Source organism: Podarcis muralis, chromosome 2, assembly GCF_964188315.1.
Source record: "Podarcis muralis chromosome 2, rPodMur119.hap1.1, whole genome shotgun sequence".
Lineage (NCBI taxonomy): Eukaryota > Metazoa > Chordata > Lepidosauria > Squamata > Lacertidae > Podarcis > Podarcis muralis.
Genome location: NC_135656.1, coordinates 55,225,553 through 55,281,628, shown reverse-complemented (window position 1 = coordinate 55,281,628; position 56,076 = coordinate 55,225,553). Strand labels below are relative to the sequence as shown.

Genomic DNA, 56,076 nt, shown 5'->3' with positions numbered 1-56,076 from the left:
ACTATTCCCACTGAAATTAATAGACCTGTTAGTCATGTCCATTAATATCATTGAATATTCTCTGAGTAAGGCTAATGGACAGAAGCCACTGAAATCAGTGGACCACTTCAATAGATCTATAATATCCGCATAACTTTCCAGGGACAGTCTCTGAATTACAGAAGCTGTCCCTGTTTCTGATGTGATCCCAGAATGTCGGTGTTTTCCTTTTTCCTCCTTCACATCTCGGGAGAACAATTAAAAGTGTTTAGGTGCAAAACTAGGTCCTGTTTATCCTGAAAATAAAATCCCTGTACCAAATTAAATTGTGAAGCTGGCATGCAAAGCCCTTCCAATAATTTTGAAGGAAAAGGTTACCAATCCACTTTAAATTCTTTCATTGCAATGCTTCAGCAGCCAGCCATTTCTCTGGAAACACACGGAGTGTTTATTCCTTTACTGTAAATGGAGTCTTACACTGTCTTTACTCAGAAATAAGTGCCACTGTTTTCAATGGAGCTTATTCACAGGTAACTGGGTCAAGACCAGGCAGCCTTACACTGCACTCTGAAGCATTTTTACTTAGAACTAAGTCACACTAAGTTCAATCGGATTTACTTTCTGGCCAGTCTCTTTCTATTATTACTATTATTAATAATAATTACAGTATATCTCACCTCTTCCCCTGTCAGGGACTCAAGGCAGCTGCTAAAACTTTATTTCATTCCATTCATTTGTGGAAGATGTTAAACACGATCCCTTCCCTCACACATATTTTCTTTACAACAACCCGGTGAGGTAGGTGAGGCAGAGCCACCAATATAAATGTGTATATGTCGTCTTATGTGGTGCAGGCGATCAAATGTACGAGAAGCTTCCTGATGGAGAATAGGTAAAGGGACCCCTGACCATTAGGTCCAGTCGTGACCGACTTGGGTTGCGGCACTCATCTCGCTTTATTGGCCAAGGGAGCCGGCGTACAGCTTCTGGGTCATGTGTCCAGCATGACTAAGCTGCTTCTGGCAAACCAGAGCAGCGCATGGAAACACCGTTTACCTTCCCACTGAAGTGGTACCTATTTATCTACTTGCACTTTGACGTGCTTTCGAACTGCTAGGTTGGCAGGAGCAGGGACCGAGCAAAGGGAGCTCACCCTGTTGCGGGGATTCGAACCGCCGACCTTCTGAGCTGCAAGTCCTAGGCTCTGTGGTTTAACCCGCAGCGCCATAGGATGTCCCTATTTTCATCAGAGAAATGTTGGGAAGGTATGTGGTATCGCCCTGCGATTAATAACAGTTTAGACTGCAGTTCTAACCCCACTTGCTTGTAGGGTGTAAATCGTACCGAATTCAAAGGGAATGACTTAAGCACCACTTAAAGGTGCTTATGATGCCACGATCGCACCTTTCAGCAAATTCAACTGTTTTGTTGGCGAAACGCAACGTCACAGACCCGGATCTCCATGTCGCGCCGTAATCACACACTGCTGCTAAGAGACAGCAGAGCCCAACTACACACCCAAAAAGATACACAGGTTATTTACGACAAGTTAAACTGATTTCGGCAAAAAAGGGCGTCTTGCCAAACACGTTTGCAATCAACCCACGTTCCAAAGCGGCCAAAAAGTTCTCACTGGGGTCGGGAGGGCGATCCCTCTCCCCTCCCCCCGGCCAGCCGGACACGAACGCGGCTGCCGCTCCATTAACTTCCAACCCCTCCAAGAACGTTAAGATGGAGACCTCCAGTCAAACCGGAAGCCGAAGGGCGCGCATGACCCGTAGGCTGCCAACCGTGCAGCTTCTCTACCCTTCTCCTCTCTCTCTTTCTCTCCTTGCCGCTCTAGGAGTCGCACCCGGAAGCCGAGGGCCGGAGACTTAGGTGAGGGAGGGGCCGCTTCGGCTGGTGAGTGACGGGTCGGGGCCGGGGTCTCCGCGCGCGCCTGCCTGCGAGGCGAGCGACGCCCCTGCTCTGCTCCTGGCGGCGCCTTCTGGGGGCTTCTGGCGAGGCTGGAGCGGCCACGGGAGCTGGCAGGGGGATTTGCCGATAGGAGAGGCACGCTGGCGCGGCTCCGGCGTTTCCTTGTGCACCGGCGGGGTCTGCCACGCCCAGGTTGCGAGACTCTTCGGGGTCTGGCCGGAAGCTAAGCGCAGTCTGTATTAGGAAACTAATCTGGAGTAGATGGTAGCCTGGTTGGGGGGGGGATGCACCCCCCCAACAGTGAAGTCTAATGATTTGCACACCTGCTTCTTTTGTCCCCAGCTACTATAGCTGAAAGTCCTACATGCTAGCATTTTGAGTGTCACTGACACCAAAAGGATGCAGTTTCCCCGCCCCTTTCTCTGCATTTGTGCTATTTTTGTTTACTTCTCCCTTAATGCTTTAAGGACACGGGGCATCTAGCTCTTGAGAGCCATTGCAGTCAAGGGAACACTTTGCAGGATTATGCGAGAGTAGGGTTTGGCGATATATTGTCCCAAACCAGTTAGTAGTCAACATCAGTGGCGTAGCGTGGGGGGCCGGCCGCACCGGGCGCAACATCTGGGGTTAGGGCAAATCCATGGGTTAGGGGGCGCAAATCCACGGGTTAGGGGGCGCAAATCCACGGGTTAGGGTGCGCAAATCCACGGGTTAGGGGGCGCAAATCCACGGGTTAGGGGGCGCAAATCCACGGGTTAGGGGGCGCAAATTACTTGCCTTGCCCCGGGTGCTGACAACCCACGCTACGCCACTGGTCAACATTGTGATAAGCGTTTCATAATATATCCCGAATCACAATGTTTTGTGTGTGCTATGTAAAAAATCACGATGTGGGAAAAACTGAAGCTGGTCATCGCTTCTCTCCTGATTCCTGCTACCCCTGTTGCTGTTCCATAAAATAACAGTCTTATCAATATGGTAAAGGTAGTTAAAAATGTATCAGTTTTAGACTGCTAAGTAGTAGCAGTTTCCAGGACATGACTCCACTGGCCTCTACTTATTTTCATCATTTCAGACATTGTGATAAATCAGTATATCGCATGGTTGATATAGCACAATGTTGAAAACCAGGTATCGCCCAGCCCTACGCAGTAGCTAAGGGAAGCTAAGGGTTTTTAGACACTGTGTAGGCATTTGTCAGGAATGCCTTGTTCTCCATTTTCTTCTGACATGGAGCAGGAGTTTGTAGTAGATTTTTGTTGTTGCCTTCTGTTATACCACTATGACTTTGATTTTTGTCTACACATTAAGGGTTATATCCAGTGATGTCATCCCATTTGGGCAAGGACTTCTGCTTGCACAACAGAGCAACACCCCTCATGTGCTCCTCAAATCTGTTTTGGGGTTCGCCTCAATCCTCCAGATTGTATTTTTTTGGGTAGGGGCAAGAGGAAGGAAAGGGACAGCAAGGCTTGTTGCACATGCCAAAGTCATTGTGCAAATGGAACAGCTTCATTGGATACAATCCCATCTTTTAACATAGTATATGCTCTGGAACGTGCTGTAGAGTTAAAACTAGTCAGATTTATAGTGCACTTTTATATGTGCCTGCTCAGAAATAAGTCCCTTTAACTGCAATGGGAATTACTCCTACTAAATGGGTTTGCTGGTTTAGTAGGGTGGAGCCTTTCTAAATTCAGTAAACCCTGTTGTGGGACTGAAAGCACCCACCAGGAATTTTATATTTTAGCAGAGTAGAAGTAATGTTAGAATCATAGAATTGTATAGTTGGAAGGGACCATGAGTGTCAAATAGTCCAACCCCCTGAAATTCAGGATTCTTACCTTTTATTTCTTTTTCTGCAGAAAACAAGCACTAAGCATCATTGACCCTCTGGAGACCACTTAAGACACCAATGCCATTGTCTTCAGCAAGAAGTTGTATTCCTGTTGCCCTAGATATTCAGTGGATAAACAAGTTTGATGATCAGGCCTTATTGATGTGACTAACTAGAAAGGTACCAATTTCTTACGACATTCCTCTGCTAAAATGAAAATCAGCAACGTTACACATTGGAGTTGCTTGTGTATTATTGTGTGTAGCTTAAGAAATAATTATTTTGATGGAAGAAAATGCATTTTTAATGTACCTTTAAGAAAAGATTGCTGTGCTGTCACCAGTGCACATTTCACTTTATCAAGTATGAGGGGATATGTAAGCCGCAAGGAACTTACAAATTTAAAATCTGACACAAGAGTCACAACAGAGGAAGAGAGAAGTAGGGGCAGGTATAAACAGGGAAGTAATAGGAGGGTATTTAAGTTACATGTGCTTAAACTTAGAAAACCATTGCTTTCTAGTCTTGCTTTCTTCCTCCCTACTATTGTTGTAAGGGACACGGGTGGTGCTGTGGTTTAAACCACTGAGCCTCTTGGGCTTGCTGATCGGAAGGTCCGTGGTTCGAATCCCTGCGACGGAGTGAGGTCCCGTTGCTCTGTCCCAGCTCCTGCTAAACTAGCAGTTCGAAAGCACATCAAAGTGCAAGTAGATAAATAGGTACCACTCCAGCGGGAAGGTAAACGGCGTTTCCGTGTGCTCTGGCACTTGTCATGGTCCTCCGTGCGCCAGAAGCGGCTTAGTCATGCTGGCCACATGACCCGGAAAACTGTCTGTAGACAAATGCCGCCTCCCTCAGCCTGAAAGTGAGATGAGCGCCACAACCCCATAGTCACCTTTGACTGGACTTAACCGTCCAGGGGTCCTTTACCTTTACCTTTTTACCTTATTGTTGTTCCACCACTTATTTCATGCCATTAGGTTCAGTATACAGGAGAGAGGAGAAAAGACAGTAGGAAGGCAGTTGAAGTTCAGAAGAGGTAACTGGCCACAGTGGTCCAGGAGGGAGGATTCCACTCATGAGACCTGTCAGTGGAAGCCCACAGAAGGACTTCTACTTGTGCACCCCTTCATGCCCCCCACGATTTTGATTCTTGGGTGGGGTGAGAACCCTCCCCCCCAAAAAAAAAGTGTGCTGGTGGAGGTGAGGAGGGTTGTTCATTTGGCAAGCTGAATGCTTCCACTGATGGAACATTCGACATGAAGTTCAATTTCTCACATGGAAAGTGAATTTTGAGAAAGAGGTTGCTTGACCAATTAGCTGAAGGGAGAACATCTAAGCTGGCTATATAGTAATCCAACAGGCTAAAGCTCACAGTAAAACAACTGTGTAACAGGAGGAAAACATCTTTGTCAGCATACAGCATCCATAAATTTTAAAGAGCCATCCCTAATTTTGTGGAAGCAGTGAAGTTTTACAGGGCTGACTGCAGCATGCCTTAGCACAGGGTTGGGGAGCCTTCAGCCCTCAGGCCAGTCTTCACCCAGCATGGGTTCCAGTTTTGTCCCTAAGACAATTTTTGTGAACCATGCCCACCTATCAATCAGATGACATCACCTTAATGGGTGGGTGACATCTGCTGCTGGGCAGGTTTGATGGGTACAGTGCAGAAATCCGTATTTAACCCCCTTGCGCATTCAGCCCTGCTTTGTTGGTTACATGTGCTCGTTTCCTATGGCCAATCCCTTCAGAAGCCAGGATTATCGGTGACGGCTCATTCTTTCTCAGTTCCGATCACCCAAAGATTGCCCTAAGCATGATCTGAATTAATGCTGTAATAGACCATTCTTGTTACAGGAGTCTGCTTAATTTATACTGGGGATATGTTCATCATTCACAGGAACTGTAAATGTCTTCAGAGGACAAAGAAGCTCAGGAAGATGAGCTACTTGCTTTGGCAAGTATCTATGATGAAGATGAATTCAAGAGAGCGCAGTCTGTACAAGGAGGAGAAACTAGAATCTCTGTGGAATTGCCACCAGGCTTCACCATACGTATGAGTGGTGAGTCCATTTCCGTGGATACTTACCTTCTTTGAGTTTATTGCAATACTATTGTATGTTCCAAGTGCTTTATTCAAGAAGTAGGGGCTGATTTGCACAGTGGCCTGATATGTTCATTCTTCACATGGTATTGCACAGGACCAAGCCTTGGGATCACCTGCTCTCCCTACCTCCACCCCCATACTGGCGAATATATGGTGTGAGCAGATTGCTATGCCACATCCATGGATATATGATAGATGGGGGCAAGTATGTGTAACACAGGTTAGATCATGCAACACATTTTGTTGGTATAGGTCATGGGTAGGCAAACTAAGGCCCAATCGCCTTCTAAATCTGGCCCGAGGATGGTCCAGGAATCAGCGTGTTTTTACATGAGTAGAATGTGTCCTTTTATTTAAAATGCATCTCTGGGTTATTTGTGGGGCATAGGAATTCGTTCATTCCCCTCCTCCCCCCCAAATATAGTCCAGTCCCCCACAAGGTCTGAGGGACAGTGGACTGGCCCCCTGCTGAAAAAAATTGCTGACCCCTGGTATAGGTTGTGTGAGTGTTACATATTGGGCCTGAAGGTGAACCAGCCCTAAAACTTTTAGCTAACTGTAAATTCTATAAGGGGTAGGTGCATTGAATGTTTGCCAAGAAAGCTGCTCAGGTTATGTGAGATCCCAGTCTGCTTGTATCACACATAATCACAGAGCTTTGTCTTCAAAATAAAATGGCCTCCGTAGAGTGGGATTATTTGGGGACGAAATCAATATTGGGCTAAGGCAGTTGCTCCATCAGGGCAAGCATTTTGACTTGCCAGACGGATCAATCCTCCTCCTGCACACTGTTCTAGGGATTCTCCTGAAATCCCCTTCCCTATTTCAGGTTTTTTGGGAGGGGGAATGGAGGGGAAGCCCCATTGCACAAGCAGAAGTCCTTGAAGAAGGCTTCCGTTGATAGAACTCCCTAGTTTTTGACTGAATATGGTTGTGCTGGTGTGATGCCAGCACAGAATGAGATGTTGCATTGGCACAATATTGTGTTTCACCCTGCCTGTATCTTAGCTGGCATAGCAACTTAGAGGACTGAAGCTTACTTACACCTAAAGAACTGAACCTCACACTTCTTTTTAAAAAAATATGTGCTTTTCTATTAATTTTTCATTTGTGTAGTATCTTTCATCAGAGCTTCTTAGAAGAGTTCTTGAAATATTAATTGGTAGAAAGAGAGCTGTTGAAGCAACCCTCCTGTCTAATATTGCGTATAAGCATTGGAAATGTTTATAAAACAGCTGCCGCTGACAGAACCGTGCTATTTTTAAGATTGTGAGCTCAACAACATTTTCCTACCGTTCTCTTCATTTTGCAATGTTCTTTTTACAGAGCAAAAGAGGGAGGAACAATTTCCTAATAAGATATAGAAGATAGACACTGAACTTAAGATCCTAGTTTAAAGTTTTCCATTACCTTATTTTGAAAGCTTTGTGGATTACTAGATATGGTTGGTATCATGTTGTTCCCTTCTGAAATATTTTATGCATACATTTATTTAGTTTGAAATCATGTGCACAACTAAATTGTCCCACCAGTACGAATGCACCTAACTGTATGGGATGACAGTGTTAGGCTGAATTTGCTTGTCTGGCTTTTCTGTTTTGTTCAGGAGCATCTAAACCAGGCTTCCTCAAACTCTGCCCTCCAGATGTTTTTGGCCTACAACTCCCATGATCCCTAGCTAGCAGGACCAGTGGTCAGGGATGATGGGAATTGTAGTCTCAAAACATGTGGAGAGCCGAGTCTGAGAAAGCCTGATCTAAACCATTCTCCCTTTGGGGAATTCAGAGAAAGGAATGGGCTTTTTCCCTAAGCCTGGAGTAGCCAACATGGAGCCCTCCATCCCCCTCAGCCAGCGCTGCCAGTTGTCAGGGATGATAATGTCCACAACATCCACAGGGTACCACATTAGCTACCCCTGCTCTAATCACAGTGGTAGAAGAATTAAGAGGCTTCAACTATTGCTTAGAGCAGGGATGGGGAACAGAAAGCCAGATCTGGGAGTGGCCAGCCCAACACCTGACACCATACAATGTTAGGTGAGTCAAACTTCAAGCTGAGGTTGCAAAGAAAAAATCTTCCTTTGCATCCCTGGCTTGAATTCTTTCTGGGACTTCAAATATTTTATTGTCAACAATAAGGTGGGTATGGTTTGGCCAAAACAACCTGCTGGGCTTAATTTGGCCCACAAGACAAGAGTTTCCCTGTCACTGGTTTAGAGACATGTTATTTAGCTAAGGCCTGGTTCAGACATTGCAACAATTGCAGGCTCACATCCTCAGACATAGTTTCTTGCAATGTCTGCATTGGGCCAATGACTGTTACTACTAACTACAGTTTGCCTCAGAACCACTATTGGAAGCTAGAACTTACCGAGTGGGTATCTCATTCTTTGGAGACAAAACATGGGTTAGTGATAACCATGATTTTTGCTTAACATCACAGCAAGCAATGGTTACTGTGAACCAGGAAGTGGAAGAGAGAATTAAAAAACATGTTGGAAGGAGGGACCATGCAATCCAAACACATCTCAGTAGAGTCTGTGTGAACTAGTTTTATAACAGAAATATTTCAGATGAAGGGAAACTTTATGAAACCATATCAAACAATTCTGTTAGGTAGTAGCACAGCTTGTTGCCTCTTCCTGACACTCAGATTTTTATTTTTTTAGGCAACCTGACAGAGAATCTCCAGAACAGCAAGTTTGAATGCAGAGTTTGTTTTTTGCCTCCGATTGTGCTGCATTTTGAATTCCCACCAGACTACCCGTCAACTTCCCCTCCTGTCTTCACCCTCAGTAGCAAGTGGCTTTCTCAGGCACAGGTTTGATACAGATCTTTAACAATTCGTGTAGTTCACCAGAATGGTAATATTTCTTGTTAATGATTAATATCGTGGTTGGTTATTAATCTGGATGCAGCAACAAAAAACTACTTAGAAGAAGCTTAAGAGCTAGCTAGGAAGAATAATGTATTAATACTTCTTAGATGTATCACTGTCATACCTAAAGTCAGATGGTGTGAGTTTAAAACGTTTTTAATTGTTCTTAAAGCTGCTCTAAATCCTTCATGTCCAATGAACTTCGGCATGATTAGCATTGCTTCTTCTTTTGAAAAATCCTACCATAAATGGTGGTTTTCCTTTTCCCTTCTACGTCATCTATATATGTGCACCCGTAATATTCTGCACACAAAGGGTTGTTGTGTGATGTGGGACATGCAGTATGAACACTGCACATGATGAGCAACTGTGCTCTCCTAAAAATGGTGTGAGTACAGCAAAGTCCCCAGCCTTCTAGTTATCCAAACTCACTTTGTGCCCCATGCTTAGTTCCAAGTTTATCAGATCACTGGATTTTCCAAAGGTTTTCTTACTCTATGTTTAGGACCTAAGGAAATAAAGGGGTTTCAACATTTGACATCAATAACACTAAAAATGCTTCATGAAAGTGAGAGTTAGATGCTGTTGCCTTACATTAAAGAAATAGCTTTTATTTTAGAACTATAGTTGTTTATGAAAGAGTGAGAGAGGTATGTGCATTTTGGTTTAGTTTATTCTATTATGAGAAAAGTGTGTGGGTGATATCCAATGTAAGTCATGATCAGAGTAGACATTGAAATCAGTGGAACTTAGCTCCATTAATTATTGCAGTAACAATAGTGGATTGCCAAATGAGACTCCTTTCTTCTTTACTAGAAGTCTTGCCAAATTCTCTCTAGCTTTCCAGCTTACATTTTACCAATGTAACGTGCTATTGGAATGAAGTTTTATGTTTTGACATTGTACACTGCCCTGGTATTTATTACATCTGGCATTTTATAAATAAAATATAAATACAAAGGACACTTAATTGCTTCTGGAATTGCACGTATTTTACACCCTGTGCTGTGGCTGCTGTCAGGGAGACCTCTAAATTCTTACTATATTATTAAGGCTGTAGCGCTAAGCTAGGAGCTTCTGTTCAACAGAATGCTCCATTGCACTACATTGAGTTCCAACCCCAGGAAGGAATTCAGCATGGTGCTATGGTAATCATTCTGTCAGCGCAAGCATTTCAGCTTTCCAGATAGAACAATCTGCTGTCTCCTCCCCCTCTTTGCTATTCTGGGGGTTCTTCTGACTCCCACCCCCCAGCTAATCGGGGGTGGGGGAGAGAGAAAAGCCTTGTTTCACTAGTGGAATTCCTTGTGTGGGCTTCTGCTAGTGGGACCCATTACTTGAATCCAACCCCTAATCTTGAAATGGTATGCTTTCTTAAAAGATAAAGTGCAATACAGATTTCAAGAAGTGTAGAAGATGCTCTCACGTCCCTGCCGTTTGTTTTTCTTCTAGCTCTCTGCGCTTTGTAAGCATTTGGACAACTTATGGGAAGAAAACAGAGGCTGTGTGATCCTGTTTGCCTGGATGCAGTTTCTCAAGGAAGAAACACTTACATATCTGAACATCAGCTCGCCCTATGAGCCAGAGATATGTGACCAAGGACAAGAACAAAGCAGGAAAGGGAAAGAGGATGGGGCAGGCGCCGCAGCCGCAGCCGCGCATGAAGAAGCCCTCGATGCAAGAGCCGTGCAGGATGTTGAGTCTCTGTCCAGCCTGATTAGAGAGATTCTGGACTTTGATCAGGCCCAAAGGCAAAAGTGCTTCAACAGTAAAATGTACACGTGCAATGTCTGCTTTTCTGAAAAGCTGGGAAGTGAATGTATGTACTTTATGGAATGCAGGCATGTGTACTGCAGGGCTTGCTTGAAGGACTACTTTGAAATTAAAATCAAAGATGGTGAGGTCCACTACTTGAATTGTCCAGAACCGAAATGTCCTTCCGTTGCTACTCCTGGGCAGGTAACAACAATAATTTCTATGGCAATCCATTAAAAGAAAAAAAAGAGTTTGATTTTTTTTTGTTTTTAAGTGCAGCACTGTTCTCAGCCCCACAATAGATAGGCGTTAACCCAAAGCGGAAAGCCTGGACTTCAATGCAAAAGATTTGTGGCTGTAAAGGACTAGGACGATAGTTTTGTGAAATAGACTAAGCACAAACTTAAATCCATGTTTCTAGTTTTCTGCAATGAGTTATTAGGTAGATGGCCACGGTAATTTGGAATGAGTGTGCTACCTGGAGCTTTTTGTGAATCTTTGATGCTGTCTGGAATTTGACTTGGTCTGGTACTGGAATAACTGGAACACATGTAGATATGCTGTCTTGGGCACTGATTGCTCTCTCCTATGATCTGCTAGCTGAAGCTCCTATGAAAAGGCAACAGGTCTAACTAGAAAGTAGCTGATGAATACCTCAGCAGTGTGTCTTTTGCTTCTCTTAGCAAAGCCATGATTGAATCTTGCTAGGCAAATAAAGCCATTGCAGGCTCCTTCTTTTTCCGATAATTGAAACTCATCAACACTATGAGTTGTATCCAATGGCAGTCAAACTCAGCATAGACCCATTGAAATGAACGGGTTCATTCATTCATGGGTTCATTCATTTCCGTGGATGTACTCTTGACTAGAATGTAGTTGGATCCAACCCTAAATTTTATTGATCGCCTTCATTTTAGGTAAAAGAGTTGGTGGAAGAGGAACTCTTTGCACGTTACGACCGCCTGCTGCTCCAGTCGAGCTTGGATATGATGGCCGATGTGGTATATTGCCCACGACCATGTTGCCAAACACCTGTAATGCAGGAACCATCTGGCACGATGGGCATCTGTTCCAGGTGCAATTATGCCTTCTGTACGTTGTGTAAGATGACTTACCATGGCGTCTCCCGGTGTAAAGTCACTGCAGGTGAGTTGAACTCAACAAAAGTAGTCTCTTAACTGTGAAATGTTTGGATGTTAAATGTATGTACTGTTCGCCTTTTGAGGTAGACACTTTTTTGATGATATTATTTCCATAAGATCATTTAAGTGGAGTTCTCTGAAGGATGTAGCTTATTCTGTTGTCTTCTGCATAACATGTTCGTCCCACTGTTTCTGCTGTCTCTCCATTCCACTGGCCTCTTCACCCCATTAGAAGAAGAAGCACTGCCTCTAGTTTTGAGATTCTGTTGTGTACAGTCAGGTGTGCACCAGAGTGGGGTGGGGAAACACTTTCCGGCCTGAAGGCCCCATTTCCAACCCTCCAAAGGCCACATGACAGTGGCTGACAGGGCTAGAGGCAGAAGAAGGTGGAGCAAGAAATGTACATTTTACCTTCGTACAGTAGAGCAACTTTCTACACACACCACACACTCCTCTTTATCTTCTACCCAGGAAAGCCAGGAGCATTTTCAGACACACTCGATCCAGGTAAAAACAGTCGGGGTGCAAAACAGGGCCATTGCCTGGAGAAAGAGGGCGAAGCTTGGGGAGAGCCCTGATAGCCATACAGAGAGGGCTGAAGGGCTGTAATCAACTCCTCAATGAGCTCAGTGCTCTTAATAAGCCCTGAACTAATTATGTACATCAATAGTTTTGGAAATCAGTTTCGGTGGTGGAATTGATTCAGAACCCGTTGATTGCCCATGATTCAGCTGCTTCACAACCCCTGTTGATTGTTCCATATGGGATGAGCCGACCGGTAATGGCATTTGTTTTGTTTGAGAAGTGGAGTTGGACATGTTTGTGAAGTTCGGTTTTGCCAGACTTGACCAGCGCCTTCTGTTCATTCTGTTGTTTCCCTCAGAGAAGTTAGCAGACCTGCGCAAGGAGTACCTTGAAGCAGATGAGGCCACGCAGAAGTTTTTAGAGCAGCGCTACGGGAAAAGGGTGATTCAAAAGACACTGGAGGAAATGGACAGCAAAGAGTGGCTGGAAAAGAATTCCAAATCTTGTCCTTGCTGTGGGACTCCTATAGAGGTGAGAACAGGGCAGAGGGGGAAATGCTTCAGAGAATCAAAGGCATTTGTTTTAAGGATACTAACACAGATTCTTATAGGCAAGTAACTTAGAACCTTGAATGTTTCCTTCTTTAGCACCCATGCACAGTCTGTTTTGTGGGGAAAAGACTAAACCAAAGCCAGATTTCCCTTGGGGTTCAAAAGCTGAAACACACACACACTTAGAAAATTGGCTTTTGTAGTTTTTAAGGAACATGATGTAACCAGGAAGGCAGAAGGAGAGGAAGGGTGTCCCCTTCTATTGGCATTAGGACAAGGGTGCTTGGAAGTGTAACTCTGAAGGGAATCTATAATTCCCACTATGCAGGAAGCCACACACTTCAAATGTGTGTTGGATGTGTTTTAAACATGTGGTGTAGATCTGCCCTAAGGCCTGAATTCAGACTTAGTCATGTTTAGAGTAGGCCCATTAGAATCAGTGGGGGTTAGGCTAGTTATGACTAATTTGAATCCCACTGATTTCTGTGGGTCTACTCTAAGCATGCCCAAGTCTCGATTCAACCTAGACAAATTTAAACAGCATAAGCATCAAATAGACCCTGCTTTGTCAGATGCATGGTGTGTTCTTCTAAGTTGTGTGTGTGTGTACATCTGGGGCGAGAAGAATTGCAAGCTGTTTGTACATGTGTTTTTCTCTCTGTGCAATATACTAACACAGCCACCCCCTGTGGAAAGATCTTAAACTGAAATCCTGTGTGATTGTGTGTGAGAGAGCAGAGTTAATTTTCCCTAGAAGGGAATCAGCAAGTTTCATATTTTTGAATGTGCTGTGATTACAGCACAGATGACTGGGGCATAAGACATAATTGATACTTGAAGTTGTTTGCCTTTGTGTCTTTCTTTCTCTCCACTGTCAGAAGTTGGATGGCTGCAACAAGATGACATGTACTGCTTGTACACAGTACTTCTGTTGGCTTTGTATGGGTTCTCTGCCAAGAGGAAATCCATATATGCACTTTAATGACCCAGCATCTCCCTGTTTTAATCGGTATGTATACTTCTGCAATACTGAAACTGTAAAGTTACATCAACTGCATTTGGGGCCAGTTTATTTGGATCAGCAGGAGCTGAAACCTAGAAGGATTTCAGCGCAGATTATTACCTAGTCAGTCTTCTCTTTGACATGCTCTCTTTTGGTGACCAGGCTTTATATATGAGTTTTGTTTGTGCTGAGAACATGCTGCCTGAAATGTTGGAATCCAAAGATGTGCTTTTTCAGCACATCTGTATGAATGGGTCCTTCAGTAAGAGCTGAAGGAAGCTGAACCTCAGAGTGCATGTCTTGTTATGTGTAGGTCCGTTTGGATGGTTTCCTGATTCAAGAGTTGCTTTCTTGTGTGTTTCAGGCTATTTCGAGGTGGGGAAGATGATGGCAACTTCTGGGAGGATGAGGGCTAGTCTGTACCCAGATTCCAAAGTGAAAGAAATCAAAGAAAAATGAAGTTGTGCCACCCATGATGTTTTCAAGATTGTACTTAAACATTGGCACTTGAGAAGAGTATACATACGCACTGAAAGAGTATGAATATAGAACTTTTTTTTTTTTGGGTCATCACTAAAAGTCTTCAAACTGGGGCTGGGGAACCATTTCCAACACGGGGGCTGGAATTTACCCCACAGGCCGCTGCCCGCCTGTCACTCAACTGGCATCAAGTGTGGGGCAGGTGGGTGTGGCTAGGGGAGAAATGGCCCGTAGGCCAGAGGTACTCTATTCCCACTTTAAATTCACAGGCTGATTTGAAATCCTATGTAATTTTCAGATCCTTGCACCTTGAAAAAATAGAGCAAACTCACTAGAATGCCAGTTCTTGCAAATGTCTCTGCTGCCACTGAAACAAGTGGAAAGTGATTATTTTTGTTATTTACCCATACTAAGGAGAAAGTGGCATTATAAATGTGCATTGCTATAAAATCAGTGATTCCTTAATGGTTCTTATGCTAGAACAACAACTCAATCATGCTAGAATCTATTCCAGCAGGAGTGGAGATCCTCTCTGGCTTATGAACCTGAGAGCATGATTTCTTTGATTTTTACCTTTCATTCATCACCTCCTGAAGCACTTTCCAACACTGAGGTTATTTGAACTTTTGGGACTCTTCCCATATTCATTTCTGAAGCTGGCCTTCCACACAGCATATAAATATTTGCCATCCTACTAGCTCACCCTACTGAAGGTCAACAGGTGCTATAAAATAGCTTCATATATATAAAAATTACATACAAATTCACTTTCACCATCACACCTGCCTCTAGATAATCTAGTTTACGGCTAAATGATGCACTGGCACAATTAAGTCCTCAAACTATTGCCAGCATGCTAGTTTTAGGATTGTGTGAGAGAGGCGGCAGCTTCTGCCTGACAAGCAGGTTGGCCTCAAGAACTTGCAAAATAGGGAGCAAGTGTCCTTGTCTCTGGAGAAGGCTTTGCAGTTAGTCAAGGAGGTGTTTATTTCTGCTGCAGAAAGAGATGTATACCCTGGAGATGCACTAAAAATCTGCATTATCCCAAAAGATGGAATTAAAGAAGAAACGGTTCCATTGTGAAGAGACTAAATCAGTGCACTGTACATTTAAAGAATTTTGGTGTGCAACCTTAATTTTCACGCAAGCTATATACGGCTAGTATGATATTTGATGTAATAGAAAAGGAAGCAAAACAGAAAACAAAAACGATTTACTATCCTGCATCCCCAGAAGCTGTTGTCGGTCTTCCCCGTGCAGGTGCCCTCCAGCTCTTTTGGATTATTACTCAGTTCTGGCTGGGGCTGATGGGTTTTAGTTCAAAACATTGGAGGCCAGGTTGGGGAAGACTAGTCCAGGCAGTAATAGTAAGGAGAGTTCAAGAGCAGGCTGCTCAATGGCATGGGCAATGTTTTGGCACCATGGAGGACTTAGAAGTGGGGGAATTATATAGTCATTGTATATGATGCACTACAGAATTGTGGAAACTTTAAAAAATTGTGTTCTCTGGATGACTTACAGTTCTTGCTTTCTCTGATTATGTTTCCTTAGTTCTCAGTCAGCCCCCAACAATGTTTCAATCCATCTTTCCAATTCCCACAGAATAAATACAACTTGATTGTTTTGGGAAAATGTACGGATTTTAATGTTAAAAAAATTAGTAGCAAAAGCTCCACATTTTCACGTTCCATTCTTGGTTACAGATCATCTTTTTGTTATGCAAACAGATAACAGGTTCAGATTTCCTTCTCGGTAATCCTTAAGTTATATAGTGCTCTGTTAAGGAGAATAGTCAGCCTCTGTTTTCTCATTTGGTCTTTAAAAAGGGGGCAAACTGACAGTTAGCTCTGCAGCTGAACAGTGCTTGGTGTAGCTGCATCCGTTGCTACTACCTCACCACTCAGTAAATGATATTTTCCAATAACGTGTTTTGCTGTCGACCGTTCCCAAGATACAAAGGCAGGGTGTTTTCAACCAGCTCCATGTGAGTTTAAGGACTGCATAACCAGTTGGTCCAAATCGTAAGAGGCTAGTCACTATATGGCTTCTTGGACTGCCTTTTTTCTCCTCCCATTTCTTTCATACTGTATAGTGGATCCACAAGTTTGTTGTGAACAAGCATCAAACCTGAATTAATTGATACAAAACAGCAGACACTTAGTTCTAATGCAGATATTAGAGGAGTCCCTCAATAAAACTGGCAGTAGCTTCAAAGGAAATATTTCACATTCTGCCTAAACTTACAGTCACTACTAAAATAGCTTGGGGTGGTTACCAGTTAAAATGTTTTCAGTTCACAGTAGTATACTGTACACCACTAGGAGCTTTAAAAAATATAAGCTGCACTCCTCAACATTTCTAAAAAAGAGTAGCAGCAAGTAAAGGAAAAATAATTAGTGACTCCCCAGTGAGGTAATAGCTTTCCGAATAGGAGAATGGACCAAAACAATCTGCATTGCATGTTATGGTCTCAGAAGATTCTCCTTGTATTTAAGGCTCCCAAAAGATAAAACAGGTGAGCAGTGAGCCGTACTTAGCAACCCAGGGGGAGTTCTTGTAAAGTCCTTTTGAGTGACCATATTTCACTTCCGTGTTTTAACGGCTGTTTACACACAAGGTGACCATCTCTCGTCCTCATTACCAAGCTACTGACCTTGAAAGTACTTCACAGTTTTTACTTTAAGTTCCAGTGTGGCATCTTCATCGCATACAAAGACAGTGCGGGGATGTTGCTGAAAGGCGGACACTGTCCACATGTGATTTACTCCTTCCTCAATAGCCTTGTACAAAGCAAATGCCTTATGGGCTCCTGTGATTAGAATCATAACCTGAATTGTAAGACACAAGAGGGAACACAGTTAGGCTTAGGGCTTTTGTCACCTTCCGAGATAAGAAAAATGTTCCTTGCTACTCTCCAATATGTACAGATTTTAGGGTGGAGAAGGAGATGAGAAAGGGACGTGATTTAGAAAACCAACATTTTACAAATAAAGTAAGGGACAAAAGTTAGCGGATACTACCAATATTTGAGAGTGTCTGCCAACAAGGGGCAGAGAGAGCAAAGTAGCAACTAGTGCTATCAGCATTGGAATGTTCATCATAGTCAGTGTGACGTTGATTTCCACTCTAAGATTCCAACTCCCATCAGCCCCCGTCAGTATTGCTAATAGGGATGATAGAAGCTGGTAGTTCAGCAACTTCCGGAGGACACAGGTTCCCTATCCCTGAAATTAAGGTACTGTTGTGCTAACCTCTCTGGCATCCATGACCGTACCCACTCCAACTGTAAGTGCCATTGTGGGCACTTTGGAGAGGTCTCCATCAAAGAATCTGGCATTAGCCAATATCGTGTCCATAGCTAAGGTCTTGACTCTGGTTCTGGACACCAGGCTTGAGCCAGGCTCATTGAAGGCAATATGACCATCTGGGCCAATACCTGTAATGGAGACAGTTCATGTTTAGAATCTAGCGAAAAGAAAGGAAACATCAAGAATACAAGAAAGTGATTCAGGATTAGGTGCTTATTGGGCTCAAGAAAACTTAACAGAGAAGTTGCAAGTTGACTTTAGCTCATAAACCATCCTGTGAAAATTTACTTGCCCCTGATAAACATTTAGGAAAAGCATCTCCCATATCCCAGGACCTGACAAAGTCACTAAAAAAAGGAATGGATTTATCTACAGGGTAAGCAGAAATAATGAAACTAGACTGCCACAGCAATCTTCAATTAACTGACACTATCTGCCTCTTCTGTACAATGTGTGTACACCACTTGGTATCTTATCCCTTGATGGCTCATCACTCTGGTTGCAGCATAAAATGAACTGCTTTCGCTACAAAGCACATGCTGTGAGGTAGAAACAAAAAGCCAGTGTGGCAATTTGCTGATCTACGAAGGTCATTTCACGACCTGCAAGTCACTGAGGGATGGCCACGCATGTTCAAACCTTGCCCCCTCTCAATGTTCACCTCCAACAAAGAGTTCGATTCCTCCAGCCTCTTTGATTTTTCTTTCAAAAGCCTCACACTCTGCTTCTAGGTTAGCTGCATTTCCATCCAGAATGTGTGTGTTTTCAGAGGAGATGTCGATGTGCTTGAAGAAGTTGTTCCACATGAAGGAGTGGTAGCTTTCTGGGTGATCCCTTGGAAGACCTGACAAGAACACAAGGTTAGCTCAGGGCTATATATTCCTGCATTTCTGTGAAATGAATGCAGCAGCAACAGACCAATGTTCTCCTGTAGTATCCAGCAGGGGGGAAAGTTGCATATTTTATTGTTGGTTTTGCAGATGAGTTTCTCTCCAGATGAGTTTCACACTCCACAGATACTATGTCACTACTTGATGACCCACGCTCCTCCTCGCCCATTACACAGCAGTCTAAAGTTCACTCTCTCTGGACCCATGATAAGAAAGTGTGGCCAAACAGAACAGAACAAATCTTTGGAGCTTGTTTTCTAATTCACAGCAAGCAGGGATCATGGGGAAGTGTCAGAACCTGCAGCATTCAGATTATAGCAGCTTCAAAATGTTCGTCTACATTACACACACTAAATTCTTGCTTCCTCTCCCAAAGGCTAAGTTTAAAAACACGGAGAAGCAATTTAATGAATATTCGTTTTATACATATTTTGGGTGCTTTGTCAGCTTGAATGAAAGCAACAGCAATGTGAAACAAACAGACCCCTGCCCACAAAAAAAACCAGACTGCTGAACTAACAATGTTTGGAGATAAGCAGGAATGGGTTTTTGAATGAAAGGACCATGAGCCCTGGTACTAAAAACAAATCCCTTTGCTCAGCAGCTACTCCGAGGCATCTGGATCTTTAATTGGATGTGTATTTATGGAACTTTACAGTAGTATCTCTGCTTACGGACAATTTGTTCCGGAGGTCCGTTCTTAAGCTGAAACCGTTCATATCCTGAGGCGTGCTTTTGCTAATGGGGCCTCCCACTCCGTGCGCACCTCTGGTGCGGGATTTCCATTCGCTTCCTGAGGCAAAGTTCACAACCAGGAGCAGCTACTTCCAGGTTAGTGGAGTTTGTAACCCAAAGCGTTTGTAACCAGAGGTACCACTGTATGTCTTTTATACCTACAGTAGCTCAGATTGGTGGATCTTGAGGTTTTAGTAAAACAACAACAACAAAATAGATCCTGCAAGCCCAAAGTCTGCCCTCCCCTGTTTTGCTGTGCTTCATTCTTTGCTACTAGAGTTTGCTATCTGATAGTCCACTATTCGTTTCTGAAAGACAGTTCTTAGGTTTTCAGCATTCATACATTATCTCAGTAATCCTCACAACCATCCTTGCAAGGTGGGCCGTTATTATTGTCCTCGTATTGCAGATAGGGGAAAAAGGGCTGAGAGAGAGTGACTTGCTGCTAAGTGGCGAGATGCGAACCAGCCATTTCCTGGTTCATAAGCTCGGTTCCTGAATCACTGCAATACTGTATAGAAATAAACCCTTATTGAGTTGATCACAGTAAATAAATGCTGTGGGCAAAGAATAGCAATTATTTCTCCCCCCTGCAGTTCTCAACAAAAAGGTGACTCACCCACATACTCATCCATATTGAAAGTTTTCACATACTTGAAAGAAAGGTCTCCATTCTTGCAATATTCTATCAGTTTTTTGTAGCATCCTAATGGAGTACTTCCTGGAGATTAAAAAAAAAGCCTTGCACAGTCAGGGAGATCTAAATCTGGACCACAGAAATGGTAAGCAGCATGCATTTGACTAGAAATCCCTGTGTGTGCTACTATAGAACAACAGCTGTGGGGCTGCTCAATTCTAGCTCCACCTGTTTAGATTCATTCTAATCAGTACTTCCATTAAGGTCTCCAAGACCATATTGGCACCCTAGCTCCAAAACACATTTTCTTGAAAGTGTTTTCTGTCAATAGTACTGGAAGAGTCTCTTAAGTGCTGGCATGCAGAGACTATGATTCCAATCTGTGCATATACAGTGGGGTAGTACATGAATCAGGAATTTGGGGACGGTGTATGACGCAAGACAAATAAGCCCATTAAGTGACAGAATCCTCATCACATGATCTAACAGGGTCCATAGTCTGTACATTCCAAGGAAGATGCTATCCCCCACCATCATTGCACCCCATCTTCCAGTTCTACATAGCCCATAGGATTTTGAGGCTGATTTGGGGTTATGTAAAACTGGGAATAATATGTGTAGCATGTGAGGGTAGTGGAGCAGTCACACAACAGAAAAGTGTTTTAAAAAGAAGTTTACATGGATCTTGTTTTAAAGGTAGTTTACCAAAATAGAGATGCCCTCAGAATAGTCATTTCTCATAAAGAATGGCAAATACCCTTTATAAAGAAGAATGTCTATTATATAGGCTGAGCCCTCCAGCTGACTAAGAGCAAAGTAAATTAGGGGTTGAAAACTCAGGTAAGAGCCTTTCCATCACAAAGCCAGGCTTGTCACTTACCGGTGGGAAGTCCAAGGGTGAAATATTTGCTTGGACCAGGACTAAACTGGATGATCCGATTCCTAATGTACTTTGCTGCCCATTCACTGGCTTGAGCATAGTTCTCTAGAATGATGAGTTTCATGCTAACCTGCAAATTTGAAAGAAAGGTTTGATTAACAGATTGCTAATAGGTGGCAAGCTATCAGCAGCATCATTACCCACCATTCCCTCCTAAAGCCAACAGCTTGGATGCATTTGGCCTGCAAGCCTGAAACTGCTCCCAGGTAAAAACAGTAATAAGGGTATTTTTAGGAAAGAAAATGCAGCTTATACAGAGTCTCTCAAAGGAGGGCAAACGAGATCAGCTTGGAGCAGTGATCCTGAAGGATCAGACGCAAACGTGGTTTCTCTCCTACAGGTCAACAACAGTACACTGTGAGGGGCTGTAGCTCACAGACTGAGGACATATATGCAAAAGGTCCCTGGTTCAACCCCGGCATCTCCAGTAAAGGCACTCAAGTAACAGGGCTGGAAAAACCTCTGCTCCAGATCCTGCAGAGCTGCCATTGCCAGTACACATGACAGCATAGCATATACTGCAAGAGCAGCAGTGGATGAATCTACTCAGCTGATGCTCTTCTTTCAGCCTTGGGTTATTCCATTTCATGCCTCACTCCACTCACTTCCTCCCCTTTTCCTCTGAAGTCTAGACTCTAGTCCTGTGATGCCTCAGACACTTGCACTTCTTCCTTGTTGACAAGTGTTTAAACAACATATACACTCATCTTTTAGCTCCGATTTCTGCCTCTTTTCCTTCTGTGTTTCTCCCCTGCTACTGTAATGTACACATTAGGCACAAGTTGGGTGGGTTGTAAGCCAGCGCACAGGGTTTGCTCTTTTCAGATTCATTTGTGTACTATGTTGAGTGTTGAGTAGATTAGATCAACAGAAGAGAAGTGGAGGCAGAAGAGGGCATGAAAAAAACAATGTAGATGCAAAGTTCACTGGTAAAAAAAATCCCATAGGGCATAGACTGTGATGGTCCAAGAAAAGCTTTGCAGAAGAAGTAGGTTTTGAAACAACAACAGCAGCAGCAGCAGCAGCAGCAGCAGCAGCAGCAGCAGCAGCAGCAACAGCAATTATTATTTGTTTGTACCTCGCCCATCTGACTGGGTTGCCCCACTCACTCTGGGCGGCGTCCAGCATATATAAAAACATAATAAATAGCACCAGAGGGATGATCTGAAAGGGAAAAGTGGTCTGCTAGATGATGAAAGGATCTCCAAATAACCCAATGAGAAGGACAAGTGAAACAAAGGTGTTCTAAACTTTTATCAAGAGCATTGATATATCAGCCGAAAAAGAGCCTGCAGAATCAGGCCATCCTGTTTTCACAGTGGCTAACTGGATGTCAGTGGGAAGCCTGAAAGCCAAACCCAAGTACAAAAGCACCCTCCCTACTTGTGATTCTCAGCAACTGGTATTCAGAGGCATAGGCCTCCAACCGTGGAGATAGAACATACCGTACCCAGCGTGAACAGTAGGCACCATGAGCAAAGACCCGGACCTGGATATTTTCCCAGTACAATTCCCACCTGATGTTGTGAGTGTGTTTATATAACACACACACACATTCATATACCCTCCAGTGCACTGAGCAGAAGGCAGTAAGCAACAGGTTGCACGGGCACTTTTAGATCAACTAAGCAACAAAAGCAGCTAACAACACCTAGGGAAGAGTGCGTATCTGTCCCCCACATTATATCGGTTGATCAGAAACACGGCCAAATCAGTTGCTGATTCATAGCCATCAGCCCAGGTTACGTGTAAGCGTGTAAAACTTAGAAAGCCCTCTTTCCCCTTTCTCTCTTCAACCCCCCCCCCCATCGCGAGGCGGATGAGCTGTTTAAAAGGAATGTTGCTAGGAGGCATAGCGGAAGCCACCGCAAGAGGGAAGTAACATTTAACTCCTACCTGCATGCCAAGGGCTCAGAGATCAGAGACCAAACCGCGGGAAAGGGAACTTTATTTTAGAGCACTAGATGGAGAAGAGACGACGAGGAGACAGACAGACAGACAGACAGACAGACAGACAGACAGACAGACACACGCAAAAGGACCCCTCTGTAGCAGCCACGCAAGGCAGCCGCGTCCGGCAAGAGACCCAGGTCCTGCAACAGGTCCCGACCCTCCGGTGCGGAACACGCCTCGACACGTCATTCAGCACGTCCACACATGCAGGAACAGGCAACACCCCGGGATCCGCATCCTGGATCGCTGCCCACACCGAACGCCGGGCATGTTTCCTCCCACTTACCGTTCCGCTACAGCCCCTTCTCCAGTTTACTCCTGACCCGCCTCCTCGTTGAGCCTAGGCGGTCATGTGAACGGCGGTGGGTCACGTGGAGAGAAGAGCCGAGCCAAGAGCAGAAGTTCCACCCCGGTCCCCTCCCCTTCGCTCGCCCGGCTGCGGCCGCCGTGCAAACAGGAACTGCTGAGCTTCGCACTTCTTCCTCTCCTCCCTTCCGCTTAGCTCAGCTCTTCTTGGGGGAAAAAACCCGAAGGCACTTCTGCTTTGCAAGCGGGGCCAGGCTGGCGGTGTCGTGTGTCGAGCGCTCTGCTCCAAGGTGCCAGCCAGCCACGACCTTTCCCAGGATACTCCATTCTGTTTGCCCTCCCATCCCACTTTTCTAAATTTTCATTGTTTATTTCCTCAAAGGTGGTGGAAACTGCTTAGAGGTTTTCATCAGTTGAGGCTGGTTTGTAAATCTTGTCAGATAATACTAATGAAACAAATTCCCTCCCCAATTCTTTTTCTCGCAAGAACCCAGTGAGGTAAGTAGGTTAGGTTGAGAGGCAGTAACTTGCCCAAGGCCACCCAGTGCATTTCATGACGGAGTGGGGATTCTGAAAACCTGCTGAGTCTGTCCATCCTCCTCCTCATCAATATGAAACAGACACACTTAGCGCAGCAGTTTCTGTAATTTGGCACAGTCAAGATTGTTAAGCAGTCTTAAAAGTAAAGGTACCCCTGCCCGTACGGGCCAGTCTTGCCAGACTCTAGGGTTGTGCGTTCATCTCACTCTATAGGCCGGGAGCCAGTGCTGTCTGCAGACACTTCCGGGTCACGTGGCCAGCGTGACATCGCTGCTCTGGCAAGCCAGCGCAGCACACGGAACACCGTTTACCTTCCCGCTAGTAAGCGGTCCCTATTTATCTACTTGCACCCGAAGTTGCTTTCGAACTGCTAGGTTGGCAGGCGCTGGGACCGAACGACAGGAGCGCACCCCGCCGCAGGGATTCGAACCGCCGACCTTTCTATCGGCAAGTCCTAGGTGCTGAGGCTTTAACCCACAGCGCCACCTGCATCCCTTCATCAATATGAAACAGACACACTTAGCACAGCAGTTTCTGTAATTTGGCACAGTCAAGATTGTTAAGCAGTCTTAATGGGGTGCAAACAGGCAAAGCTCTTGACAGTATCTACAACCAGTCTGGACTTTGCCTTTGTAAGCGGTTGGTACAAAGTAGACAAACTTCAATGGCCAGCATAGGAATGGGTTACCAGGCAGACAGCAGTGGCTTCTTCCAGCAATGGCTCTTGGAGAAAGCAGATCAGTCACAGGAGCAGAAGCAGCTACTTTATCTGTGTCAAACCATTGGGCCATCCAGCTCAGCTTTGTACTAAACTGATTGACAGTGTAGAGTTTTAGACAGGAAGCTTTCCCAGCCCTACCTGGAGATGCTAGGGACTGAATCTGAGTCTTAGATATCCCAAGCAGATGTTCTGACACTGTACAATGGACTCTCTGTCATATAAAAGCTACCACCTGCAAGGGAAACTCTTTATTTTTAACACTGCTCTTTTGTGTGAATGGATTTCTGTGCAAAAGAGCTGTTTTAATTGTAAAAATAGAAATACCATAAATGTGCCTTCAGCAGTTGGTTGTGGGGAAAGGCAGACTGCAGCCTTTCCTTTGGGCTGATGGAAACAAAACGGAAGTAGGGAGCATGGAGGGAGACAGCACCCAGAAAAGAATCACCACAGGGAGGGAGTTTTTTCATCACAGAAACTCAGTTCCGGCACCTCTCAGGTGGGCACTTCCTACTGTAATTCTTGTGCCATTCATTGAATTTTAATAGGCTTACTGAGGAAAATAAAGTAAGATGCTGTCATCACGTTTCCTTATGAAAGAAAACTTCTTATACAGTTTTATATGGATAAATATGCAAATAAGTTCTATTCAGGTGATGTTTTATGAAAGAGTCACATGTCATTCTGGAATGACCAGCACCACCTGAAATGTAGGAATATATGCAAGGAGACTTTAAATGATGAGGAAGATGTCTGGGTGTTGGCAGGCTACTTTCTTCAAGGCCCTACTGTAAATACATTCAACCCTAGTATGATACTTTAATACAGCTTCAGTTTGTTCACCTCTGCAGGAAAATTAGGGAGGATGAAAAAGGCATCTAATAGGTTATACTGATTACCTCAATGAAGAAAAAGCCGCAAGTCACATACATATAGGGACTGTGATCTTATCAAGTCAACATTACAATAATAGGGTGCCCTTCTTGGGTTTGGGCCTATTAATCAAGGATCTTTTTTGTCCTTACCGTTGATATCCTGAAGGAGTGCTTCTTCCTATACTGTCCTGCTCATGCATTTAAGATTGTCAACTAAGGCCCTTCTCCAAGTGCTGTCTCTTTGTGTATTGTGTTATACTTGCATGAAGGAGACAGCCATTTCCTGGTGGCACTCTAATTTTGGAAAACACTCCTTAGATAGACTTGACTGGCATTGACATTGCAATATTTTTGAAAGCAGGTCAAGTCTTTCTTGTTTGCCAAGTCATTTTAAAGGGGCTACATTTTGGTTTGTAGCTGTTGTATTTTGATCCTTGTTTTATGATGGCTTATGTTTTGGTTTTATGATGGCTTATGTTTTGGTTTTATGGTATTTTATGATCAATGTTATAACTGTACGCTAGCCTTCCTTTGCTCTGCAAGCTATTATATACTTGCCAAACAAACAATAAAGATAAAATTCAGTTAAATAAAACATAGAAATAGGAAGGTACAGACTAACGGTACTTTGGAAGCTGTTTTACATGTGATGTTCCTAACTGCAGGAAATAACAGACACAATATAATTCTCTTGCATAGCAGTTTCAGATGACAACATACAGGCATTTTGCTCTTATCAAGTCAGAAACCCATTTGTTACTAATTGCTGAAAATTAGCAGGTATAAAATCATGTTTATAGGTTCACCATACATCACTGCTGCCTTTATCATCAGGTTTGGTTATACAGCTCCTGGATAATTCATACCATATTTGGAAAGCAAATGACTAGAGACAGCCTTTATTTAAGAGATGTTTCCAACTTCATAGTTTCTTTCATTCCTGATGTTCCAGCAAGGCAGCCTTTTACCAACTTTCTTTCAAATTACCAAAGCATCAAGAAAAAGAGATCCAATGGGGTCAGATTTTTCAAAAGTAATTTTAAATCCTATGATCCAGACAAAGCTAAGTGCAGCTACATTCTATTGGTTACACTGAGGGAGCTGAAAAGTTGCATATGGTTGCAATCCTGTACACATTTATTTGGGAGTAAGTATAATTGAATTCACTAGACTTTGCAGTTAACATGCATAGGAAGGGGCTGTAAATCTTCTATTAGTATCAAGAGGACTAAAAAACACATGACTTTGGCTGTATTGAATCTGCCATATCTGATTACTAAATAGCTGAAGAGGAACCTAGTCAAAGTTAACCATTTTTAGGTCCTGTTGATTTCTATTTATTGTCATTGATCTCTTTATACAATGAATTGTGAATAAAGAAGATGAAGAATTCCTTCAGAAGATGCAAGAACTGGAGCAGGTACTGAGTGTGCATTCTAGTACACTGGTACCTCGGTTTAAGAACAGTCCTGTTTACGAACGATTCGGTTTACGAACTCTGCAAAACCGGAAGTAGTGTTTAGGTTTGCGAACATTACCTTGGTCTACAAACGGAAACCGAATGGTGAAAGTGCACTGGCGGCAGGAGGCCTCATTAGGGAAAGCATGCCTCAGTTTAAGAATGGTTTCAGTTTAAGAACGGACTTCTAGAACGATTAAGTTCATAAACCGAGGTACCACTGTATAGCCAATATTCCCCTGGAGCTGTGCATTGCAGAGGAAGATCAGAAGTGGACCCCTTGACTTTCTGCAACGCTTGTCATCCTTCCATTGAAGAACCCATGATAGGTTTGGGAGGAACCCCAGAGTTCCCTAGAACACAATTGAAAATGCATGGCTAAAAATAACCACAGAGGTGTTATGCTGTATGTCAGTGTCACTAATTTATCAGACAGCCATTTGATATAGTGAACAACAGGTTCCAATGTCTTTGACTTCATTAGTGTTTTTCATTTGTTCTCTCTCTCTTGAGCTCCCCTTTTTCCAGTTTTCTTGGTATGAAAAGTGACAAATCAAAGGTATAATTCCTCATCTATCAGCTAGTTTAGCTGACCACTTGGCAAGGTAGAATCAACAGCTAGCAGGTGAACATTTAGAGTGCATTGGATTGGCAAAGGCTGTTTTATTAGGATCAACAAAAAGATCATTTATTCTTTTCATAATTCTTTATAATAAAACAACAGCAACTCATAAAAAGCCAACAACTAGCAGGTGAAGAGGAATCTGAAAATATCAGAAATATTTTATACTAGAATACTTGAATCTGATTTGTAAAGTAAATGCTTTTAATAACATTTTCAATTTAGTTTGCCTTTCAGTACCTATGGCATTTTATGATGTTTCAATATGGGGGGGGGGGGAGAGTTTTACTTTCACAGAAAACAATGACTTAAATTTCTTAACAAATTTCCACTTGTACAAACCCCCGCACAAAAATGTTGATATGGGTGAAGAAAGCTGGAATGACCCACACTGAAGGTTTCGCTTTTATATTACCTTCTGAGTATGCTCTTGCAGAAGGGATGGCAAATTGTGAGTTGGGAGCACACCAACCTGGATTGCAGCAGCTCCTGTGATCTAAAGGAGGAGCGGATGTGATATCAGAGGTTCAGAATGGTACCTCACTCCCACCGTACAACTTTTTAAATTGCGCCATGAGCTCCCACGACCTGACTTTATATAAACAGGAAACCTGGAAGAATTCACAGGATCAAACAAAGTCAAGCCAGGCTCTGAACTGGCTATGGGCACTGTAATTACAATGTATTGTGTAATCAGTCTGAGCTGCCTAATGACTGTTGATGCTGATTGTCCTTAGGATAACCTTAGCTCCCATTCTCCATCTGTAAAATGGGCGTCCGTTTTCTAGATGCTTAATGCCTTGGCCATACAATGTGGGAGCAAGCAGGCTGGTGTGGCTTGTCATACTCTCTTATCTGCTCTTTGGATGAGTTAAATGGTTTTCGGATTCTGGCACAGTCCGAATGATGTGGTTATAAATTATAATCACTAGATGAGGTGGGGACGTCTGTTCAGACAGTGGCACTGCTTGGTGGCAGGGCGCTGGCAAACAAATGTGGCTGCCGTGCACCTCAGTTAAAGGGCCTGTTTCCTGCAAGCTCCATCACTTGAACCCATGGCCGGATTTAGGTTTGATGAGGCCCTAAGCTACTGAAGGTAGTGGGGCCCTTTATATGTCCAGCTGTCCTTTGTCAACAACAAATTGTTGTTGAATATATGCTATATGGTAATTTATGTACCTAATAGGTACTGTTGCTGTATGTAGGTTTTATTTTATTTGTTTTTTATCTTATATTTTGGAAATGTACATCCAGTTTTTTCTCTTTAAATTTTTTTTTGGGGGCCCCAAGAGAGTGGGGCCCTAAGCTATAGTTTGTTTAGCTTACAGTATAAGTAAATCCGGCACTGCTTGAACCCAAGGAAGGGTGTCGTCGTTATCGCATTTCAAGATCAGCGGCGAAACACTCTCCTCACGCCTCATGGCGATGTTAAAACGAGCTCAAGGGAGGAACACTGGCATCAGATCAGTTCACGGGACGCGAAAACCCGCGAGAGATTTTGCGCGAAACGAAGCCGCGAGGGATTCTTGTGTGGAAGGTTCGCGCCGCGGCCTGGGAAAAGAGCGGGCGCGAGGGCCGTCAGAGGCGCTGCTGCGCCGGGGATGGCGAGGGGGCAGCAGCACGAGAGCGGCTGCCTGGAGGAGGAGGAGGAGGAGTGTGACGGAGGAAGGGGAGGAGGACGGCGACCAGAAGGGGTTGGCGCTTCAGCAGGCAGCAAGCAGCAAGTGACCTAGCTGGCTGGCTGCCGCCCTCCCTCCTCCTCCTCGGCCAAGACCAGCCCCGGCAGCGCCCATTCGGGGACGGGAGTTCGCGTGAACCGTCCCCAGCGGGGCCCCCGCCCGGTCTCTCTCCCTCTCTCTGCGCCCGGCACTCCAGGCTAATTCTCTCCCGCCTCACTCAGCACGCTCGCTTCTTGCCCAGCGCCATGGCGGCGGCGGCGGCAACAGCAGCAGCAGGCGAGCCTAGCAGCGGCGGCGGCCGATACCAGCAGGTGAGGAATGCGCTGGGCAAGACGGAGCACGGCAGCGCCGAGGCTTCTTAGGCCGCGGGAAGCGAAACGAAGAAGGAGCTTGTGGGGAACTGGGGGGGGGGGGGGGAGTCTGGTTGTCTACGATCCACATTGAAGACGTGGAAGCCGAGCCCGGAAGGAGCGGGGGAATCGCTCTCTGCCCCCCCCCCGTCACGGGCCTAATCTTGCTTTTTTTCCTACCTGCTCCAGAACATGGTCCCCCCCCCCTCTCCTGCTGCTGCTGCTGCTTTGGCCCTTTATTTGTGGGGCCGTTTCATTTGTTTTCCTGCCCCCTTGCTTCGGATCGCCCACCCCGGTTCCCCCTCCCCTTGCTTCTGAAGGCCAGAAGCGGAAGCCGCCCCGATGAGAAGACGGCGGGGAGGCCCTTTGGCTCCTCGGGGATACGAGGCCCTAAGTTAAGCCTCCCTTCGCTTTGCTGGGGAGGGACGGTGCTTTTAAGATCAACGAGTTGCCCGGCTGCCTTCGCATTCCCACCCTCGACAGTCGGGTCATTAAAGGCAGAGTAGCAGGGGGGTATAAATGCTCCCCCCCCCCGGCCTTTCAGTGTGTACTTGCTTATTATACGGGGATTTTAAGCAGCCTCGATTGCCAATGATATGGAGATGGCTTGGTAGTTATCCCGGATTAATTGACATCGAGTACAATGAAAAGATCCCGAAAGCAATTCGATCCTGGCGTTTGTCACCTCCACCCCCCCCCCCCGCTCGCCAACTCCGAGTTTTCCAATGTAAGCAGTAAAAATCTAGCAGCACCAGTTTGCGTTCGTTTGTTGTTTTTAAGTTAAGGGGCGTTATGCATTCCTATGATAATGTTCACAATGTTGAGATGTAAACACAGCCTCCCAGCCCACCTTGTGCCAGGGTTTTCCAAACTTGGGCCTCCCGCTGGTTTTGGACTACAGTTCCCGCAATCTCTGACCACTGGTCTTGCTAGCAAGGGATCATGGGAGTCGTAGTCCAAAAACAGCTGGAGGCCCAGGTTTGGGAAACCCCAAAACACTCTTGAATTCCAGCATTTGGGATTGTGTTTTGTAATTCCAAGGTCTCTTCTGTCCAAAACTCTGAAGACAATACTGAGCTAGTTTGACCAGTGGAATCAGTACACAGTAGCTTCCTATTTTGATTAAATTTGCAAAAGCAAAAGTTGACATTTGCAGAAAAGAATTGGTGGTGGGGTGGCATTCCGTGGATAGTTATACATTTGCAGCATATTTCCTCTTCATGGGAATTACAGAATTTCCAGGGCTTCAGTAAATTTAGTGCTCTGAAAAGGCCCCAACTGTCACTGGGATGCCTTTGTTTATGCTTTCCTGAGTGCAGTGGGTGGGAGCCAAGGAGAAATGATAGTTGTTAGTCTTTGTTTGCAACCTAAATATATGGAAGCAGGGAGATTTCTATAAGTGGGTATCTTCCCACTAACAACCACATATAAAAATAACAATGCAGCTTTTTGTTTTTATTTTATTCTTGTTTTAATCGGTTGGTTTTATGTTTTGAGTTGGCCCTGTCCATGTTTTTTTCTGGACTAAAAATTTCAAGGCAACAAATGGTCATCTATTAGTGCCTTTTTTCAGGACATTTTTTGGGGGCTGAACAAATAATTACTCACAATTTGCTTACTCAGCAGTTTCAGATCCCTATTGAAGGGAGTCTTGCAAGCAAAGCTAGATTTCTCAGGTTGGAGGGAGGAAATTTATTTTATTTGGAATTAATGCTTGTACATGTAGTTTAGCATACAGTATGCTAGGCCTGAAAATGACTCTGTCTTCCTTGCAGCGACATAAAATTTAGATGTGTCTGATGAGTGATTGATGATTAGCTCTAGAAGACATGCATTTCTGTGATAGCACATGGCCTTTTAACACTGTTAGTTGTGTGGTATTTTGTTAGAGCACATGATTGTTGGCACTACATGACATTGTTGGAAAGAGAGATAAGCGCTCTTCCCTCCTAATATGAGCTCTAGCTGTGTTAGCACCCTATGCTCAAAATTATGGAATTTTTCAGATTTAATTAATGTATGCTACGTTTTATTTCATTTCTGCAAATTCTGTAAACAGGTCCCCATACCCCGTATTTTCAGCCATGCTTCACCAGATAAGGATTTGAGTTTGAATTTATAAATTTAATTGGTTAGAATTCTGAGAACAGTCTCCAGGCTACATATTGCCCACCAGCAACATAAATGATGGTCCTAACATTACACTTTGTGAGGGAAACATATTAAAATTTTCAGGACAGAATATTAGTTACTAACAATAATAAGTATCAGTGAACCTGAACATTCTGGACTACTTTTGTTTCTTAGTTACTTGCATATTCTGTTCAAGGAACTTGGCAATATACATGGAGTTTCCTCTTAATTTTTTCTTACAATAACTCTGTGATGTAGGTTATGCTGAGAGCTAGTTACTGATCTAAGGTCACCAAGTGAGTGTTATGGTTGTTTCGGAATTTGAACCTAGGTCCAATTCCCAGCAATGTCTACTACATTACACTAGATCTTCTACCAAATCATGCAGTACCTCATAGTATATATTTCAGATTTTGATTTTGTATAGCTGTTTCTTCAGCTTCCCTGTTGTACCTCAGATTTGGGCCCCTCAAGTGGAAATAAGATGTTTGACTTACCTGCAGCTTATACAGTTCATGCTGTATTGTTGTTAAAAAAGATCCAAGAGGTTATACATTTCATATTCTGTGGCTGTTAACAAAGCTCTACAATTTGTACAATCAGTAACAGTAAAATTGATTGGGTGTTAACTTCTTTCAGTAGTGGTACTTAGTAAAGCTTGAAAAAATAGGACTGTTTATACAGTAGTTATTTTCTTACCATGCTTACCTGCTGAATTTATTACAATTTTTAAAACAGTTGTAAAATGTACCCTACTAAAATTTCTGGAGAAATTAATGTGAATGTAATAAGGACTTGCTGCTGGTGCATGAAAAGCCCAAGTAAATGTGATATAGGGTACAGTCCTGTGGTCCCTCACAGGGTGTCCTGGGGGTGGGCAATGGGATTTTGGAAATCTCCTCTGTTGGAAGAGTAGAAGGCCTATTCACTGCAACTGTAGAAAACTGCAGCTGTCTCTCTCCAGTGGCAGAAAGGACAAAAAGGAGACATGTTGGGGATGGATTAGAGGAGGTTTTGGATCTTTATTTTCTCTCCTGTGGTATGCAATGGGATGAAAAAACTTGAATAAAGAAAGCTGTTGACAGTAGGTGTGGGGGGGTAAAATGTCATGTGCCCTTCACAGCATCAGCCTGGCAAGGTTTGGGATTTGGCAGTTCACCCAGCCTTGATTGCCCCTCCCCAGACCAGGTAGGATTATTCTGAAAACTTAAACATATTATAGAATTAGCCACACTGAATTCAGTTATTTTATAAAAACTTGCAGTGTGATGATGGTAAGTTTCCATTTTAACCTTTTAATGTTGCACAGTCAAATTTCCATGGTGTTTTAAAAGATCATACAATCAAAATTACCAACCACCAGAGCCTTGATAAAAGCTTGCATTGAAAAGAGAGAGAGAGAGAAATGAAGGAAAAGGAAAGAGAGGACAAAACACAAATGCGATTTTGTAAACGTGTGGCCCTCCAGAGGTTGTTAGACTCCAACTCCCATCAGCCCCAGCTAGCATGACCAATAGTCAGGAATGATGGGAACTGTAGTCCAACAACTCCTGGAAAGCCGCAGGTTCCCCCATCCCTGGAATCAAACACCAGTGTTCACAATTCAGATTTCAGTATCAACCAGTTCTACAGAATTTTGTGATTCCAGAATATAGTGTACTACAAGCAGAGTAGAGCAATTAGATCTCATTTGATTGCAAGATGACCAAGTCCTGCCAAAATGATGTACTCACAAAGAAGACACACGCTGTTCTTACACACAATCCTATGAATGCTTGTGGCCCATGTGACTTACTCTGAAGTAAGTACGCATAGGATTGTCGTTCAAAATGTAGTAGATATTTAATATGTTAATATACTAGCAGGAATGGCCTTTTAAACTGGGGGTGGGGTGGGGGGTATTGTTTTGTTTGTTACTATGTTACATATATTTGTGTTTTTATATTGTAAACTGCCCTGTGATCCTCAGATGAAAGGTGGTATAGAAATTAAATAACAATGGTTATATATCCAATTTGATTTGTCAATGATAAGTTCAAGTTGGAGCAAGTGTAAAGAACTAGAATGAGTGCAGGATTGATGTGAGGCCCACATCCTCAGGCTGAGGCAGCATAGAAGGGTGTGCTGAGATATCCTCACAGAGTAGACTGACTCATGAGGTGTCTGAATCTGAGGTCTCCTCAGGCAACACTGGGATCCTGAACATGGCAGTGGCCTGCCCACTGGAAGGCATCACTCTTCTGCCACTCACTTGCTTGGATGTAATTCCTTATTGTCAGTGACTGGCATAGTACACATTTAAACTTCATAACAGTTTTAGTACATATAAAAGCAACTGATCCTTACAGATCATTTGGAAGGTAATAATGTGGAATGATTTAAAATAGTGTAGAGGCAACATCTGGGGATGAGGTACCTAGATGTTTCAAAATGGCTGAATGTTGAAAAATGAAAGACACCAGCTAGAAAATGACAAAAGATGTGGGTAGGACTGGTGAAATGAGGTTTTTTCAGTGTGGGTGTGACCCTTCTTATTTCTTTCAGCATTGAACAAATGACAATCTAGGTGACTTCTGCCTCAGTTTGATGTGTGTGTCTTCCTGTTGTGTCATTTAATAATCCTTAATTGGCAGCATCATGTATACTGCCTCACCTACAGGAGGTAGCTTCCATAAACTGGAGCAAATCACCTTGCTCTTCAGCAGGTATGTTTCTAAATGTAGTCATATACAGCTATGACATAAAGTAAAGAGGCACATTGATGAGGATATATGGTTCAGAAAGCTAGAGCTAATAAAGAAATGACTGGCAGTAATCCTCAGATGTAATAATACATTACCTTCATATGGATTGAGATACATGGGTTGTATTTTACATGCTTTGTTGTGAAGTGCTAATGGTGTATTTTAAACATGCCTAGTAGAGATCTTTTGAGAACTCCCTTATGTTGCCATAGCAACAGGGTGAGATTTGAGGAGTGGTATCTCTGCAATCTAGAGGCTCTCATGATTTGTCATTCTGGGACCAATAATTAATTTTTGTACACAAGTTAAGGCAATAGTATTCAGAAATAGAAGCCTATGTTTAATATTCCAGCTTTCTTTGATAGTTTTGGTATGAAGGCTTGCATTGTTCTAGATATGTACATAAGCAGTTGTAAGGTAATGCCTGTGTTGATTCTGCTGTTGCATGCGCATGAGAGGTTTGTTGTGTTAAAACTCTTGAGGAATAATGGATTAGCTTTTACTAGAAGGAATGAAAGAAAAACATAGGTTAGGAAATATTGACCATTCTTCTAATTTAATTGGAGTTTAAATGCCAGTTGTTTGTGTTTTGTTTTGTTTTCCCTTTCTACATTGCTTTGTGAATGTGAATATGAAAATTGTAATGGCCTGACCTTTTTCTTTTCAAATAAAGAAGCATCCTAATGGCTAGTGAACTAAGTACCCATTTTCCATTAAAATAGAATAAACCAATCACAGGTTTGTTTACACATTCTAATCCGAGTAATTTGAATAAGAGTAAGAGGCGCAAATACCTAATGAAAAGGCCACATCATTTTAAAATGTCATGAATAGTATCAGAATTAAGGAGTACCTAGCAAAAAAATGTACTCAGAAATTTACGTATTTTCATATTGAGCTAGAAGGATTATAGAGCAGTCCTAAGAACAAGGTGAGTGGAAAGTGAAGTTGCAGATATTCCAGCACCTCCCAGGCCCTGGTGACTTGTCCTGGCCAAGGAATGAGATTGGGTGGGTGTTCTCTTCATTCTGGTAGTTTTTCTTCTTGTTTTTAATTCCCTGCATTGGTTTATTTTATATTGGGATTTTTTTTATTGGTTCTTTGTTTGCTTGTGGGGGTACTATACCAGGTCCAGATTGGTATAGTTGATGGGCCTGGATCTTGCAGCCTCTTGGAGAAGCAGAGGGCCTTTAGATTCATTTGACTCCTGACGTCCTCTACTGCTAGAATGCCTTGTTTCAGGGCCTGCTTCTGGCAGAAGTACTGCCAGTGGTAAATTTATGCCTGCAGAGCTTCTGTGAATGGAGGTGCCTCCCTTTGGTGGTGCTCCTCTCCACTGGTAGATGGGGCACTTTGAACCAATTCTAACCCCTTAGATTCAGCAGACATGGGGGGTTAGGATTGGTCTGTTTTGCCCTATCTCCATGTTTTAAAGGAAGAGTAATTAACTACTGGCCCATGTGCCTCATCTGACCCATCATAATGTTTTTGGCAGCCTTCCTGCCCTGAATACAATTTTCTGTGGGTGCTCAACAGCAAAGCACCCTTCCCTTTTATGATGTTATTTTAACTACCATTGGGAACAGAAAAGAGCACTCCAGAAACAGGAAGGAACTCTTCCAGCCTTTCTCAACCTTGGGTCCCCAGATGTTGTTGAACTACAACTCCCATCATCCCTAGCTAGCAAGGCCAGAGTTCAGGGATGATAGGAGTTGTAGTCCAACATCATCTGGGGACCCAAGGTTGAAAAACACTGCGCAGCTGTTCCAATGTTTCATGGCCCTTTTGTTATCACCTGCACTTGGGAAACATTATAGCAAATTGGAGTGCTGCTTCCTTTTTCTGGAGCACTCTGAGCTGCTCTCAGTGATGGCGAAGAAGAGAGGATGAGCAGGGTTTGAGAAAGAACCCATGCAAAGATAAAGCAGATGGAAAAAAGAAGAGTGTGCAACAAATGAAAAAAGCAGGACTAATGTGAGATAAGAAAAGAAAGGTAAGGAGGAGCATTTAAAAGTAGCAAGTCAAACTGAGTGCTGCCTGGAGCCAATGAATAAAATATTACAATGAGGAAATGTGATCATAGTGACATGGGCATTACATTAACCAGGTGGTCAGATTTTGATCAGAAGTTAATGGAGAAAGATGGAAAGGGAAGACCTGATAGTAGAATATATTGCAGTAGTATAGATCAGAAGTGGATTCTAGTCATGCCATTATTAACTGACAGAAATAACAAGAACAAAGAGAGAGCCAGTTTCGTTTTTGAATCTCTTGTAATTGGGCACTTTTACATACAAATTATGCTGTTGGAGGAGAGTGCTGTGCTGATATTTTGCCACAATCTCCGCTGGCATGCGATTCTGGAAAGGGTTGCCTTGACCCTTGGGCAGAAAAGGTTAGCCACCTCCATTTTAAAGTAAACCCACTTCACCAGTTGCAAAAACACAAAACAGTCATTATCCTGGTTACCCCAAACTTTGAGCAGGCCTTATTTTCTACCTTTCTGTGTTCCTCACCATCCAGTTGCTAATTCTCAAAAAATAAAACCGTATTGCAAGTGACAACTGGCCAGTTTTATGCTATTAGAGCAGCATTTGTTCATGTAAAAGTGTATGATATGATCTTCCTACTATGTGAATCTTTACTGTGCTAATAAGCACTTAGCTGATTTTAGATGGCTGGCATTGTTGAAAAAGAGGCTGTGTGCTTTGTCCATTAAGAGGAGGATCATTTTCATGTTGCTGGCAAGATGTAATGTTGAGTCTTGGAATTTATAGCTTGCCTCTTAATAGAACAACCGAATAGGAAGGAAGGAAGGGGCCTGTAAGGAGAGCCCATGTAACTTTCTGGACTTTGAAAAATGTATTGCATCTAAATTACCTAGACTTTGGTGCATTATAAATATCATGGCAAAATAACAAAATTGCAGTATATTAACAGAATAATTCAACACCACTCTCATTTTCTCCGTGTGTGTGTGTGTGTGTGTGTGTGCGCGCGCACGTGCGTATGCACACATATAACTATCAGCATCGGTGGAATTTGCTTGAATAAAAAAGTAAAAAAAACTTCTTTTACTCTGCATAACAGAATTGTCAGCATGTTTTCTTGGTTGTTAATCTCCACCTTTCCTCCTCCTTCATTCTATCATTCTTTCTATCTGATATTATTATGTCACCTTTTCAATGGTTTCCCAGGATTGACACTTAAATCTTAAATGATCTCTCTCCCCCCCCCCCCCTCGCCTCCAGCATGCCTTTCCTTCTTGCATCTAGAATGCAAAAGCAGCAGTTCTCCCATTTCTCTAGGGGAATTACCTTAACCATGTCTGTGGCATTTCTTCTTTCATTGCGTGCACGGCCTCAGATTTCATTCTCACTTCTTTCACAGGTTCTTCTGACTGTTTCTTCCTGTTCACAGAAATATATTCAAAGTAATCACTTCTCATTTATCTAATGGCTGTCCATTTTTTTTGCAAATGTATACAACATGTAGCTGCTCCAGTACCATAACTCCTGTCCCTCATAGCTATCTATCAGAGCCATAGACTAAAGTTAATGATTGCAACTGGTGGTCTGCAAGCCATGTCCTGGTCTGCCATTTCCCATCTGCAACCACCTTCCCCTCTCACCCCTCCCTTATTTTTCTGCCACACCATCGTTGCTCTTTTTGGGTGGTGCAGGAAGTAGAGATGATTTCCAGCTTAGCAGCAGTCTTCCATGTTCTTCTGGGTTAACTGGAAGCTGAGAGGGGGAAGGAAACACCATCCCTAGGCTTGCAGTTTGAGAGGCATGGCCTTCCACTTCAGCCTAGTCATTCCACAATTCTTGCTGCAAACAATTGCTTTATGCCAGGAATGGTTGACTCAGACTGCTCTCTGCTCCTGTGGTGTCACAGGCTTTGGTGTGCACCTTGAGAAGGAAGGGAGGCAACCAAACCCATCCCTCCTTCACCACTGTCACCAAGCAGTTCCTATTTTTCTTTAATTGGGCCAGTATACTTCCTTTATTGAGAAGAGTCATATGGCACTTAAGTGTGAGGTGAATAACAAGTTCTCAACCGAAACAAACTGTTCTTTTACCTCAGAGTTTTTGTAAAGCATCAGACAAATAATTTTTTGGAAAACTATTTTAGAGAAAAGAAAACCAGTTTAGCATTTTGCTTCGTTACCTATAAGAGCATATAAAAAGAAACACATAAACACATCCAACTATTCTAGAGACTGTTTTTCTAACCAAGCCAATACTTAACAATTTATACTCTATAGTTGAGTTTCTAGGTCTCTTGGCATTCTTTAAAGCTATCTAGGTCTGTTAGCTCTTTCTCTTCAATTCTTCAACCACAGCTCTTCAGCTCTCTCCCTTACTATTCTGTAGTTTTACTTATATACATCATTTTCTGTCCCCTCCTAACCTTTTAACCAAATCACAAGGACAATTGAGTCCTAGTTATATTTCTGTTTCTCCTTAATTGCTTACTCGCTAAATGTTGGGTCCTTTGTTAAATACTGCAGTCAATATAGGCTGTACAGTGGTGCCTTGGGTTACATATGCTTCAGGTTACAGACTCCGTTAACCCAGAAATATTGCTTCAGGTTAAGAACTTTGCTTCAGGTTGAGAACAGAAATTGTGCTCCAGCGTTGCAGCAGCAGGAGGAGGCCCCATTAGCTAAAGTGGTGCTTCAGGTTAAGAACAGTTTCAGGTTAAGTATGGACCTCCGGAACGAATTAAGTGCTTAACCCGAAGTACCACTGTAGTTAGAACAGACAACGCTTCCCTGAGTTAGAATGTAACAGGGAGCTGTGGAAAGTTCTAAAATGAAAGTGGAAGCTTTTGTTCTCCTCCTTCCATTTATGGAGGAAGAGGGGAGAGAGTGCCCAGGATTAAAGTTCACACAGGCTCTTCATCATAACAGAAATTATATCTGAATCAGCAGTTAAAACCTGCACTTGGGCACTCAGGAAGTTGCCTTCTACTGAGTCAGAGCTGGTCAGCCTAGCTCAGTATTGTCAACACTGACTGCTAGTGGTTATCCAGTGTTTCAGGCCAGGAGTCTTCTTTCCCACACCTACCTGGAGATGTCAGGCATAGAACATGGGATGTTTTTCATGCAAAGCATGTGCTCGGCCACTGAGCTACAGCTTTTCCTCTAAGGGCAGCTTCAGTGTAAAAGAGAACATTCCCTCCTGAATGTAAAATAGAGAACCATGGGGAGAAATTACACACTATCTGTTGCCTTCTATGGTTCTGGGCATATAATCCAGGAGATAGAGTATTGTAACTCCCCAGATCCATAGAGGCAATATTTATTTGTTTAAACAAATCTGTGGATGACCTTTTACTCCAGCTATCTGAGTTCAGCAGCGTTGTAGAATATTTGTGACCCTTACCAACCCAACAGTATGGGCATTTGCTTTCTATCTCATGGAGAAACATTGCTTTGCCATTGCTTTTTAACAATTCTGGATACCTACAGCTCCATTCTATGCATGTTACTAAGTCCCAGTTTATTCAGTGGAAGTTAACTTTCAAATAAATATGCATAGGGTTGTAAACTTAGCCTTCAAGTATATGATCTTGCTCGGTATCCTTGCGAATGTACAGAGAGAACTAACCATACTTCTTTTTCTAAGTACCTTAGTCACAATTCTGTTGCACAAAGGTGCATCATCTGTTTGGTCAAATGTTCTGGATTATGCTCCCATGTTATATAAAGACTCTGTTGAGTTGCAAATCAGTACATGTAATTGCTACAGTAGCCAGAAAGTATGCATTCTTGTTTAGGAAAAGTATAATTTTAAAACTGGAAACTTGACTCAGTTATGTCAATTTTCTGGGAGGGGAACTGGGGAATTAAATCGTGATTTAAATCATTGATTAAATGTTCTTAATTTATGAAACAACTATACACCATTTAAAACATTTTAAAGTATGTTTATTAATAGGAAGAATACTCTGTTGGCATCTAATTTCTGCAGCCACAGTTGAAATTAATCTGACTTCTTTTTATCTATGCCTTTAAGATAAAAAATGTGCACTCTTCATCTTGTCCTTGCCATGTTAAAACCAAAAATGTCTCTGTTTAGTTGCAGAATGAGGAGGAGCCTTGTGAGAACCTGCAAATTGTAAATGATTTCCCACCACCTTACAGCAGCATTTCTGGGGAGAATGCAGGTATTTATTTATTTTTTAAATGCTCACTGATTTTCATTAGTCGATTATCATTGCTAATGGTTGGAAGGATAGCAAAGTTATGTGCAGGCAACATAAATTCATGGGGAAATAATGTGATTTCATAAACCACCTTTCTTGGCTCATCTTACATTCCTGAGTGCTCTGTCTTAGCATAGAGAGGAAGGTAGCATTTCATTCTGTTGCCAATTTATATTATACTGCATTTGTGGCTGTAAAACTTGATGCTAATGGTGTGTGTATCAGGAAAGGGAGAGGGAGAGTTTTTTTGCAGCTGGGTGACTGGTCTGCTCTACGTGGTGTTGTGGACCCAAAAATTCTGTTGCCACCTCTGACCATACTTTGAAACCATGGATAATTATTCCTTGCTGCTTGCAGAGTGCATCTTTCTCCGAGTCTTCATTATATCTGTGAGGATTCTGCAGACCTGCTTCGGTTGTGCTCAGCTGTTATGACAGGCTATGATCATCCTGCAAAGTTCCAAGCCATCTGGGTTTCAAATTGGCACCTGGGAATATATTTGCATGCAGTGTAGAATTAATAAGATGAATCAAAACACCATAATCTACTTCTAAGTGACACTCATTATATGATTATGTTCATCATTTACATCAGCCTAGCCTTGACAACCTTGCATTTTGGAAAGCAAATTAACACTGATTTGTCTGACGAGGTTGTGCACAAGGAATCCTGCTTTATCCATTTCTATACCTGAATAAAAGACCATAGAGCAGGGGTGGCTGATCAGTGACTTTCCAGATGCTGTTGGACTACAACTCCCATCTGCCCCAGCCAACCTAGCGAGGGGTCAGGAATGATGGCAGCTGTAGTCCAGTGCCATCTGAAAGGTCACAAATTAGCCACATTATGTGCCATAAAGCTGGGTTGCTGCCATACACACAATACTTGCACTATAATCATTTCACCTATCCTTATTTTTTTATTATCAGGAAGAAATATTAGGTTGTAATTTTTAGTATGTAGGTATTCTGATAATTAACCTATCTCTCTCCCATCTATTTCCCCCGCAGTGTATTTTGATTATAAAGATGAGGCTGGGTTTCCTAATCCCCCATCTTACAATGTAGCCACAACCCTGCCTACTTACGACGAAGCAGAGAGAACCAAGGCAGAAGCTACCATACCTTTAGTTCCTGGGAGGGTAAGTGTGATATGATTTGTGTCATGTGCCTTTAGTTATGGTATCTCAGCCATGCGATTTTCAAGGAAGAGTAAGCATTGACGGTAGCTGCACTTTAGCTTTCTTTTGGGGGAAAGTAATGTAAGCCTAATGCCGGTAAATTAGTTTGTCTGACATTTGCTAGCCACCTTGAATGATTTCTGTCTTAGGAGGAGGACTTTGTGGCACGGGATGACTTTGACGATACTGACCAGCTGAGGATAGGAAATGACGGCATTTTCATGCTGACTTTCTTCAGTAAGTACACTAAAAAACAACAACACCTGAATCTTTGTGACAGAACTGTTAACATGATTGAACTAGCATTTTACTTTCTTTTTTCAAAGAGGTGGTTCGTCCATATAGTAGGCTGTCTCACCTGAATATTGATTCTCCGTGTTGATTGTGTGCTACATGCCTGCTTGGGGTGCGGTTGCTGTCCTTGCTAGTGCAGATGGGCAACTTTTATGACAAGCCAGCCGTTTCTGGGCAGAGAAGGGATTTGTCGTTACTTGGGATGCATTTTATATTGGAAGGTTAGGAATGAAACTTTCAGAAAAATGGAAGGGTGGAGTGACCATTTCTGCTTAAAAACATATGAAGTGCATTGCTGGTTCAGATCAAAGATTCCTCTAGTCCAGCACCCTGTTTTCCAGTGAGATGCCTCCATGAAGCCCACAATTGGAACAAATTGAAATCAATTGTGATCACTGTATTCTCTCTGTTTTTCCCCCCTTAGTGGCATTCCTTTTCAACTGGATTGGATTCTTTCTCTCTTTCTGCCTGACTACCTCAGCAGCAGGAAGATATGGGGCTATTTCTGGATTTGGTCTGTCTCTCATTAAGTGGATCTTGATTGTCAGGGTAAGTTGAGGAGTGGAAAAAGAAGGCTGCATCAATGGGTGGGGGCTCTGTGTATGATAGACATTGCAACAAATAATTCCCCAGTGAGTCCTCCCTTTGTGAAAGTCCTAAAGACAAAACATGTACAAAGCTTATGAATATGTCTTTATTATATTAGGAAAATGCAGCTTGATTGAGTTACTAACCCTGTGTAAGCATTCTGAAATTCTGAACACCATGATCTTTGCAACCACCAAACAGGATTTTTGAAATGGAAATTATGCAGATTTGCACAGTGTGCTTGTTTCAGCTAATTTGCATAGCTTCAGATTACCAAAAGGCAGCTCCATTGAAGAGTAATTGGAAAAAAAAGATATCTGAAATACTTCACTGTGTAATTATGTGAGGTGAATGTTGTCTCGAAGGGCATGGATACTAAAATCACTCGTGTTTGGTGTAATGTATTCCCACAAATAGTGGGAACAGATTGGTTAGATAGGTTGATGTAGAGGAGCAAACAAATGCTGTGATTTAAACTTTCCATTTTTGATGTATGTAAAACTGTAAGGAGGGGACGCGGGTGGCGCTGTGGGTAAAACCACAGTGCCTAGGACTTGCCAATCGTATGGTCGGCGGTTCGAATCCCCGCGGCGGGGTGAGCTCCCATCGTACGGTCCCAGCTCCTGCCCACCTAGCAGTTCGAAAGCACCCTTAAGTGCAAGTAGATAAATAGGTACCGCGTTATAACGGGAAGGTAAATGGCGTTCCGTGTGCTGCGCTGGTGCTGGCTCGCCAGAGCAGCGATGTCACACTGGCCACGTGACCCGGAAGTGTCTTCGGACGGCGCCGGCTCCTGGCCTCTAGAGTGAGATGAGCGCACAACCCTAGAGTCTGTCAAGACTGGCCCGTATGGGCAGGGGTACCTTTACCTTTACCTTAAAACTGTAAGGAGAGACTAGATGCCCTTCGGAGTACTGGCTACGGTATGCCAAAATGACATGCCCATTTTATTGATTAGATTTTATTCAAAACTGCAATAAAAGTTACTGGCACGGTTTGAGAACCAGTTAAAAGTGTGTGTGTGTGTGTGTGTGTGTGTGTGTGTGTGTAGATTTCTTGAATCACAGCATGGCTTAATAAAGCCAGACTTGCCTGTTGTTGGATAGATGAAACTACATGTGTATAACGTAGCTGTTTGTTAAGTGGTGCTTATTTAGAATTTCACCGGCCTTGTACCTTTTAATTTCTGAAGTGGAGAAAGAAGAGAAAATGCCTATGTAGAAGCAATGATTTGAGTGGCTGAAAGGATTTACTGTCTGCAAAGCTTATATTCCCTGCTGGAAGTTATTGGTGTTGCAGTGAAGTCACCCAACACATTCTGTATGCAGTTCATGGACTGGTTTGTGTCAGGGTGGCGATAGTTTGAGGATGTGCAAGAAAAAAATGTGATTGAATTGATTTTAGATTTTAGAAGCCAGAGAACTCATGTTTGGTCCTTAATTGTACAGTCTTTTGTATTTCAGTAGTTGCATTTTGCACATGCAGGAGCTTTCTGTTTTTGGCCATTAAGCACAGTATTGTGGATTCTTGATTTACAGCCGCTCTTATGGATCTCAGACAGAGAAGCTCTTTCAGATCACCTGCCACCTTAGAATTCCTCATCCAGAACAGGTTCTGAGATTAGCTTTCCTACTGGCCAAAAGGACTCTGTCTTGTCTGGATTAAGTCTGACCTTGTTAGCATACATCCCAGACCATTGCAACAAGAAGTGCTTGTGTGTATCTGGAGAGTTACCTCTTCACATAGAGATTTTTTGGATCATGTCCTGTCGCCATGCAGTATTAATTTTTGCAGAGATTTAGGAACTTAACCCTGAGTTACTGGTGGAGTGTGTGTACAATTTTACAAAATTTATAGACTGCTTAATTATTATACTAAACAGTTTACAGAAGAAATGTGTGCGATAGCAGTAATTTATCCAGCAATAACTGCTGCTAGTAACAAAATGCCGGTGCAAAAATCCTGCAGCTACAAACTGATTGACCTTATTCTCCCCCCGCTTTTTTTTTTTTTTTTTTTAGTTCTCCACCTATTTCCCTGGTTACTTTGATGGTCAGTACTGGTTGTGGTGGGTGTTCCTTGTGTTAGGTAAGTGTTAAACGTTCATTTCAGTTTTTACTTTAGGAATCGTGCATGAACCTGTTCATATCTAGTTGTTATTCCTTTCTTGTAATAATGATTGTAGTGTATTTTTAATGTTGATTTCAGAAAGGGGCTTTTCTGCCAGTCTTTTAGATTAGTTCCTATGCTGGCCACTTGAGAGAACTTGGGCAGATTTTTGAGATGTTCCTTTCAAGGAATCCTGCCATCTAGTGGATATTTCATTCTTTGCAATAAGAAACCCACAACCTTGTTTGACTGTGGAAAATGACAGGTACAGTGCTGTATCTGTCTCTCCTCACCCCTGAGGGATAATAGCAACCCTGGGAGTCGTGGTGATCCGGGGGGGGGGGGGATACTGTAGTTCTCAGATCCTGATTGCAAGCTTCCCATAGGCATCTGGGCACTATGAGGACAGATGGGCCTTTCGTTTGATCCAGCAGGGCTTTTCTAAAGTTCTTAAAACAACACAGGAGAAAAGAATTAAATACCCTCTGGGATCAAATTGGCATCCACACCTGACTTTTTGAAATAAAGAAGAAAAAAAGTGGGGAATTGGTTCCACAGGTCTGTTGGGTCACAGTTTAGCCCTCATTGACTTGGAAAAAACATTAGTGATGTTAACTATTTAGGAAGAGAGTCTTTTTCAAAACGGAGTAAATCTGTCAGTGGTGGGTCAGATCCTCTTGGGAAGCTGGGAGGATGTATTTATAACAGGCTTAGAAAAATGAACACCACAGATTTAGAAACAAGTGCATGATGATAGCTGTGTGGTTAAATAAAGAAAACCATAAAAGGCAAGAAAGCTTCCCTTAAAAAGAAGAAGTCTTGCCAAAATGAGAACAAAAATTATTCCTAATTCCAGCAAATAAATGTGTCAAGCAAGAAAAGGGGGGAAATGAGGAGAAAGTTGGTAAAGGCATGAAAACAAATATTTCTTCAACTACATCAGGAACAAGGAACTAGCCAGGGAAGCAATAGGAACTTTGGACAACAGAGTTGTGAAAGGAAAATTAAAGGGGGACGCAGAGATGCTCCCATGGGTACAAACATGAGCCTCAGGTTCACTCCCCCTTCCCCATTATGCATGAAGTGGTGAGATTTAAAACTTCCTTTTCTGATTTGTAAGAAACTGTTGTTTGTCATTGCATTAAAACCTGGGTTGTTTGTGACTCATTAACAAAGCATGGTTTGAACAAACCACCCTTTGCCAGGTTTGGATGCACTTTCTTCTAAACAGGGCATGGGAACTTTCAGTATATTCTCGCACTCAAAGCAGTGTGTGGAGCATGCAAGGTTCATAACCATAAGCCATAGTAGGTCCAGATAGTGTGAACCCAAGAACTTTTGCTCTAAATTGAAACTGCTGAATTTTCAATGACAGTATACCACGTCATTAAGGTGGCGCTGTGGGTAAAACCTCAGCGCCTAGGACTTGCCGATCGCATGGTCGGAGGTTCGAATCCCCGCGGCGGGGTGAGCTCCCATTGCTCGGTCCCAGCGCCTGCCAACCTAGCAGTTCGAAAGCACTCTTAAGTGCAAGTAGATATATAGGTACCGCTTTATAGCGGGAAGGTAAACGGCGTTTCCGTGTGCTGCTCTGGTGCCGGTTCGCCGGAACAGCTTCGTCACGCTGGCCACGTGACCTGGAAGTGTCTGCGGACAGCGCTGGCTCCCGGCCTCTAGAGTGAGATGAGCGCACAACCCTAGAGTCTGTCAAGACTGGCCCGTACCGGCAGGGGTACCTTTACCTTTTTATACCACGTCATTAAACTCAGCCTCCTGATGAGAGGAATGAAAGGTACATTAGCCAAAGATGTACAAATGTGCTTCTGATCATGGCCACCTGATCCTTATCAGAGGATTGGAAGGTAACCAATATGATATCCCCTTCCTCAAAAAAAAAAAAGAAGGGACTGAGAGGGAAGGGGAACCGAAGAAATAACAGACCATGTCATGCTAACCTTTTTTCTAAAGTTGCTTAAAAGTCATTTTGAAGCTGGAATTATTAAGCAAATAAATAAAAGAACAAGTTTTTCAGTCAGCATGGCTTCTATAAAGGGAAGTCCAGCTTAGCAACTTTTTCAATTCTTTGAGAGTATCAACAAACATATAAGTGGTTCAGAAGATATATGGTTGGACATCCGAAAACATTTTGAGAAAGTCCTTCACTGCAGGTTCCTGGGTAAGTGTAGCAGTGATTGGATAAGAGAATGGGTAATCCTGTGGATCAATAACTGGTTAAACGAGAGGGAACCAATTGTAGGAATGAACCTTGCCTTTCAGAAGAATGGAAGATGTGTATGTGAAATATAACTCTGTTATTTTTTGTTAGGGTTTCTCCTGTTCCTCAGAGGATTTATCAATTATGCAAAGGTTCGGAAGATGCCAGATACATTTTCCACTCTTCCCAGGACTAGAGTTCTCTTTATTTACTAAAGGTAATTCTCTGGGGAATCTACTTTAATTCTTTGTGTTTCTTTGCTTGATTTAAAAAGCAGGACATCCCACACCCTATATACTGTCTTCAGTGTTGTCCTAGACACATTTTGAAGTCCTATTGATTTCAGTAGAAGTCACTTCCTCCAACTTCTAATGTGCACTAATTGGTAAATTGGTATTAAATTATACCAATTTATTACCAGTTATACCAATTTAATATTAAATTATACTAAATTATACCAATTTGAAAGGACACATATGATAACATTGCTTTCATTTCCTTTTTCCTGGAATCTGGGTAGTGTCTTACAGGAAACCCTTGAGTTTATTTATTTTATTACATTTATATATCACCTTTTCTTCCAAGTTGCTTTACATGGTTCTCCTCCCCATTTCAACCACACAACAAACCTGTGAGGTATGTTAGGCTGAGAGATATGAACTGGCCCAAGGTCTCCCAGTGGGTATCATGGGTGAGTGGGGATTCGAGCCCTGGTCTCCCAGATCAAGAATTGCTAGAGCGGTAGCCTTTTTAGAGTCTAGGATCTTAAATGGTGGAGCAAAACCCAAGGAAGGCATGGGATACAGTGGATTCTAGTCCATGAAAGCTTATGCCACAATAGATTCCAGATTATTTGTATTCACTATGACTCATCACTGTACTTTGGATTGTCCTGGATACCACCATTTGGTAGCCAAGCCCAAAACCAAAAGTCTCATATGGATGCATTTTGGCTTGCCTGCTGCTGAAAGTGGCCATGAGGTGATTGATAATATCATCATTTATCAGTTTTCGACCCGTAAGTAGTAGCAGTTGCCAGGACATTGTCCTATTTGCCTCTGCGTAGTTCTTTCCTTATTTCAGATATTGTGATATATCACAATGTTTAACTGGTGATATATCACGATATTGAAAACCAGTTATTGCCCTGCCCTAGACACCACAAAATTTGACGTGGGAATCTCTGTATGTACCTGCCAAGCAGATGTTGAGTGCTGGGTTAGAAGGGCCTAGAAGCTGAGAAAAGAGTACTGTACTTAGTTCAAAATATTTGAAAGACATGCCCTTGCCATTCCATAGAAACTGTTACCCTGGAGAAACCTGGAGATATTCTGTCCAGGACAGTAGTGGAAAAATAAAAGTTTCAACTGGATGTTATTAAGCATGCATCCTATAAAACGGAACCTTAGTTTTCCCTTTCCACTTTTCTTTTTAGCTGGCCAGCAACCACACAAGCTGTAAAAGGTTTGCCTTTCCTTCCAGTAGTTAATGAGATACATGGCTAGACCACACACAGAAAGAAGATTTCTTTAGCAGTGGTGGGACACTTAAAAAAACCAAACCCAACCACCATCATGACATGGGCCATGTAAGAAACGCAGTTGGCACCCACCACATTAGAACATTTGAGCTGGAAAAAGCTATTTAAAAAAAGAGAAATGCTCTGTGGTTAGGGTTTCTTTACTTCCTTAGTAAGGTTTGTGGTGTCCCCTTTTGGATCTGAAATTCACACTGAATTACAAACTTCCCTGCTCCTATGTTTTTTTTTTCTCAGTTCCAATGTTAGAAACACCATTAACTAGTAGGCCACTCTTGTTCTTTTGCTCTTGCTGGAACCATTAAATATAATTTTTATCTGAATGTAGCTTTTTCATGCGACTTTTTTTTTGGGGGGGGGGAAGAGGGGGAATCGTTATCTTCTTAGCCTAACCTACCTCACGGGGCTGTTGTAAGTACAGAATAAAATTGGGAGAGCCATGTACAGATCTTTGAGCTCCTTCAAGGAAAGGGGGAATAGAAAGGTAATAAGAAATAATACGTTGAAGCTGCTTGGTTCTTTATAACAAATTTCACAGGACTAGAATGATGACTGATTATTTGAAGTGTAGTATAATCCTGGGCATGTTTACCCTGAAGTAAGTCTGACTCAGTTCCATGGAGCTTACTTGAAAGTAAGTAGAATGGGAGGCTTGACCTTGTGCTCATGGGGGAGGCCGTTGGCTGGTGCATATGTAACCATAGTTAAGGGCTTAGGAGCCAGCCACAGGATTGCATGCTTCCTATGTCTAGTCTGTCCTTGTTCATACACAAAATCACCCAGCCTCTCTTAATTCTTGCTTAACAGCACAAAGCAGTGTATTCTAATAACTCCTCCCCCTATATACCCCTCCCCACCTTTTTCCCTGACAGGGACTCAAGGTGGCTTACAGATAAAAAGAAAACTAAAAACATAGAAATAATAATAATTTAAAAACAATTAAACATTGATAGAATTAAAACTCTCTCTTTCATTCTCTCTCTATACACGCGCGCGCACACACACACACACACACACACACACATAAAATCTTATTAAAACCATACAAATAATTATAATAAAACAGCACTGTACCAGCCCTCTCACTAGGAGCAGTCCGTTCCCAAAAGCCTGTTGGCAAAAGCCAATTTCCTTATTTTTTTGTTTCATATCCATAAGATCAGCAGGGCTTTCAGATTCCTGTCTATCGGAAATAAATGTACTGCTACTGTAATTTGTGAACAAAACACCAGATCAGCACTTGTCCTTGTTTTTACCATTTACACTCTTGGAGGTGGTTCTTCTTCTTCTTCTTCTTCTTCTTCTTCTTCTTCTTCTTCTTCTTCTTCTTCTTCTCCTTCTTCTTCTCCTTCTTCTCCCTGAGAACTTTAAAAGGCCTGTGGCCCTGATGACAAGAAAATGTTGTTTCTTGTAATAGTTGGTTACTCTGCCCACATCCTCCTACAGCCTAAGCAAGAACACTGCTAAGAGGTGTGCTTAGCATTAATTTGTATAAAAGTTACCCAGCCTAGCGCAGGAGGGGGAACAGTGAGCAGCCACGTATGAACAACAGTGCCGCCCTTTGCCTGTGAATGGTTCCTTTTGGAGCTACTTAAACTGGATGGTAAAATCCAGCATATTGTTACCAATCTTAATCTTTTGAAAAGGTATAAAAATTGCTTGATAATGAAAATATACTGATTCTCCCCCCCCCCCCCCATTATGCTCGGGATACCATATGTCTGGGAAAACCCTCTTTTTTGGGGGGGGGGCAACATGCCCATCCGAGTGGACTTTTACATTTCAAAGGAAATGTTGGGGGGGTTGTTTGGACTCGTCGTTGGAGGGCAGCTTGGGCTGCTCTGCAGGCCGCGGCTGCTGCCAGCCCAAGCTGGGGAAAGAGGCATGTGGGCACAGTGACCACGCCCACTTTCACCCACCAACTTCTTTCCCCAGCTCGGACTGGCAGCAGCTTGGCCTGTCCTCTTTTTTGCTCTTCAGCCCTAATTATGTAGCTCTTAGAGACACAAACTCTGACACACACACACACACACACACACACACACACGGGTGTATGCTTTTGATGTGGTCCAGATTCTGGGTGATTCTGCTAGTTTAAAGTATTTTAATTCTAAACTTAAACTCATGTAATCAAGAAGATTTCTCTCCCCCCCCCTCCATCCCTGGTTAGGTTTTTTTTTGTGTGGGTGGGAGGAATAGTGTTGGAATTTATTGTACCTCTGTTCCTGTGCCATACCAGAAATAAAGTTTGACCGTGTACATTTTGTTCATCAGTCACAGAGGCACAGGAATGAGGTAACAGGCAAGGGGGGAACTAGAAACAAAGGATTCAAAAACTAGTGAACAGTTGTGCATTTGCGTATGAAAAACGTATTCTAAGATTGTAAACATCCTTCTCTTAGCTAAAATAGTAACTGTGCTTTTGCTCTTTTCAGACTGATGTTTTCTGGCAACATTTTCCTGCATTGATGAGTTCTCCCTTAAGTGGACACCTGCAGGAAATAAATCAAGACTCTCAACACAGAAGGAAAAAAAATAATCACCCGCTTTAAAATGAATGAAGTACTGTTGGAAAAAAGAAGCATTTCTTTCTATTTGTTTCTAGATGTAAAATTTTAATAGTTTAATGCAGAACTCCTGTAATCATTGAATCATTAGTGGCTAATGTTTGAAACGGCTCTTGCAATCAAGTCTGTGATGTTACTAATAATGCCTTATATAGTATTTGTAGTTCTTTAAATAGCATGAGCTATTGCCCTGCAGCCAGAAGGGGTCAGTCTTGCTTTTTGTTCTCCTTAAAATTGAACTTTGAATATGTTTTCTTAGTGTAAGATAAGTAATAATGCTGGCCATTGTGAAGGGGTGTTCTTGGAACTTTAGAAATTTGTTTTGACTGTATTTCTGCACATAGTATGTATCTGTTGTTAAAATAAAATGAAAACAACCTGGAAATAAAATCTACATGTACCATGTGGATGTTTTTAAGGCATAGTTGTGAAAGAGCATTAAGAAGCTGGTACAAGTATTAACTCTTGGTAGTATGTATTCAGTATTTCTTACTGTTGTACTGCACACTTTTTGGGTAGGAACTCTCATAGTATATGTTGGTGGTATCAAATTCAAAGAATTTGATAATGTGGAGTATAAAATGCGAAAGCACCTAAAATAATTTGATAATGCAGTGCATAAAATCAGAAAGCACATCGCCATTTTTGTTGACTTTAGAACTTGAAATGGTTCCTAACATAGCTGTACTCCTTGCTTTTCTAATTTCTGGTGCATTTAAATATAGATTAATGTGCACTTGTGTGATTTCTGCAAAGCAGTAATTCAGAGTTTTATTATGTTAAAACTGTAAATATAGCAGAATGTTAATAAATGTCACTTATATTACTAGGGCTTTCTTTTTGCCGTACATCAGTGTTTACATGAGTGCCTATTTTTTCTTCTTCAGTGTTACCACCCCCATCCCCGTAAATTCATGGCAACTGAGTTACATAGACATGATGGTAGCAGCCAAATAATAACTATTTTGCTATGATTTTCTTACTAAGTGGGGCTACTAAAGGAGCTCATTTTTTCTGTCTGGCATTCCACTCTACTGTCTTTGAAGTCACTCCATTCTTAGTTATTTGTGTTTCATTGCCCTTTGACTTCCTTTGTGGATCCTTCTATTTGGGAACAGTGGGTCTTTCTAGGGAGAAGTTGCCAAAGAAGACACAAACTTTTCCTGACTAACCCCAGGCAAGTTTGTGTGTGTGTGTTGCTGAATCAAATCTGGAGCAAAATCAGGTGCCAGCTCTTAATATTACAATATTGGTGGATGCATAGAGTTTATTTTCCATAAACCTATTGCTTCCATTGCCATTAATTCGGAAACTTGAAAGCATGTTGGTAGTTTTCTCAGTCCTCAAAATGTCAGTCCTTATGTAGCCAAAATGGCACCATCCAACCAGGGTGGGAGTATAAAATATGAGCATCTGGAATTATGAACAGGAGCATTCCACACTGCAACTTTTTGTTCAGGTCCCCCTTGTTTCAATCTTACTTCCACAGTTCAGCACAAGAGTGCTGTTATGTAGCCAAAACTGCACCACCCACACACAAGAGGAGCATTTCAACAGGATTATGGGACACCCACTGTGCTTCTTTTTTCCTTCCTTTTTTACATATAAATGCTTGTGAACACCACAATTTAGAAGCTTTTTTCCATTTTGTTCTAAGGCATATCAGTCTATCACATGGCAATGTCACCTAAACTCTGCCTCAGTATCTGCTGACATGGAAAATCTGTTCTCCCTATTGACCTGTGACAAAGTGTTAAACTTGCAGCACAGTGGCAGATTGTACATTCTGGATGATGCAATATGTACAGGAGACTTGGTGATGAAAGTTTTATAACTGGGGTGGCATAGCTTCATGGCTCACTCTGTATTGTTATCCCTCGTTCTGCAGTGCTCTAAACCTTTTGCTTACTATTGGAACAAGGAGCTTAATGAGTTTCAGCCTTTCAAGGGATTTTAAAAAATAATTTTAATGCATTGGCTCATAGTGGCCTATTTAGATCAGGATTATTTCCTTCCCACCAAAACACCATTTAAATATTCTGACCCTTGTAAGAACTTTAAATTTATTATATTTAATTTTTTTTTTTTAAAAGAAAATAATCCTCTGCAGTGTATAACTTCCAGCATTCTTAATTGTAAAATGATCCTGAGTATTCACTGTTGTCACCTTCAATAGATATTCATTGTTTTTGCTAAAGAGGTGTCACATTCCCTCTTCCTCTGGTCATTTCCTAAGAGGTTTAAGGAAGCATACTTGGTAATGGGTAATTTGACTGTCCTGGCAGGGCACTTGGTGAACACAAATCCTTTCATTTGCAAAGAGAAGCCAATCATTTACAACTTCAGCTTTGAAAAACGTGCATGCATTTGGAATTTTAAAAATAAACCCTACAGTGGTGCCACTAAGTGCCCTGACAATTTAGGTACACCTTACTGCAACTGAGCTGTTGTGCAGTTTGTATCAGTTAAACTTATCGTACTCATCCTCACTTGGCTCCAGAGAATTTTAAATGTAGTCACTACCTCAAGGAGAACTGCCTCTCTCAATTATTTGGTGCGTGGCAGTTTTCACCTTAGTAAAATAAAGGACCCCTGACAGTTAAGTCCAGTTGCGAACGACTCAGGAGCTGACGTTTGGCCACAGACAGTTTTCCGAGTCATGTGGCCAGCATGACTAAGTCGCTTCTGGCGAACCAGAGCAGCGCACGGAAATGCCGTTTACCTTCCCGCCGGAGCGATACCTATTTATCTACTTGCACTTTGATGTGCTTTTGAACTGCTAGGTGGGCAGGAGCTGGGACTGAACAACGGGAGCTCACCCCATCGTGGGGATTTGAACCGCCAACCTTTCGATTGGCAAGCCCTAGGCTCAGTGGTTTAGACCACAGTGCCACCCGTGTCCCATAGTTTTCACCTTAGATTAGCCCTATCCCACGACTGCCTAATCCCGCTCAATGAGTACGAGGCATCAGAGCCCATATCTGAGAATTGCCTGGTTATGGTACTTTTATGGTGACCAGCTCAAAGTTAAATGTTACAATCCTATCCAGAGACAAACCTGCCATGCAATTACATCATTAACTATCTTTTAATAGAAGGTGCCCTTGTTTTTATTGTGCTGCTTGTGTGGATGAAGAGAGAGGCTGCTGACTTGGCAAATCTGTTCTCTGTATATTCACTCTATTAGCAGCCAGACTGCCCGGATATTAAAAACATTTTGAGGTGGAGTGTGCTGGGGGTGGGTTCACAGGGTGCGCTTTATGAATAACACTTATTACTCCTCTTACAACAACACAGAGCATATTAAGGAACAAGGAAATGTCATTAAGTTCATCCTGAGTGATCTATAGTGAAATGCATTTTTAAATGCTGCCATTCTTTGGTCCAGAAACAAACACAGCAACATAATTCAGCTTCTGCTCCATAGAAGTTTGCAGAATGGGGTGGTACCCAAATATCTCAATTGACATCTTTTAAAATATGCATTATTTCTTGTAGGAGAGGGAAACAGCAGAGAACTTACTGTGGGTCTGCCACAGATCTCCAAGCCAGGTAGAAGACTTGGAAAATGCCTTCCTAGAGCAGATTATCAATCAAAAAGAAAGGATATAGTAGTAATGCAGTAACTGGCAGTATCTAAGCTTGCTGGTTTTAGATAGTAGGGTTGGTGCTGAGTGAATCTCAGAGGCTTCCATTCATATAGGCCAGAAGAGGTAAACCCTTGGCCTTCCAGGTGTTTCTCCCATTAGTCCCAGTAAACATGGTCAATGGCCTGGAATGATGGGAGTTGGAGTTGAGCAATGTCTGGAGGGCCAAATATTCCCCATGCCTTAGCAAAGTGTTTCATAAACAGGCTTGGCTATTTCAAAACATTTCCCTTATGGAGAGACAATGCCTTGTATCATCCAGCTGTGGGGTTAACAGAGTCCTATGGATACTCTCCTTCTGATTATTCACAATTCCAAGGAAGCAGGGAGCTTATAATGCAATCCTATATAATGCAATCAGAACTGAGTTCAACATGTGGCAGGTATGCAGCCTTAGTTACATTTGCTCCTGTGGGCGAGCAGCCAGATGCTGTGGTTGGCCAATTCATGAATAGTCATAGAACCACAGAACTGTAGAGTTTCAAGGGATCCAAAGGGTCATCTAGTTCAACCCCTTGCAATGGAGGAATCACAGCTAAAGAATCCCTGACAGATGGCCACCCAACCTCTTTAAAAAATCCAAGGAGGGAGTGTCCACAACCTCCCAGGGTAGCCCATTCCACTGTTAAACAGCTCTTACCATCAGAAAGTTCTTCCTAATGTTTAGTCAGAATCTCCTTTCTTGTACTTGCGGGTTTGAGTCCTACCTTCTGGGGCAGCAGAAAACAAGCATACTCCATCTTCCATGTGACAGCCCTTCTTAAATTGTGGTGCCCGTAACTGGACACAGTATTCCAGGTGGGGGTCTGACCAAAGCACAACAGAGCGGTACTATGACTTCCCTTCAACTGAACACTAATATTTTTAGGGACAGAGGGGAAAATTAGTTTGGTTTGCATTTTAATGTGAGCCTGCTTAATATGCATTTCCTGAACTAGCGTGTATTATGTGACAGGCACATGAAAAGGTTTTTCATGCTAACTTTTCAAAAAAGCCAACCCAACAACAGCTGCAAACTAGTGTGGGAATGTGGGGAGCTGAACTCAAGATTGGAAAAATGAGAAAATAAACACAAATTGACAGATTTAGTCCATCCCTACCTGCTTTTTGCCAGAAGCGGCTTAGTCATGCTGGCCACATGACCCGGAAGCTGTCTGCAGACAAAAGCCGGCTCCCTCGGCCTATAGAGCGAGATGAGCGCGCAACCTCAGAGTCGTCCGCGACTGGACCTAATGGTCAGGGGTACCTTTACCTGCTTTTAACAGGCAACTAGCATAAATCTAGCACCTGGGAGAAATGCAGCATCCTGATTTTCTGCTGGTTTTCTGACAATGAAAAACAACTGCAACTCTTTGGGCTTTTGGAGAATACATGCCTCTCCTTCAGACTCCAGGTGTTTACCTCAACGAACACTGGCGTGGAGTCTGCTTGGCTATGCCAAATGAAAAGAAGCGCCAAGTCTTAACAACATGAAGAACACAAAAGTGTATCCTGTCATAATAACCTATGTGCTGCTCAGGCAATATTGACAGCAGAAACAGGGCAGAGGGAATAACCGCGGATGTACAGCGGACAAAGGAACGTTTTGTGTGTTACTCTGAAAGTGTTCAAATAGGCCTGCCGGAAGCACCAGGAACAGAGTATCAGCACCTTATCTCCCACTG

At 42.7% G+C, this 56,076-nt stretch overlaps 3 protein-coding genes and 1 long non-coding RNA gene across 8 annotated transcripts; 2 read left to right on the top strand and 2 right to left on the bottom strand.

Annotated features, from left to right (window-relative positions):
* The first annotated feature begins 1,754 nt into the window (after window positions 1-1,754).
* Window positions 1,755-15,805, top strand: RNF14 (ring finger protein 14). 5 transcript variants are annotated; one of them, XM_077924501.1, is made up of 10 exons: window positions 1,755-1,881; window positions 3,762-3,913; window positions 5,634-5,796; window positions 8,509-8,660; window positions 10,170-10,676; window positions 11,390-11,618; window positions 12,086-12,121; window positions 12,498-12,670; window positions 13,569-13,699; window positions 14,058-15,805. In XM_077924501.1, exons 3-10 carry the CDS (start codon window positions 5,643-5,645, stop codon window positions 14,107-14,109), a joined length of 1,434 nt encoding a protein of 477 aa, XP_077780627.1. In that variant the 5' UTR covers window positions 1,755-1,881; window positions 3,762-3,913; window positions 5,634-5,642; the 3' UTR covers window positions 14,110-15,805. The 5 variants fall into 5 exon arrangements, with proteins under 5 accessions (XP_077780627.1, XP_028573779.2, XP_077780629.1 ...); XM_077924503.1 differs by having other exon boundaries at window positions 1,790-1,857; XM_077924502.1 differs by lacking the exon at window positions 1,755-1,881 and adding an exon at window positions 1,900-2,088.
* On the bottom strand, window positions 15,792-23,064 carry GNPDA1 (glucosamine-6-phosphate deaminase 1). Its single transcript, XM_028717952.2, has 7 exons — window positions 22,923-23,064; window positions 20,624-20,753; window positions 19,726-19,827; window positions 18,143-18,325; window positions 17,425-17,609; window positions 16,827-17,001; window positions 15,792-16,300 (listed from the first exon to the last, which is right to left on the bottom strand). The coding sequence occupies exons 2-7, from the start codon at window positions 20,745-20,747 to the stop codon at window positions 16,203-16,205; spliced, it is 867 nt and encodes a 288-aa protein (XP_028573785.1). The 5' UTR covers window positions 20,748-20,753; window positions 22,923-23,064; the 3' UTR covers window positions 15,792-16,202.
* Window positions 23,065-28,837: 5,773 nt separating this feature from the next.
* Window positions 28,838-51,591, top strand: NDFIP1 (Nedd4 family interacting protein 1). The gene is made up of 8 exons (XM_028717953.2): window positions 28,838-29,146; window positions 40,149-40,236; window positions 41,286-41,416; window positions 41,605-41,692; window positions 42,174-42,298; window positions 44,359-44,425; window positions 46,773-46,878; window positions 50,634-51,591. The coding sequence occupies exons 1-7, from the start codon at window positions 29,081-29,083 to the stop codon at window positions 46,874-46,876; spliced, it is 669 nt and encodes a 222-aa protein (XP_028573786.2). The 5' UTR covers window positions 28,838-29,080; the 3' UTR covers window positions 46,877-46,878; window positions 50,634-51,591.
* On the bottom strand, window positions 40,629-55,746 carry LOC144326967 (uncharacterized). The gene is made up of 3 exons (XR_013391910.1): window positions 55,513-55,746; window positions 41,814-41,919; window positions 40,629-40,762 (listed from the first exon to the last, which is right to left on the bottom strand). It is a non-coding gene; the product is annotated as an uncharacterized LOC144326967 (long non-coding RNA).
* Window positions 55,747-56,076: the final 330 nt, after the last annotated feature.

Excerpts from the sequence above, each read along its gene's own strand:
- RNF14 (XM_077924501.1), top strand. The coding sequence starts at position 5,643 with ATGTCTTCAGAGGACAAAGAAGCTCAGGAAGATGAGCTACTTGCTTTG. Across the intron at positions 11,619-12,085 it reads CCGGTGTAAAGTCACTGCAG|GAAAGCCAGGAGCATTTTCA; the intron begins GTGAGTTGAACT and ends TCTTCTACCCAG. Across the intron at positions 12,122-12,497 it reads TTCAGACACACTCGATCCAG|AGAAGTTAGCAGACCTGCGC; the intron begins GTAAAAACAGTC and ends TGTTTCCCTCAG.
- NDFIP1 (XM_028717953.2), top strand. The coding sequence starts at position 29,081 with ATGGCGGCGGCGGCGGCAACAGCAGCAGCAGGCGAGCCTAGCAGCGGC. Across the intron at positions 29,147-40,148 it reads GCGGCGGCCGATACCAGCAG|TTGCAGAATGAGGAGGAGCC; the intron begins GTGAGGAATGCG and ends GTCTCTGTTTAG. Across the intron at positions 42,299-44,358 it reads AGTGGATCTTGATTGTCAGG|TTCTCCACCTATTTCCCTGG; the intron begins GTAAGTTGAGGA and ends TTTTTTTTTTAG.
- GNPDA1 (XM_028717952.2), bottom strand. The coding sequence starts at position 20,747 with ATGAAACTCATCATTCTAGAGAACTATGCTCAAGCCAGTGAATGGGCA. Across the intron at positions 17,002-17,424 it reads CGGTCATGGATGCCAGAGAG|GTTATGATTCTAATCACAGG; the intron begins GTTAGCACAACA and ends CTTACAATTCAG. Across the intron at positions 16,301-16,826 it reads AACTGTGAAGTACTTTCAAG|GTTTGATGCTTGTTCACAAC; the intron begins GTCAGTAGCTTG and ends CAATTAATTCAG.